Here is a 72,089-nt window from a genome sequence, read left to right on the forward strand (position 1 = left end):
ACTACTAAATAAAATTGATAAGGGTTGTCTCCCGTACCAAGGCCGAGACGAGCGGTTCAGCACGTACGCTAGCTGGAGACGTGCGGTTCAGCACGTATACAGATAAAGGTTAGAAACGTGCAATTCAACACGTACCCTCTACTGTACACTACCTGAACGGTGACAGGCCAGAATGTATGGTTGATTTTAAAGGATTGGCTACCTGTGTGTAGGCCTTACTGTAATGCTTTGAAATTACTGGCTAGAAAAGTGAGAGCTCTGATGTAATGGACTGTAAACAGATCAGGGCTCTCAGACACTGACCCATCCTTCACGGATTTCATGGTCAAGTGTCCCTGGGAGTCCAAGCATGCCCGAATAAAATCCTCTTGCTTATTGCATCCAGTGGTCTCTGAGTGCGTCCTTGGGAGCGGGTCCTCTACGGTCTTTCAGGTAAGGTTGGTCCAGCAACAGGGGTAGAGGGGAAGTACCCATCTCCTGCTAGAAGAACTAGAGAAGACCCCTTTCGGAGATTACCACCATGAGAGGAGAGCAGTAGATGCTGATGATGAAGAATATTTTAATCAGCAGAGAAGGTCAAAATGACAAAGTTCCAGGATCAGAGTAAACATATGGGATTAAAAAATAAAAAATAAAAAAAAAAGATTTTTTTGAAAGAACTTTTTTTTAAAGGACTTTAAACAAAAGTCCTTTTAAACAGACAGTTGGCTGTTGAAGCCAAAAGTATAATGCGCTGAGAGAATCGCCGCATTATTTATTGGGGTAGAAAGGACCTGGAATGTAGAAAGGCCCATTCTTCAGAGGAAAAAATAGAATAACTAACAGGCCTCATGCCTTGCACAGCCAGTGGCTAGAATCCCTGCCTCATGAGACCCTGTGCTAGAAGGCCGCTAGAACCATCTAGAACTATGTTAGTCTTTCTTGGAAGCCAACAAGTGTTTGCCCAGTTAAAAGCACGGTAACAATCAGTCACGTTATGTTATAATGATTGTCGATATCTTTAAAAGCCTTGTCAAGTTCCTTTTTGAGTAACCCTCATCCCACCCTTAGAGAAATTTATCTGTGGTTCACCTCCTTGAAATACTTCATTGTTGTTCCACTTTACCATAGCCAAAAAAAAAAAAAAAAAAAAAAAAAAGAAAAAAAAGCTTTTTACTAACAAAGTATTCAGACGGGGACGCCACTATAAACAATGAGAGCTTTCGCTGCCGGGACAATTTAGTGGCGGAAACAGCTGAAAGCAATCAGGTCAGACAGAGCCAAGGGCTGGAGGGATTTTTAAAATTACAAAAACCGAACCAAATCAAACCAATACAAAAATCAAAACCAATGGCCAAGATTTCAAGTTTGCTACTAAAGGTATGACATTCTCCTAAGACATGCGTGTGACCTGATCAATATATTTATATATTTATATTTAAAGAAGGAGGAACTATTTGATGCAGCAAATCCACGTTGATTAAAAATTACCAGATATGGGGCTCCTGGGTGGCTCAGTGGTTTAGGCCTCTGCCTTCGGCTCAGTTCATGATTTCAGGGTCCTGCGATGGATCCCCACATCGGGCTCTCTGCTCAGTGGCGAGCCTGCTTACCCCCTCTCTGTCTGTCTGCCTCTCTACCTACTTGTGATCTGTCTGTCAAATGGGTAAATAAGATCTTTAAAAAAAGAATTACTAGGTGTGAAATGCATCGAGGGTATGGGAAGGAAAATGATTTCACCTGATCTGACTAGGAAGTGGTTGAAGCCTGAATTAAAGTGCTATAAAAAGAGTAAAGACCTGGGAAATATATGGGGAAAAAATCCGTAGAAAAACAGCAATAATAACTGGCTGCTCTTTATTGATCCAGATCCTGCGGTAGGCAAAGAAGATCTGGTTTTAGCCAGAGGATGATCTCCATTTGTCTTCATGATCTGGCATTTCCTGCAAGCCAGGCATGGGGCTCTGCACTAGAGCTGCAAATGCTGGGGGGCCCTCACTGTCCCTTTTCTCTTCTCAGGGGGACAACGGGCATGTCCATGGTGCAGTGTGACAGGCTTTACCACAAGGAGATAAAAGACTACCAAGGGTAGGTTGGAGCTGGGAAAAGCCACTTAGGAACAGATTTTCAGGGGAGGTGATAGACAAGGGCAAAGCGAAGAATGAGGATGAGTGGTCAAGTTTCAAAGTGCCAGGAGGCAGCACAGTGCATTCAGGAAACTACAGCAAGTTCCTGACAACCGACAGCTGATCTGGCAGCATCACCTGGGGATGGAGGCTGAGCCCCGGGGTTAACACTGGGGGTGAGATGGTTTGTATACTATGCCTAGGAGGTGAGGTACTACACTGTGGGGGCACAGGGAGCTACCAGAGGATTTCAAATATCAGAATCGTAACCATAATAGAGTATTTAATTGCATCCTAGCTTTCATCAAGGGTAACATGCACTATAGTTTATGTTCGACTAAGAAAGAGAAATGCTGTCAGTTAAACTAGGATATGTCATCAAGTGCAAGGTGAGTGCCACCTTAAGAGATATTAAAATTGCTGGGGGAAGACAACTCTTAGAACAAGTAAACTGTGGTACTAGAATAATTAAGAAAGGTCGAACACTTGGATCAACAAAAAAGTGATTATTGCTTACCATGTGCCCCAAACTATATTAAGTCTTAGAACAAGAGACGTTCTCATCTTGATGCCCTACAGCTGTTAGACCCAAGGTACAGAGGGCAGTAGCCAACGACCAGCAGGCCCCAAGTGCCATGTGCAGACTCTAAGAGCAACTGCCTTTGAGAGAGGAAACGGTTGAGAGTGGGCTTTCTGAGGTAGAGAAGTATTAGCTGGGAAAGTAGGAAAACTGACACAGAATCGGAATTGATGCCCCTACATGACAGAGTTGGTGAAACTTCCCTTCTCAGAGATCCTTAGGCTCCTCAGAAATGTATTTTTCATTTTGGACGGAACATTCAGGATAAATATGATCTGTTCGAGTTCCTGGTTCTCTCATCAGGGTGTTTCTTAGGCTTCACTGGCACAAGAAAAGGGTTTTGATAGTCCAGGGTAAATCCTGACAAAAGCAAAGCATGGTATCTATGAAAAACTAAACTTTCAGAAGAGAACAACAGATAAAAGAAGGCCAAGCTGACCTGACCCTGCAGGATAGGTAAGGTTGGTCCGGCAACAGGGGTAGAGGGGAAGTGCCCATCTCCTGCTAGAAGACCTAGAGAAGACCCCTTCCCGAGAGACCACCAGGAGAGGAGAGCAGTAGGTGCTGATGATGAAGTGAAGGAGCAGGAGACTGGCTGAGTACAAAGCAAAAGCTGGCGCCTTGCACCGCCCCCTTCACCCGCTCCCCTCCATATGTGTAGCATTCCTCAGGCACCCCTGACTGCCATAAAATGATAAATAGTTAACTTGCAGAAATCACAGTCCTGCAGGGTAGGAATCTTCCTTGGTTTGCAAATGTCCTTGAGATTTACAACAAAGAAGTTACCTTACCTTTGATAGCCGGAATGTAACATTTCACCAGGAGACTCCCAATTGTCTTTATGTTAGTGCCTCATTAGAGGTAAAGTGGCCTTGGCTTGATAGTAACCAGGCCTTCAATATCCTGATAGTGCTTTTTTTTCGCATGCGTGGGCTAACCTGCCGGTTCTGCTTCTGTAAGATTGCTTTGTCTGCTTTCGCGTGCGGGTCCCCTGACCCAATCCACTGACGCCAAGTATGCCTGTTCAAACTATCAATCAATCAGCTCAGCCCCACCCGAAACTTGTTTGTATCTGTCTATAAAAATCCTGCACTGACCCAGCTCCAGACCTCTCGGCGTTATCGGCAACGAGCGGCGCAGAAGTCCAGGTTCGAACCTGCAATAAACGACCCTTGCTGCTTGGCTTTGACTCATGTCTCTGGTGGTCTTTTAAGGTGGGGGTAATATTCAGTTGGCAATACATTTGGAGGTCCCACCGAGATCTCCCCTTCAAGCCCACCAGACAACTGGTCAATGGGTCACTGCAACCGATCGGTAAGAAAGCGGGCTTTGTCTTTTGTCTCTATGTTTTTTGTATGCTTTGTTCTTATGTGTGTCTTGTGTGTCTTGTCCTTTCTGTGATTTTTCCTGGGTTAGAGTCCCAGGACCTGGGTTAGAGTCCCAGGACGGTGGCTGGCAAATACACCCTGGCGGATGCGCTATAGGGTTGCCAGTGGGCCAATGGGGAGGCGTCCCTCGTGCCCGGCGGGAATGGCTTCTCAGAGATCGTGGGTTCAAGTCCCACCTCAGGGGCCGAGACGGCTTCTCAGAGATCGTGGGTTCGTGTCCCACCTCGGGGGCCAGGAGGGCCTCGCAGATATCGTGGGTTCGAGCCCCACCTCGGAGGCCAACAATGTATGTCTTCATGTATGTCTCCATGTTATGTCTTTAAATGTGGATATATGTTCCTTGTACTGGTCATGAAGGTTACATTCTGTTTAACGGGAGGGTGTCTAACCCATTTGAATCTGAGGAATGCCTGACTGTATGAATGTGTTTGTGTGGCTCCACCGCCTTCGGCTTCGGAGTCTGAGTGGACAGCACCCTGAGTCTCGTGGAGCGTCATACAGCATAACGGTCATCTACTCCATGGAGTAGCCTGGTCCTGGGTTTATACAGATAGACCTTAGCTAAGACGCTCCTAAGTTCCCGCGAGGGACGCGAGCAGGACAGCACCTGAAAGATCCCTCTCCCCTTGTCTGCAACATCGTACATATCGGGAGGGAATATAAGAGATCGGTATTAAGAGCTAAAACCAGATTCAATGAGTCAGCTAGTAAATTTCCTCCTGACATATTGGATGATAATTATGTAAATAAGCCTTCTTCTAGTAAACCCAGGTTGCTGGGCCATCCCTAGCAAAGGGGACTCTGGATTTATTTCTCTCTGTTACTCCTAATAGATGTGGGGGCTTCTCCCTCACTCACTTCCCATGTTAATGGCTATAACTGGAGCCAACTGGGGTTGGTCTAACTCGAGACAGAGACTATAAGGAATATTCCCAAGCAGCTGCCGAAACTCTCTTTGTTTCGGGGAAGTTTCCCTGTGTTCTCTGGCCTGACTTGGACTGCCTAACCCCTACCCCCTGGCTGATGGGAAAGCATGGTGTCTTCTCCTCTGTTGGGCCTTATGAGCTCTAAAACCGGGAATCTTTTCTCTGCCTCCTGGCAGCGCTTTGTTTCTTCTGTTTCCCCCTTACGTGTTTCTGTACCAACGTGTGTGCAGCCTGCATGACTGGCCTCTAGATCATGCACCACAGCTCCTTCTCTCTTCACTGTCAAGGAGCAAGAAGAGCACCCCCTGGACCTAACACGCCCCACTCCAGATCTTCCCACGCATGTCTCAGGTAAACATTCAAAGTGGAGTGGGCCCAGGTGGAAAGTAAATCAGTGTTGGAACTAAGTTAAGTTTGTTGGTTTAATTAAGATAAGACCTGTCTTTTAAGTTATCAGCAGTAAATGTGAAACTTCGAGGTTTACTGAAGGTCAAATAAGCTCATGTTATTTATTAAAATTTGTTAGCAAAGAAATAACTAAACTGAAGGTTAATTGTCTGTCTCAAAGTTCTAATGGGTAATTGCTGAAGTAGCTTTCAAAGTCTTTGGTAATCTGAAAGTTTTAAAGTTTTGCTTGGATGACAAATGGAATTAAATTGTGGACATCTAGGTCTTTACCAAACAGGATAAAATGCTAAGTCGTTAATTATTGGAAGTAGGTTTGTGCTTTTGACTTCTTTCTGCAAAGAAACTAAGAGTATTTAAATCTGTTGGTAAACTTGTTTGCCACTTAACTGATTCATAAATTTGCCACCTGAAGAATTCTGTTGTGTAATAGTTCACAATTGGTTAATAACTAAAGGTGTTTCTAAGAATACAAAGTTCTGCTTAGTGTAACTAAGAATGATGGAAATAAGGGAAACTGTGTATGTAAGAAAGTTGCAGATATGTAAGAAAGATTTAAGGAATGGGAATACATTTTGTTGAAGGTAAGGGAAGGTAATTTTGTCCTAAATGAATGGGTTTTAAAGGTACATTACATTAGTACAAGACTGAAATTCTCTGTTCAAAGGATAAAGTTTTATTAGATTAATTGATCTCCTGTTACGAGAATGTAAGTGATTTTCTCTTTGCCTGCCCAGAAAAACCAGTTTCTATGTTTTGTTTTATCAGGTGTTTAACATCCCTAATTATATTTAGGCATTTGCTTCAAAACTTTCTAAGATTTTAGCAAATGTTGACAAGATTTAAATTGTAAATCTCTTTAACTCGGGCTTTTCCTTGGTATGTGAAGTTTATCGTGAAATAATACTGAACTAATGATAAAGCTTGGATTACATTTGGGAAAATATTATAACTATTCTAGAGATTCTATGCACTTCCTAAAGTTTTAATGTTTTGAGAGATCATCGCTTGATATTGTAATTATGGGAATGTTATGTATCACAGAAATAACCTGATTTACTTGCAGCTAAATTGTAAACTCCTGTGTCTCTTTAGCTCTAACCATATCCATTCTGAGTTTTTGTCATTTATAATTGTTTTAATTCTCTTGTAAAATGAGTTTTATCTTCAAGGAGATTCCTATAAAGGACTTTCAGGACAAATACAGATATTTAATATACTTGAAAATCCTAAAACTGAAATGGGTAAGAATTTCCAAAACTAACTAAAGCTGCATCACCAGATTTAGTAACATGGGACTAAATGAACTAAAAGATTATAATGTTGTGTCTCTTAATGTTTTGTCTTACTTTAAACATTGCTGGTTCTCTCTAATGTTTGCTCTTCCAGACTAGGGATACTTTTTCTTAAGTTATCTGTAACTTATAGAGATGTAAAAGTGCTCAAGGCATTCAAATTTTCTCTCTATATGAACCCTCTGAAACCAAAAGGTCTCAGTAAGTATTCTTTCTTCCATGGCAATCAGTCATTTGCATAAGTTCAATAAGAATCTGTTCTCCTTTAACAGGACACCATTGAGAACTGGTTATTTTACCAAGGCTGTGACTGCAATGTCATATTTGAGAAAGACATGCATAGACTCAGATATGACCAGACAGCTTTAAGGAACTAACGTTGACTTTATGAAACCTGGAGCCATAAAGCCCCTTGGGACTGTTGGCCTGATACCTTGCTTACAGAGTTCCCAGCAGGCTCACCAGGTGAGTAAAGAATGTCACTCTTTGGTAGGTGCGGAAACTCAGAAGAGGAACTCGCCCAAATCAACAGGTATTGCAGGCATGCCTGATGGCAAGTACAGGGCTTGGCTTCTGGCCCGGAGAGGCTACTAAAAGTTCAACCCAGAGATTCCTTATAAGAAGTTCCAGCAAAGCAGATTCTAAAAGATCTATATGATCACACTCAACTGTTCTTGCGGAGCTTATGTAAATAAAGGGCCAAGTTTGTTAAAACTGGACTTGTTTCACAAGTGAATTAGTCCTGATTTGGCTATCTCTGTAAATGAGGGTTATTTTAGAGAGAAAAATTGTTTTAGTAACACATCTTTATGGATGTTAAATTCTAGATTTGATTGTCTTTAAATGTTTGTTTACCTAAGCTAAACAATTTGAGGTAAACTTCAGAGAAGTTACACAATAGCTCATTTAGATGATCTTCTTGCTTTTTTATTTTGTGGGGATATTAGTAGAACCCCTTCACACATGATTAAACAACTGGAAAATGGGATTGATTCCCTTACAATTGTATAACTTAACTAACACCTTATGTGTGGCTGGGATAATGAAATTGTCTAAAAGCCAGCCTATTGCACTCCATAGAATTAATTATGGACCTGTGGAGACAATGGATGACCCCACTTTGTTTATGAGTGGATTGTATGATGCATTGGGGACTCCCCTTATCTCTTGACAAGTATTCTCACTTGCCAGTGATCCTCTGTAATCAGGATATTGTTAAGGCTGGACCACTCAAAGGTCTTCTTATTGGTTTCATCCCTTAGTCATATTTATCCTAGAGGCCACCTCTGTTGAGGTGCGATTGCAAACAGATGCTTTAGCTAAGCATAGAACAGCCCTCATAAAAGGCACCTCAAAGCTCACGATGGAACAGTCCCTGACTGTAATAACTTCACATCAGGTCCAGATTTGTCTTAGAAGCCAAAGGCCACCAATGGATTATAGAGGCCATCTAATTAAATATTGGACTATGCTTATAGATATGCCAGAAATAATACTTAAAATTTGTCAAACTTTAAACCTAGTTACCTGTATGCCTGAACTTGACCATTGTACTTCTTTCTCTATAGAGCAAAAATGTTCAGAGGTTATTGATCTTACTTTCTCTATTTGTCCAGATTTAAGATGCCCCTGTTAAAAATACGAATGACAGTTGGTTTTCTGATGACAGTAGTTTTCATAGAAAGAATAAGAAAAGCTAGGTGTGCCATAGTGCTCACTTGCACTTTGCAATTGCCAAAGCCTAAGAATTAACATTTATACTGACTCCAAATATGCTACATGCCCATGGAGCTATTTGGAAGAAAGGGGATTGCTATCAAGCCATAAATCCCCAATCAAATATGGGCCTAAGTTTCAAAACCCTCCTTATCGCTATACTAAGGATGGCATATACTAAGGATGGCATATACTAAGGATGGCATCTGAGATACATATCTGTGGCTTACACCCACGATTGGACAGCTCAGTCAGAAGGCAGTTTTATGCTGGGAACAAAGGAATCATACGAGTGGTATTGGGCAAATAACACACGATGTCTAGGATGGCTCACTAGAAATGTGTCCCCAAATAATAGTACTTCAGGCTACTGACTGGTTTGCTACTGGCTGGGCAAGGCGACCTGGCATCAGATGGCCAGCTCCAAACGGAACCCACTGGATATGTGGAACCAACTTGTGGCCCTGGCTTCCTCCAGGGTAGATAGGTCGCTGTACTTTAGGATTTCCCTGAATTCATGGGTGCATTACTAAAACCATTACAACCCCAGCTAATCTCCCCAACTTGAAATAAAGATGGACGCGATCTGTTTTTAAATGGTATGATCACTTAGCATCCATTTTTGTTCCATCTGCGGGACTAGAGGATGTCATGTGGCATGTAGAAGCCTTTAATAAATATACTACAAAGGCATTCAATGATTCACTAAATGGCATCTCCCTACTTAATACCGAATTGTCACAGATACGCAAGGCAGTCCTACAAAATAGGATGGCCTTAGATGTCCTGAAAGCAACCCAGGGTGGCACATGTGCAATTATCAAGACAGAATGTTGTTTGTACATCCCAGACTATCACAAAAGTATCACAGGACTAATTAAGGATATGAATGCCCAGATTAAGGCTCTACAAGGTCCCTCTCTCTCTTTTAGTGATTGGTTAAGTTCCTGGCTTGGAGGAGGGCTATGGCCAAATCTCCTTTTCGGGCTTCTTATTCTTATCGCCTTATTAACCTTAATATGTTGCTTTGTTCCATCTTTCTCTACTTGGTGCCGAGACTCCATTGCTACAATGACTACACCACGACAGACGATCCTTATTGCACGCAAGGACGCCTCTTCACTGTCAGCGCTGGATTCAGCTGCCTCTACCTTTCGTATCTCCCTTATACATTCCTACCCTGATCAATATTGACCCCAGTAGGTAGGGACAGCTCTACGCCCCCATTCAGCACGAAGAAGTTACAGAAGATGAGACCTTCCACCTTCAACCCCCTTAAAGATTTAAGGGTCAAAATTGTTCAGGGGGGAATGAAGGAGCAGGAGGCTGGCTGAGGACAAAGCAAAAGCTGGTGCCTTGCACCCCCCCCTTCACCCGCTCCCCTCCATATGTGTAGCATTCTTCAGGCACCCCTGACTGCCATAAAATGATAAATAGTTAACTTGCAGAAATCACAGTCCTGCAGGGTAGGAGTCTCCCTAGGTTTGCAAATGTCCTTGAAATTTACAACAAAGAAGTTACCTTACCTTTGATAGCCGGAATGTAACATTTCACCAGGAGACTCCCAATTGTCTTTATGTTAGTGCCTCATTAGAGGGAAAATGGCTTTGGCTTGATAGTAACCAGGCCTTCAATATCCTGATAGTGCTTTTTTTTTCGCATGCGTGGGCTAACCGGCCGGTTCTGCTTCTGTAAGATTGCTTTGTCTGCTTTCGCGTGCGGGTCCCCTGACCCAATCCACTGACGCCAAGTATGCCTGTTCAAACTATCAATCAATCAGCTCAGCCCCACCCGAAACTTGTTTGTATCTGTCTATAAAAATCCTGCACCGACCCAGCTCTGGACCTCTCGGCGTTATTGGCAAGGAGCAGCGCAGAGGTCAGGTTCGAACCTGCAATAAACGACACTTGTTGCTTGGCTTTGACTCACGTCTCTGGTGGTCTTTTAAATGGGGGTAATATTCAGTTGGCATTACACCCCCTCTCAAACATTGTTTATTTCTGTGAATGCTTTTCCTAGTTGGTTTCAGGGCAAGAGCACTCTTCATGGGGAAGGGGGGAAGGGCAGGACCCGAAGAGAGACCTAGTGGACTCTGACCTGAACCGAGAGCTAGCCTCAGGGCTCAATCTCAAGAGCCTGAGATCAACCCCTGAGCCAGAACCCAGAGTTGGGCACTTCACTGAAGGTGCCGCCCAGGTGCTCCTCAGCTCTTGTTGACCCATTTCTGGAGACGGGCGCCTGCGTGGCTCGGTTAGTTCAGCGACTGCCTTGGGATCAGGTCATGACCCCGGGCAGGCAGGATCTCCTACCACCTCCCGCTCCCAGATCCTTGGGGAGTCGGCTTCTCCCACTGACCATCTCCTCTCTCATGCTCTCTCTCACTCATTCTCTCTCCATGAAAGAAAGACAAGCTTTCCAAAGTGTCTGGAGCCTTGTTGGATGGGCTTGAATGTGGTGGATCTCAGGGAGTTTTCTCATCGCATGCAGACACCTTGAGGATAGCCATGTCTTTCTAAAAGGATCCCTTGTTGTTCTGCAATGGTTTCTTTCTCTGTTCACGGATCGGGTGTCTTTCCATTGTCTCTTCTCAAGACCTCGGAAAAGCAGCCTTTGAGGATTCCTTTGGGTACATACGGACTAGCCCTTTTCATCCTTTCTCTTTCCACAAAATCTATACTAGCCTCTGCATCCCCCTATGTAGAGTTTATTTTTCACTGCCCTATCCAGGTCTTTTCTTTCAATAGAATTTCAGTCGTTCATTCTGAAGGTCATTGTTGAAAAGTTAAAGATGAAGTCGACTAACTCGCTATGCGTATTTTCTTTTTCCCATCTATTCCTTCCTCCCTTTCTATCTATACACATAGATATATATAGGAATACATATGCACACACACGTGTGTGTGTGTGTGTGTGTGTGTGTATGTGTTTATGCATATGAAGTATCCCAGTCTTAAACCCCAGCACCTGGGAGCATGACCTTATTTGGAAATAGGGTTCCTGGAGATGTCACTAGCTAGGATGAGGTCATATTTGAGTAGACTGGGCACCCAATTCGGGAGGACTTGTGCGCTTCTAAGAAGGGAGAGTGCGGATACACAGATATGCACTGAGGGAGAAGGCCCGGTGAAGAAGTCCAAAGCCAGAGCAATGCTTCAAGCTGGAAAAGGGGCCTGGAGTAGATCCATCCACAATACCTACAAAAGGAGCATGTTCTACCAACACTGTAGCCTCTAGAAATGTGACACTGTCCACTTCTGTGGTTTCAGCCTCCAGGCTTCTGGTATCTTGAAATAGCAACCCTAGAAAACTTATATATATATGTATATATATACATATATATATATACATTTATTTATTCATTCTTTTACCTAATAAAATATTTTTTCAGAATCTCAGTCTTCCTTCCTTTCAATAGAATATTATTCACATTCTTTTGGTGCCTCCTGAACAATTCGACCACGTCTACCTCTTCAATTTGCATGAAAGTTATTCATACCTAACGTCGTGTGCCATTTCTTTAAAAACAGTTGGCATCTTTTTGCAGTTTCCAGTGTTTTTGGTTTGAGTATCTGTTTATAGGCTGATAAAGGTAACTTTCATCCTACTCTTTCCTTCTGTGTTTATTTCTTTCTAGGAAAGTATATTTTCTACTCTTTAAAAAGAAGGACCTAGAAAAGCAAAATGGTTCTTCTTTGTATGTCTACATTCCCTTTCCCCATTTTTTGTTACCTCTCTTTAATGTCTCCCCCTGCTCTGAGGCACTGCATGTTCTAAGCAGCCTCAGGCAGGCATATCTCTTTCTGAACGTCAGACTGACGCTGAGTACACATACGGAATAAGGCATATTTTGAGTCTTTGTATAGAATCGTTCCTCTATTGCTTTGCAATGAATTACCCCCAAACTTAGCAGCCCAACCTATATATTTAAGTACTTATGATCTCACACCGTTTCTGAAGGTCAGGCACCTGGAAGCTGTCGAGCTATGTGTTTCTGCCTTGAGGTATCTCATGAGATTGCCATCAAATAGCCGGCTGCAGCTGTTTGAAGGACATGTGATGATGGACAGACCTCAATTCTGTGCAGGTGGCAGGTGTGGAGGGCTTCAGTTCCTTGCCACCCGGGTATCTACAGGGATACCTGCGTTTCCACAAGAGCTAATGATAAATGAGAAAGAGAGAGAAAGGGTGGGAGTGAGAGGGAAGGAAAGGGGGAATAGAAGAAGAAAGGAGAGAGAGAGAGAGAGAAAAGAAAGAGAGGAAAAGAGAGAGAGAACAAAACAGAAGCCTCAGTGTCTTTCATAACCTAATTCTGTAACTGATTTACCCCCAATTCTGCTATATCCTGTTAGTCACACCAGATGTGGGAGGGTACAACACACATGCAGATACTGGGATGTGGAAATCTTCATGGTCCTCCCCGAGGCTGGCTAGCACACTGACTTGTGCTTTTCCCCCCACACAATCTAACATCTTTGAAATTGGGATACATCTTACAATCAAAGGTATAGCATGGTTTGAAAGGCAAAATTCCCATTTAACAGCATTTAAATCGTCGTAAGCCTTATCATCATGATTTGAGAATATGCTATCCTGGGATATTCGGGTTTTCAGGAGGCTTCCTGGCTCCTGGAAGCTTGCCTTGACCCCAGTCTCTCACGGCCCCACCGTGACAGTCCACTTGCCACCTGCCAGATGTGCTCGGCTCCTGTCCTGTGCCCTTGCTCACCACACCACCCCTTCTGATGTGCCCTTTTCACGACTAAATGATCACACCAGGTACTGAAGCCTCCAGAAGATTTCCTGGACCATCCGGAAGCATCACAGTCTTCTCTTGCTATAGGATTGTCTATAGTACTAGCTACTGCTTCCATCCATTCATCAGTACTTATGCTTCTGGTCTTGTAGACTTGCTGCACTTTCTGTGTAATAAATGTGGCTGTATGCATTTAGCCTTAAAAGCAGAATTTCTGGACTCTTCATAAAACATAAAGTCTTCCTTCCTCAGGTGAAACTGTAAAACTAATCCGGCACACATCAGTAATGGACAGCTATCCAAGAATGCACAAGCTCACTGTTATAAATCGAAGCTGCAAAGATCACTGTTTCCAACGTTCATCAAACTGATGAACATTCTGTTCCCTACAACTTCAACATTCTAAGATTTGCTTAGACAAGGCTTTGAAGTGCACCATCGCATAGGATGGGGAAGGGGTGCCTGCTCTTTTTTACTCGCAAAAATAGGGGTTCTGTCCAGTCACTGTGTTAAGAATAAAAGGTCAGTACTTCGTGACACTCTTGTAAGTGGCTTAATTTGTTGCCCTTTTTTTTTTTCAGGTTTAATTCCAACAGGTTAATTGATGTTCTCTATAGAAAGCAGGTTGAAAAGGGGGAGTGGATAAAATGCATGAACTTCCATTGAAACCCAGTAGACAAGATTGTTAAATTTGAGGATTTTCTTTCAGTTATTTGACTGCTCTGAAGGAAAGCTGTGCTGGACCATTGCCAGGAAACAGTAGGAAAGACCCAGGCCCATTCTTTTTGGCGGCAGGCTGGAAAGCATTTCTATCATTGCATGTATGTATGGGAAAACAAATCATCACTCTTGCCTCACATTATATCCAAAAATTAACTGGAAATAGATTGTAGACTTAAATGTAAAGGCTAAAACCATAAAACTTTCAAAAGAAAATGCAGGCGGAAATCTTCATATTCTTGGGGTAAGCATGGCTGGATCGGGCCAGGTACACTATTCCCTGAGCACCATTTTTCAATTCAGGGCACAGGAAGATTCAAGACTCTTTTGGTCTTGAATCTAAGCCATGCTGACTCATCTAGCACTCAATACCTATCACATTTGATTGAACTCGGTTCTTATCTGTTGTCAGTCTAGGTTAGAACCCAGAAGGATGATTCATTGACACCTTCCCTGATCTCTAAGAGCACAGAGTCTAATATTCTTCAGTTTTCCCAGACTTGGGAATAAGTGCCTTGCGGGGACATTGCAAAAAGGTGGATGAGAGGTTGTCTACAAAACACCCAGGTCTCTAGGAGGAAGACACCTCAGATTCACAAGGGTCCACTAGCATAACTCTTTTTCCCAAGAATATGTTCTGACCTGTTGCCAAGAACCTGTCTTTGATCTGTCGCAGGATGTCTGTGTTTAGTTGTCTGTGTTTAAACGCCCAGAGTTAATGATTGGGTTGGTGGTTGACATGAGGGGATGGTCACTGAACAAAGGCACCCCACCTATCTTCTACTCTCTGACTTCCTCCCTCTTCTCCAGGTCCCTTATAGCATGTGACAAGCAGAATTAGCTCACATAAAGCTATCAAAGAACTCTCTCATTAACTTAGCCCCCAGGTGTCAAAAGAAACAGCTTAAGTCCCTGAAACATGAAATGAAGATGTGTCCCCACCTTAACGATGTAACACCCCTTCCCTCACATGATGCACACCGTGGGAAGCTCTAATCACATCCATTAGGGACCAAGTTGCTGAGCATATGTCAAAGGAATAGGACAGAAGTGAGGAAAGATAATTATGTTTAACAAATGAATTAAAACAATTATACAACCACCCACTGAGTACAGAGCTTTTTGAGCTCTGCTTCAAATAGGATATGAAAAGAATCAGCTGAGAAATCGTATTGCAATCAAAACTGGTCAGCACTTTCAGAGAACTTTTTTCTGCAGGATCAGAATGCAGATATTATTGGTTAGAGAAATCTAAAAGGTGCTCTCTTATCAGATATCTTGTGAACCTACAGTAAATGATTCCCAGTAACATTAAAACCCAATAATAACTGTTTCAAGACATTAAAACCCCACTTCTGATGGTCAGTGGTATCGTTTGTCCTGTTTGTTGTAATTTGAAACAGCCAGCATCCTTTGGACACTCTTCCTACCTCTGAGGAATTTTCCCATGTTGACTTTCTACCCCAAGAGAAGCCAGAAATTACTTTGCAAATGATACAAGGTCTGCCCATCAGATGCACCCACATGAGGCTCTGATGGGAGAAGAAGAAGCAAGCACCAAGTAGGTAGGATCTGTTTCTAAGGATGGATGCAAAAGACTGGAGTTCTCTGAGCAGCCATGCCCACGGTTCCATCCAGGGTCAACTGTTGGGGTATCACTGCACTATCTCCCCTGGGCAGTCCTGTGGTGGTACAGCCCCAGAACCTGGCATTGGCCCTCCGGGAATTCTTCAAGGCCCTTGATAATGTTCAATAAAGTTCTTTTCTCTTCAAACTAATTACATCATTGGCTGATACACATTTTGCTTTTCAGAAGTAAAGAATAGGGGAAGAACTCATAAGTGCTTTGAAAACTGTAAAAGACTGTACCGATCTACGGGAGCAACTACAGTGCTTGGCTTTTAAAGGCAAGAAGCAGCAACCTAAGCTTGCAAATAAATAGACCACTCACAAGCTTGTTGAATGTTTGGAATTCTACAAAGTAAAACATGGGTCATGGGATTAATGTTGTAGATGTCCCTTCATAGCCAGATGGATGATGAGTTGGGTTTTCAGAAGTTTCCAAAGCTACTCTTCGTGTAGGAACTAACTGAGGCTATTTCTGTCCCCATGCTCTGACACTGGACATTGTCCTTTGGGGGGCAGATAGCAGGAAACCCCAAGTTGGTGGGACGATGCAGGTTTTCAGTCCGGGCCTGGCTTAGGTCCCAGCCAAGAGCCAGCATGGCCCACCAGGGACATCACCCACACTCCTACCTTTGTTAAGCTGAATAATCTTCCATTGTAATTTATTTATTTATTGCATTGCAATTTTATTTATTTATTTATTTATTTATTTATTTATTGCATTTCATTTATTGATATAATAATATAGCATTATAATAATATTTCATATATTATATGTAATATATCATATCATTGGCTCTCTCCCATCTCTTCTCATAAGGGCACTAATCCCATTGTTAGGGCCCCACCACCATGACCTAATAATCTCTTAAAGGCCTTATCTGTAAATGTCATTACACTTGGCACTTGGATTAGGGTTCCAACATATGACTTTTTTTTTTAAGATTTTATTTATTTATTTGACAGATAGAGATCACAAGTAGGGAGAGTGTCAGGCAGAGAGAGGGAGGGAAGCGAGCTCCCTGCTGAGCAAAAAGCTCGATGCAGGGCTCGATCCCAGGACCCTGGGATCATGACCTGAGCCAAAGGCAGAGGCTTAGCCCACTGAGCCACCCAGGCGTCCCTCCAACATATGACTTTTGAGAGGGGACACAAACATTCGGACTACAGAAGAGCTATATTTTTTTAAATTATTTTTTAAGAAACAGGAATAATTAACCAAAAACCATTAATGTAAAAAAATGATAAAAGTACATTGTATTACTGTAGACTTATTTTGTAACTGCTAATATTCACTTAATATAATCAATCACCTGGGATGATTAAAAAATGTGGACTCAACAGCCCTGGCTGACAATTTGAGTCGGCATCTAAACTGTATCTGTGTTTTATTTTGTGTGTACGTGTATTTTGTGTCTTGAGAAAAATCTGATTACAGAGATAAGTAACTGTAGATAAAGGCTGACTCGTGACAATTTGCCTTAAAATCTCAGAGCACCCCTTAATTTAACCCAAAGTCTTGAAGAAAAGATGAAAAAAGTCTTTGCTTCAAAGTTGAATCACTAAGAAGGTCAAATACGTGTTCAGATTCCCAAACAGAAACATGCACATTTTATTATGGCAGCAGAAATTTACACAGTGATGGGTTAGTCCCTCACTTGCTATTGTATAACACTATCAGGTCCCGGAGGAAATCCCAGGGAGGAACATGAATCAAGCTACACCCATTGGGGCAAAATAGTGCACATTCAGCATCTTCGCCTGACCTTTTAAGGGTTACCAGAAGGAGACACTTTGGGCTAAAAACCAACCTGTGCTTTGCTCCCCAAGCAGTCTCCACAGCACACAGCTGCAACCGTGCAAAGGATGGTGCTTCTTTTCCTAATCCACACCCAGGCACCATACAAAGATAATAAGGCACCATACATTCATCAGTGGGAGGGGTCCTTGTGTAATCAGGCATATTGTTTTGATTTTCTATGCACGGATATTTACAAGCCTCAATTTCTTAAAAGAGCAGTCAGAGTTTAAATTTTCCTGGTTAATTGTGTATTTGGAAGGTCGAAGATAGGCACAATAATGCAGAGAAAAAAACGTATTCAATAATCAGTATGAGGATGAATGAACAATGGCTCTATAAGTGAATGTGATGGTGGAAATTCAGGATATATAGCACACCTCGAGTTTTGTTGTCATCATTTTAATAAAAAAATATGAATAAAAACATTTTTAAGACACGTGAGTAAAGACTAGAAGTGCAGTCTTACAGGCTACCCACATCAAATGAGGTCACACATCCATTACATCGAAATTAAAATGGCTTCAAGTTCTCACCCTCTTCCCTCAAAGGAATCTGAAGGTTGAACATTGCTATGCTGTCACTTGGGATGCCATTGTTGGCGCTGTCACCTTGCAAGGACAGAAATATGCACTGGTTATTATGGGATCAGAAGGAAGAATCACAGAAACCTGATTTAGGGGAAGAGGGTGAAAAAAATATCAGGGAAGAATAATTGAACTCCGCATTAGAAACTATTGATACACTTTACATTAACTAAATGAATTTAAATAAAATAAGTTTAAAAAGAAAAAAATCAGGGAAGATGAGTAACCGTCCTTTATTTTCTATATTTTGATACTTTGACCATCATGAGTGCTTGCTGAAGCTGGAAGGACTGCCCCTCCAGGGTTGGTCAGCTCCTAGAGAGAGTTACCCCTCAGCTGGGAGTGAGGTTTTTAAATGCAAAGCAATGAATCTAGAGTCTGAATTCCTGACCACCTTCTCTGTGGAACTGTTACTCAGGGTCCGAATCACACCAGGGCCAAGTACCAGACAACCAGGGACAGCCGTTATACCCCAGCTCCTGCTGAAAGTGTCCAAATCAGCCAGTCACAACTTACCATCCCTACTTCCCCCATTCCTTCCTACAGAAACCACAATAAAGGCTCTTATCCTCAGTCCCATCCTGACGGAACCCGGTGCTCCCCTTTGTCCTCCCCCACCCCTCCCTGGTGGCTGCGCCAGCCCCCTCCTTCTGGGATCTGTGAGTAACCAATTGTCTTTTCAATGGCAGTGGTCTCCTGGTCTGTTGGCCTTACTATCCCTAAATGACAATAAAACCCCTAAGTCCAAACAACGACTTCCTGGAGGAGGTGATGTATGAGGTGTATGATGTGTGAAGAATATCTGGAAGTATTATCTTTGTATAACAAGCCAGAAAATAGGGTTTTAGGCACAGAGAGCAGCAGGTGTGGCCAGATGCAGGTAAGAGAAAGCCAAAGCCATCCACGAATTCACAGGGGCTCACTGTGGTTCAAGCACAGAACCTGCGGAAGGAGCAGGGAAAAGTGGAATCGAAGAGATCATGTAAATGGTGGAAACTGTGGGCTATGTGTTGTGCCTGACCGCTGTACTTCCTCATCTTCCTCTTTCTGGGTACACAAAGCCGTTCACTCTGGATAATTTCCCCTGTGCTTCACAGTATGAAGGTTCCTCAAAGAGGAAAATAGAGTTACCCTAGGACCCAGCAATCCCACTACTGGGTATTTACCTAAAGATACAAATGTAGTGATCCAAAGGGGCCTGTGAACCTGAATGTTTACAGCAGCAATGTCCACAATAGCCAAACTATGGAAAGAACCAAGATGTTCATCAACAGAGGAATGGATAAAGAAGATGTAATAAACACACACACACACACACACACACACACACACGCACAGGAATACTATGCAGCCATCAAAAATGAAATCTTGCCATTTGAAATGACTTGGATGGAACTAGAGGGTATTATGCTAAATGAAGTAAGTCAATCAGAGAAAGGCAATTATCATATGATCTCTCTGATATGAGGAATTTGAAAGGCAGGGTAGGGGGTCATGGGAGGTAGGGAGGGAAAAAATGAAACAAGATGGGATGGGGAGAGAGACAAACCATAACAGACTTAATCTCACAAAACAAACTGAGGTTTGCGGGGATGGAGGGGGTATGGAGAGGGTGGCTGGGTTATGAACATTGGGGAGGGTATGTGATATGGTGAGTTCTGTGAAATGTTTAACACAGATGAATCACAGACCTGCACCCTTGGGGCAAATAATACATTATATGGTAATTTAAAAAAAATTACACCGGTGCTTTATGCAGTCTGGGGGAGGATGGGCACACATATAAACCCATATAGTGATTGGTCCACCTGACACCAATAGGACGAATCAGAGTCTCCCTGGGATTGATATGTAAATGACAGGAAGACAAGGTTCTCTCTTTAGGCGAGTGACTGGCCTTGCTGGATGGGATTCAGGAGATGGCAATGGCCATCTTCCTGGACACTTGAAGAGTCTGACCAGAGAAGAAAGCAGCCATATGGAGACAAGTAAACATGAGACATGGACAAATAGAAAAGTGTTTTGCCGGTTTCCAGTCCCTAGTTCTTGATTCTGAAATTTTAGTTCTGTAGCTCTTCTTTTGATTTTTTTAAAAAGATTTTTTCTTTATTTATCTGACAGAGATCACAAGTAGGCAGAGAGGCAGGCAGAGAGAGAGGAGGAAGCAGGCTACCTGCAGAGCAGGTAGGACTCGATCCCAGGACCATGGGATCATGACCTGAGCCGAAGGCAGAGGCTTAACCCATTGAGCCACCCAGGTGCCCCGTCTTCTTTTGGATTTTTATGAACTTCTGTGGTATCCACCCCTACAGGAACCTGGACATTCCTTTGTTTTTTGTTTGTTTGCTTGCTTTTCCCTTTTGGTTCCTCCAGTTTTCTTTGGATTGCTGCCACTTGCAAGCAAAGGGTCTTGTAAAAATACCACACCAAGGAAATTCACACGTCCTTAGGAGCTATTGAGTAAGTTCCTGTAGGGGAAGGACACAATGAGATGCACATTTTAGAGTGATCATCTTTGAATAAGTTTAGAGGATGAATTGGTGTGAGGATGGGAGGGAAAGGGGCATATTCCTGAAGATGAGATGACAGGTTGGAAGGCCGTTATGGTCATTCTGTCAAAGTATGGTGAGTGCCTGAAACAGAAGAGAAAAGGGGGCTGAGGAAAGTATACAAGGTGAGAAGACTAATGAGACTTTATGAAATCTGAGTTTGTGAAATAGGAGATTGCTAGGCTTTTAGCACACTTACTTTGGGATCTAATCTTCAAAAATATTTAAATATCTCTGGTGGTGACAACACCATCATCTTTCCAGTGATTAAGAACTCTGAAATCTTAATCTGGCCTGGTCTGTAGAATGTCAGCTGCGGCTTGAGCACAACGAAAAGCCGTTGAAGGGTTTTACACTAGTGGGTGGAGCGTGGTCGTGGGATTCCTTTTGCATTCTTAAAATGTCATTTTTGGCCGCTGTGTAAAAAATGGATAGAGAAAAGGCAAAAATAGAAACAAATCATTCTCCAATATTTACGGAACATCTACTATGTGTCAGGTACTGTTCTAAACCCTAAAGACAGAATAGTTAACAAGAAACAAAATGAATTTGATGTCCTCTTAGAGTTTTCATTTTAGTTGTTGAGTGAGAAATGAAGCAAATAAATATACATACATATCAGGGGTTGATGTGGGGTAGGAAGGAATCTAAGCTGAGTGAGTGGACATGGGGTGTGAGGGTTTAGGGGAGCAGGTTGGAATTTTCTATGGGACTGTGTCAGGGAAGTCTCCCTCATTTGAGGAAAGACCTGGAGGAAATTAAGGAGCGAGCAGTTGTGCTGTTTGAAGAGCATCCCACACAAAGCAAACAGTAAGCCCAAGGTGGGAGCACATCTGGTGTGTTAAAAGAATGACACGGCGACCAATAATGCTGGGCAAAAATGAGCAAGACAGAAAGTGGTAGGAGGTAGGTAAGGAAGGTAGTGGGGTCAGATCACATAAAGTCTTGAAGGCCATTGTAGGGATTTGCCTTTAACTTTGTGCCAGATGAGAAGAGCTTGGATGGTTTTGAAGAGGCTTGACTTGATTTAGATTAGAAAAGGATCGGGGTGCCTGGGTGGCTCAGTGTGTTAAGCCTCTGCCATCAGTCAGGTCATGGTCTCAGGGTCCTGGCATCGAGCCCTGCATTGGGCTCTCTGCTCATCAGGGAGCCTTATTCTCCCTTTCCCACTGCCTGCCTCTCTGCCTACGTGGATCTCTCTCTCGATCTGTCAAATAAATAAATAAAATCATAAAGAGAAAAGAAAAGAATCACTCAGGCTGCTGTGTGCAGAACAGACTTGCGGGGTTGTGGGGTGGGGATGCTACTTGCATTAATGTAGACTGAGATTTCTATACTGCTGGCATTTGGGGCCACATTAATTTTTGCTATGGGGAGCTGTCCTGTGCACTGACCACTAGATCGCAGGAGCGCCTTTCCCAATCCCAAGTTGTGACAACGAAAAGTGTGTCCAGGCCCTGTCAAAATCCCCTGGGGGAGAGCAGGTGCACAAAACTCTCCTGGTTGAGGACCACTGATCTAGGTGAGAGGGGGTATTGGCCCAGACCAGAGCAGTAGATGCAGGGGTGGGGAGAAGGGGGGAGATTCTGGGTGTATATTGAAGACAAAACACGCAGGATTTGTTAATATATTAAGTGTGGAGTGTGCGGAAAAGATAAGAGTTGGGATGATTTTACAATTTGGGGGGCCCGAGGCCCTAGAACAGTGACATTACCACTTGCTAAGATGGGAAAGACGACGGGAGAAGCAAGTTTGATGGGCAACAGGTGTTTGTTTCTGGAGATGGTGGCTGAATCCACATGGGGATGCCCAACCAGCAGCTGAACACACGAGTCTGGCATTCATGGGTGAGGTCCAGGCTGGAGGCACAAATATGAGCACCGTTAGGACATAGGGTTCAAGCTGTGAGAAGAAGTGGGCTTACCTACACAGTGAGTATGGACAGAGGTGTGTTTGGCAACATGATAAGTCAGCTTCGTGATATCTGTCCCCCGGTATTTGTCCCGTGAGTATGGATGGGAGTGTGTATGGGACTTAGGACTTGCTTTTAACCATTAGAATTTGGCAAGGTAAGAAGATGTCACTATTATGATCTCATTATATTAAATCAGACTGTTTTACGGATTGGAGTGAGAGGCTATCCTGGACTTGAAGAAGCAAAGAGCCAAGTTCGGAATCACCTGTGGAGAGAGTTATATGGCAGGAAACTGCAAGCAGACTCTGGGGGCTGAGGATGGTTTCCAGTTAACAGCCTGGAGAATCTCCCTGGCCCGCCCCAGCATGGGCTGCCCCCCAAATCACACAGCTACAAGGAAATGAGTTCTGCCAACACCCGAGTGAGTTTGGAAGCAGAGCCTTCCATAGTGGAACCTGCAGGTGAGAACACAGCTTGGTGGGCGCCTTCTCTCCTCCTTTGAGTGAGACCCAGAGCCGAGGACCCTGGTTAAGCTGTGTCTGGCCTCCTGACAGCTAGAGATGGTAGGATAGTAAACTGAGCTATTTAAAGTTACTAAACTTGTTATTATTTGTTATGAAGTAACTATTAAAAACAAAACAAGAGGCCCAAAATGGAGTTGCTTATGCTAAGCCCCATGTCCCCCAAATCAGACTTAATTATGATTTCAGCTGTCCCAGAAATGGAATCTGAGCCCAGGCAAGCAGACACCACCTGATCCCCACTCCCTCGGACCCCTGCCATCCTCAGAAGCCAAGTCACCTGGCCATAAACAACCTGCTTTGTTTGCCTGACGTGACTTCCTTGCTCCTCCTCTCTCCTGCCTATAAAAGTCTTTCATTTTGTACTGCTCCTCCGAGTTCCTTTCACTCTGCAAGCAGGATGCTGCCCATTTCGTGAATCATTGAATAAAGCCAATAGGTTCTTTAAAATGTACTCAGCTGAATTTTTTATTTTAACACAACAGAAAACTCAAGCAGAAGTTCCGAGTCCCAGAGCACAGGACTGATGTCTAAAGGTCAGGAAGCTCAAGAAAACCCAGGCAGGAAAGGAGCCATCATCACTGACCAGTGTGGAAGAGGAAGGGAGAGCCAACATCACGATGAAAAAGATAGAATATTTCCAGAGAAGTCGAGGGACTTCTATGTCTATAGGACTGACAGTTTGAGTTATTTGGATCTGAGGGTTAATCATTGGATTTGGCAACTTGGTGGTGATTAGCGATCTTGGAAAATATCTGGGTAGGTGTAGTCATGGGACCAATGACTGTTAACAGTGTCTGAAGTGCAAAAAAAATTTCAGGGTTTGGATTCAAATGGGAGCAGTGGATATAAAGAGCAGTGAGCAAGTCTGACTTCTGTTTTGGAGATCAAATCAGTTGGTTTTGCTGATGGATTAGATACGAGAAAAGGGAAAAGGGGGAATTTATCCCAGGGGCTGAGGCTTTAGCCAGTAGGAGGTGGGGATGCTGTTTACTAAGATGGGGAGACTGGGACAGGAGAAGGTTGAGAGGGAGCAGGATAGAAATCATGGTGAAAATAAGACTCCTGTTACATATTCATTGAGAAATATGCTGCAGGCAGCTGGCCATGTGAATCTCAGCTCCAAGGGCGGGTTAGGATTAAAGACGTTCACTTCAGAGCCTTCAGCTTCTACAAAGAACTTAAATCAATGATGCTGAATGGAATCGGTTAAAGCAGTGGTTTTTAAACTGGGGCTGGGAGGCAAGGAGTTTTGCTCCCAGGGCCGACTGAACAATATCTGGCAACATTTTTGGTGGTCACCACTTGGGGGGTGCTGCTGGCATCTAGTGGCTAGAGACCAGAGATGCTGCTAACTGTCCTGCAGGGCACAGGACAGCCCCACAGCAGAGAATCACCCACCAGGTATCAATAGTGCTAGGTTGCGAAAGCCTGATCGAGGGAGAGAGAGAGAGAGAGAGAGAGCGAAAGCATAGCTACAGAAGACCCAGAATCAAGCTCTTCAAAGGGGCGGAGATGAAATAGAGAAGCAAATTGAGAATACAGGTCCAGGATGGTAGGAAGAGAAACCAAGTGATTAAGAGGGCACTAAGGAAGCGGGAACCTAGAGACACCGAGTACATCCACGTTTGCTAGTGATAGGCGTGTATGGTGCATGGACCGCCTATGAGAATTCATACACCTTGCACATTTTTAAGTGGGCATCTGAAACTTTTTAATCATAAACTTTTCATCACAATATATGTATATTTTATTAACTAGGTGTTGAAAATATTAAACATTTAAAAAATGAGATAGAGGGCACCTGGGTGGCTCAGTCACTAAGCAGCAGCCTTTGGCTCAAGTCATGATCCCAGGGGCCTGGGATGAAGGCCCACATTCCTGATCAGCAGGAAGCCTGCTTCTCCCTCCCTGGCTCTCCCTACTTGTGTTGTGTGTGTGTGTGTGTGTGTGTGTGTGTGTGTGTGTTTGTGTGTGTGTGTGTCTCTCTCTCTACCAAATAAATAAATAAATCTTTAAAAAGAAAATGAGATAGGAAAGGATCGACTTCATTGGAATAACATTTGCTTGCTACAAGTTGATTTTTTTTAAGCAGAACAGTCTCATTTTTTGTTATTTTATTTCCCAAAAGACACTGGAATGGAATGAAACCATTAAAATCCTTACTTGTGCCTTTCCCTATTATGTCCCTAAAAATATGTAGTTTAATTTAAATATGAAGGAATGAGTGTCACTAACCAAAACTGATTGTTATTCTGATGTCAGAGCACTTCCAACATCTGCCCAAATCCCCTTTCTGATGTTAACCTTTACCCTAATAAGGAGAGGAAGCCCTAAAAGCAGAGCCCCAGGACTGCCCACAGAAGGGCATTATTTGAAACAAAACTGGTATTTCAACTTTGGTATCAGCCCAAGTCCTACACTCTAATAAGATCTGAGAGGAGTGTCTTGATCTTCCAGGAAGGAGAGGAGTATCCTGATATCAGACCCAAGAATGGGCATATCATCGATCCTACAGAGCACACATGGAGTTTGGATCTGGAAATGGACTCCCTTAAAATGATCTGCACATAAGGATTCTTTATAGAGATTTTTCAACTACCCTTGGGGACATGGTACCCTACACCCACAGGTGTAGACAAATATTTTACAAGCTATGCTGGGAATGAGGTGGGGAGAGAAATATGGAGGTTGTTATAGGAAGATAGAAGGTTAAAGGAAGTTTTTGTTTTGGGTTTTTTCCTTTTGTTTTTAAGAAAAAGGTCATTTGTCTTCTGACTGGAAGGATCCATTGGAACGAGAACTTGATATTGACCCTGGGAGTGGAGTCCTGGAGAGGGCTGGAGGGAACAAATCCCAGACACAAGGAAGAACAAACCCAATCTGGGGATGTCTGCTCTTCTCAATAAACCTGCTCTGTCTTCAACTCTTTCTGTGTTACTTGTACATTTCTCCAATTACCATGTAAATTCCATGATGCCAGGGACTTTTCTGTGTCGTTCGCCACAGATTTACAAACACTCAGGGCAGTGTGTAGCACTGACTAAATATTTGTTGAGTAAATGTCTAAAAACAAATTAAAAATGGATACAAATGTAGGTATAGATTTGATTGGGTGGTGGTAAGATAAGGGAATTCCTACACAAAGGGCTTTTATTTTCTTGAAGTGTGACACTAGTCATGAAGTTTTGGAACACAGGTGAGGTTTGGTGGGGTGAGGTCCAGAGCCGATGACCAAGAAAGGATTCTTGAGACGTCTTAGGTGCAAATGGTGGTTTTATTAAAACACAGGGATAGGACCCAAGGGCAGAAAGAGCTGCTCAGACAGAGGCATGGTTGACTGGGAGCTGAGGAAGGTGAGGACAGAGGGGGTGTCCAGAAGGACTGTCATATGCTAAAGAAGAATTTCAGGATAAGGGAGACCTGGTTATTGTAATGTCAAGGCTGTTTTTGCCTCTAATGAGGGAAAGCATGAAGACAGTCGGGAGTTTCCTGGAGATATGTTACATTCCTCCTATCACACATCCTTGTCAGTGGGCTTTGGGCTTAGAAGAAATTCAGTTTTATTACACTTCCCTCCCCCTTAGCCTCCCAGAATTTTATGGAGGGGAGGGTGATGGTGATGTTAGGGCTTCCGGAAACTGAGGTATGGGTGTCTGGAAGTCAGGCTATTGATGAGAAAGCTTCTTCCTTCCTTGTAAGTCGCTAGGACATTCATAGATGGAGGGAGACTCCTGTCCTGCAGGACTTGGATCTCTATCAGTTAAGCATTGTTTTTCCTTTAGGGCAGCCAGGAGTGCATGAGGAATGTTACACATATGGCATGGGGAGAGGGTGTAGGGTGCCAGTTTCTGCTTTGTCCTAAGCTTGCCTTCTGCTCCCTCATCCCTAGGACAGGAGCTGGGAGTGAGGTGACATAGTTCAGAAGAGGTGGGGGTAGGAATTGTTGAGGCAAGTCTTGAAGGTGTGAAACGGTCATCCATTAGAGGGAAAGCAAACTCACCAGAGAGACAAGGGAATTTGAAGCCAGGGTTGAGTATCCACTGGAGAATTGTAGTCAAGTGTTTTAAAGTACAGCAGTTTGGCTCAGCTGTATGATTCCTTCCTGGTTTCTGGTGCATGCCGCTGGCATTGGTAGAATCATTTCTAAAGAAACAAAGCAAAAGAGGATAAGCCTTTCTTTCACAAACTATGATGAATCAAGTTTTGAACATGCTGGGCTTTGAGGCACAGGTGGGACATCAGTGAAATGGCATGAGTAGGTAGTCAGTTACACGGGTCTGGTGGGTAGGAAAGAAACAGATGGTCATATATCAGTGGGAGAGATGTTGGCTAGGTAATGGGAGCTGAAACCAAGGGCACAGTTGATATCACTACAAGAGAGGGTAGCTTGGAAGAGAAAGGTTAACTGAACCCCCGGGGAAACCCTGATGGGAATGTCACATGCATTTCTCAGGCATGCCAATGTTGACACAGATTACTGTAACTCCTGGGGGCCAGAAGCCATGTCTTTGAGATTCATTCATTCTCTGCCTCTGGCATAGCGTGGGCCACATTGAAGGTAATTCTAAAATTCATTCCGATTTGATTTCATTGCACTTTTCATTTACCAGAATCTTGTCATGGTTTGCTAGTGTATCATTTTCTCGAAAAGATTAAATAAGGACCATTTTACAAATATGAGATGAATGCCTGAAGGGATTTTGTTTAATTCATTCATTAGCTCGGGAACCACTAAGATGTTACCACCACTTCAAGCAAGAATCTCAAGGCAGACACATATACAATCAGTAATACTTAAACGAATTTGCTTTGATAGATGCAAATAGATATGCAAATAGAATGCAAATGGATGCAAAACTGCCTTCTACCAAAGGAAAGGGGGTCAACTGTACTTCCAGTGGACAAAATTCATTTACATATAGCTAGACAAGATCATCTGCATCCACATCAATTATGTACAATCTATAGAGTTGCGAAATAGCTCAAAGACAAGAAAGGCACAGAATATCCCATAGAATTGGTCAGCCCAGAAGGGTACATGAGACAACACCTGTTTTCACTTGGAAGACACTATAATCTTTTAGGTTCATTTCAATGTCTTTCGTGATTTTGCCTATGCTTTAAAAGAAAAAAAAGTTACCCTTATCATTCTTATTAGTTTGAAAAAAAACTAATAAAATACTAGTCTGTTATAAAATACACATGGAAGAATGTTCTGGCACTATCATACCCAATTTGGGGTACTAACTGATTAGGAAGATGAGGCAGAATTTGGGAGCCCCTAGAATGAGTCTGTTTCTGGTTGGAATGGGAAACATTTAAGAATCAAACTAAATGATCTCAAATCCACTCTGGAATGAAACAGGTTATAAGGAAAATACAGAATATGTTGAAATGGACCTGTTGGCTCATTGTGAGCTTTGCTGGTCAAATGGAGACCTCTACCATGATGCTTGTCCTCCATGTCCCACCCATCCCATACCTGCTATCCTGGCACCAAAGGGCCACCAGACTTTAGGCTCGGTCTGCAGTTCCAAATGGAAACCCTCTGTTCCCACAGTAGTGGACAGGATGACTCTGGTTGCTGGTGGAAGCGTCAGCTGCTTTAGTCCAACAGTTCAAGAGAGGATCAGAAGAGCATAAGGACGATATTGGAAAAAAATGCTCAGAAGAATTTCCAGAACACAATATTTCTCTTTGCAATTTTTGAGTGTTCTGTAGCCAACCTGCCAAAAAAAAAAAATGTGAAAACTATAAATAGAGAGGAGTGGGAAGAAGAAATGAGGACCTGTCACAGTGCCAGCAAAAATAGGGAACTGAGAATTTTCCAGAGATTCAGAGTCAAAGGGGGTTAATATTTACTTAGAAAAGAAGTCGTGGGCACAAGCTCTAGGATGAAATGAAGGCAAGAGAGGCAAGTTAGGGAATCGAGAGAGAGAGAGAGACTTCAAGATAAAAAAAAGTCAACTTAAAGTCTCATTCCTCATTAAGGAAAGTACAGATCAGAGAAGAGGGGAGAGACTGGGATATAGTTGATCGCCGATTGTGTCTGGCTCTGATTAGAAGCTTTGTATCCACTTTTTAATTTCATCTTCCAGCCTTTTTCCTGGATTCCAGCTTCTATTTCCTATGAAATAGGTACCATCACCAAAGACGAGAGTCAAACATGTAACAGTAGTCAAATCTTTAACAGCGCGGACAACTAACTAACCAAAAGCTGGCCCGGGGACCCCTGCAGAGTCAAGTGTTACATGCCCAGTGCCTGGATCGCGAGGCCATGGTAGGGTCCAGGGTAGGGAGACACACAGCAGGTTCTGGCCAGAGGCTAGTCACCAAACTTTGTGTGGCTGAAGGGGTGTGTACCAGCTGAATGTCAGCTCCCAGATGAAACTGAGAGAAATGTCCTTTGGGAAGGTTTCCGCTGACTCTCTGCCTTTCCTTCATCCTCCCCAGGGTGTTCCATTAGCATTTGGGGTCTGGGGTCTTGCCTGTTGCTCCTGGCTTTTGTGGGCCATGCCACTGCCACAGCCAGGGCTCCAAGGGGCAGTGCACTGTATGGGCTCTTGACTGTTCCCTCCTGACTCTCGGAAGGAGAACAGGCAGCAGGGGTTTTCATTCTTTGTTGGCATCTACTCTCTTCAGCAACCCCAAGATCAGTACCCCAGGCTGCACAAGCTCAGGTTCATGTCTTTACCAAAGGCCAGCAATAATTTCAGAAAGGAATGACAATGAAGGTAAAAAACAGTTCAACTACTCGCTCATCTGGACTTCTAGAGCAGGTGGGGTTCCCAGACAACTTTTTTCCGTCGGTCTGGCACCCTTGCCCCCCCTCTCGGTGCCTTGGTGATGAGTGTGGACCTTGCTGTTTGTGCTGCCTGAATTTGCCCTTGTCGCTTATTAGCACGGTGTCCCTAAAAGTCTGAGAGGCTAAAAGTCATGCCTCTCAGAGCCAATCGGAATAGCTTATTAGACCTATTGATTCTGGCAGAGTGGGCCTGTGTGGAAATCTCTCTTCTTCATCCCTCCTCCTTCTCAGTCTTCCCCTCCTCCACCTCTTCCTCCTTCTTCTTTGATGTGTAAACCAAGGTATTTGGGGAGCAGGGAATGATGTGATGTTTGGGATTTACTTTAAAATATATTCCAGACCTCCCCTCTCCCCCAAAAACAAAAATACAGGCACTTTGGGGGCAGTAGAAGGAGGAGGGCCTATGAAACAGTTGGGGAAGCAGAGTGATAAGTACGCGGAAGGGCTGGGATCCTTCTGCTCTACACACTTTGGTGTATGCTTGAGAATTTTCATAATAAGAGTAAACAAACAAAGACCAAATAATGAGGCTTTCATTCTCTACATCCAAATGACCACAACAGGGCATAGAATGCACTTTCATAGTTGCTCCCCTGGCAATTTTTTCTGATTCTCCAAATAAGATTCCAGCTTTCATCCTACCTGTCATAGTCTCTGGATATTGACGTTTTCCTCAACAAGGCCTTGCCAGGCCCACTGCTAGGGAATGTATTGTTTCAGATTCTGTACTCAGGTTTTAAAGATTTTTATTTATTTATTTATCAGAGAGAGAGGGGGGAGAGAGCGAGCACAGGCAGACAGAATGGCAGGCAAAGGCAGAGGGAGAAACAGGCTCCCTGCTGAGCAAGGAGCCTGATGTGGGACTTGATCTGAGGACCCTGTTATCATGACCTGAGCCGAAGGCAGCTGCTTAACCAAGTGAGCCACCCAGGCGTCCCTGTACTCACGTTTAAAAAAAAAAAAAGTGACCAGTTTCCCGTTTGGAGTGACTCGAATGCAGGACTCACAGTAAGCCATTGTCTTGCTGTGTCCCATCCCTTTCTAAGGACTGCTCCTGCTATCTCTGGGAGATCACAGCATTGGGAGGGGCAGCCCAGTCCTGGGCCATTACAGCAAAGCTGCAGCCTGAAGGGCACGGGTGAGATCTGTGGTTTGAGCTGTCCGAGTCTCACGGAGAAAAAAAAAGAGAAATTAATCATCATTTGACCATGACATTCCCACTAAAAAGGAGGACTGTGGGAGAAAGAGCAAGGGAAGAGGAAAGAAAAATCTCAAAATAAAAGTGGGGTGGATGGCAGGAGGAGGAGAGGGTCTCGGAAATTGGGGGCGGTGTGGCGATCGAACCAACGCTAGCCACAAACACAGGATTCCGCCCATTAGTCTAGAGTGGACTGGACATAAACATGCTCGCACATCTACTTGTCGGCTGCGTTTTGTCGGCCGGCCCGGTAGCGAAGTGATTCTTTAAGAGCTCTGAGAACCCAAACTTGTGGCCGCCCTGCAGCTGAGCTGAAGTGGAGCTGGGAGCTGCCCAGACGACCCGAGGCTGCCAGCTGACCACCTTCCTCCCTAGAGATCGCTGGAGCCAAACTCAGCGGGGGAGAAGCCACACTCGCGGGTGGGTCCCGGGGCTAAGGGCGGAAGCCGGGTTCCCACAGAGGACTCCGCGCCCAGGTGGCTGCAGCGGCGGCGCCCGGGACCATAGGCCTGACACCCGGACGCGCCCCCCTCTCTGGACAACCGGCCGCAAAAGTAAAAGGCCAGCATCCCGCCACGGCTATGCTTCCCGCGGGACAATCTCGGGAGAAGGTCCTGGAAGAGGTTCGCAGGCCGATTTTCCGAGGGAAAGGGCGAGGTGGGGAGGGAGCGCCCCTGACCCTCCCCGCCCTCCCTTCTCCCGCTCACCCGGCATCAACAGCGGCGGGGCTGCCCTGCAGAAACGTAGGCGAGGTTGTAGTGTCGCCCTCCGCCGCCGCTCGGGGGCAGGACCACCTGCTGGCTCGACCGCAGCGGCCCGCGCGCCTCTCTTGGCGGAGGCAGGCGGAGGCGAGCCTGCGGCGTCCTCTTTCATTGGCCCGGCGGGGGCGCTGCCATGTTGGAGCAAGCGGTGCCTTCTGTGCGGTGGAAACGCCATGGCTTCACCGGTACCGTCCGGGAGCGCAGCCTCCTACCTTTCCTCCTAGCTCGAGTGTTGGTGCTGAGAGGCGGCGGCCGGCGGGATGGAGAGAAGTAAGATGAACCTGCCCAAGGGGCCGGACACGCTCTGCTTCGACAAGGACGAGTTCATGAAGGTGCACGCCTGGGCTCTGCTCCCCGGAGCCGGGCCGTGGGTGGCCTGCCCTCCTTGGCCCTCCCGGTCCTCTCCTCGGGCTTCTCCTGCGGGCTTCCTGGGCTGTCCCCGCCCCGGACGGGTCCTCGGCGGGGACCTCACTGCACTTCGCAGTGAGTCTCTTGGCCTCGGGTGGGCTAGGTGCAGCCTGGAGAAAGCACTCCTGTGAAATCGTGCACATTGAATGAAAAGGCCTGAAAGTTCAGGGCAAAACGCATCTCTGAACACACGTACTTACCAGGAATTGGGTCAAAAAGGCACTTAACCTAACGTTTATGCCTGACTTTCGTCTTAAGCTCCCGGAATGAGAAATCTGAAAGACTGTACTGTCCTTACTGGTTCTGGTCCAGTACTACAAAGCATACCAAGCTCCTTTTCTAAAGTTGCCCTACTTCTCTTGGTGAGGTCAGCCTGAAGTTGGCAGCAGATAACTGTAGGACATAAACTTACAGAATAGAAATTTAAACTGAAAAGACTTTACTGACAGGAAAGGTTCATCAGACATAGCCTTGAAAATGTCCCAAGGTTTGAATTAGAGCCAGGAGGAGCTTTATCTGTTTTCTGTATCCCTCTGGGTCTGTACTTAAACTATCAAAACGTATATGTTTAATTTCTAAGGATTGGGATTTAGTAGCTGGTTTCAGTGTTAAAAAGTTTTGGCTTTGTAGGTACCTAAAATTATGAAAAGAGTTTGAATTTCTTACTTTTTTATGGCTTCAAGTCACAATATGTTTTTTTCTTTTTTGGGTTAACCAGCTAGTTCCTTTTTGATATTTGCATTCAGATCACATCTCCCAAACTCTGGCTTTAAAAGTGCTTATGTCTGGATCCTCTGCGGTGTGGCCATATCATTTTTAATATGTAGGGATGTCTAGACGAAGGTATATTGTACTCTTGTTCTTGTATGGTGATGTTAAGCCACTGTAATAAAAGGTGTAAATTGAATGGAGTGTCTGAAGGAGAGCACAGAGTGAATTCTCTGATCCAGAAACCTCTTGTTAATGAAGGACACGTGATGAGGAGAGAGGTCATTGGAAGAAGAAAAGGCACACACACAGACTTAAAGAATGTCAAAGCACGGAAGTCTCTTTAGCTTGTCTGTCTTTGGACTTCGTCAGGCTTTCTTTGGGCCTAACACTAGCATTTTCTCGCACTTCCTCGCCCCGCCATCTTTCTCACTCTGAGCTGACAGAATGCCTTTGGTCAAAGCAGCTTTGAAAATAGAAATCTCAAAATAGCAGTTATAAAGTAGGACTTAGAGGTAGGAAGAGAGCAAACTGGGAAAGTGGCTAGAATGCCAGCAATTCCATATTCTTTCAAGGCTCTGACATTTCAGAATATAATGTATAATTTGTAGTGTTAATGAACGTGACCCCTTCATACATAGAAGGAAAATACATGGAACAGCTGTTCTGTGTAAAGTGGTATTGATCTTCTATGTGGGAGCTGGAGATAAAGGTTATATGCAATTTGTGTTTCCGTCAGAGAGATGTTAAGTTACAGTTCCGAGGCAGAAATGAGTGAAGAGCTTGCTGTCGGGGTTGTATTTCTACATAGGTGTCTTGTTTGGCACATTTTGGAATGAGACTGGGATGGTAGAAAGGGAGATGGGGTGGGGCTGCGGGTTGCACCTTGGACACTGCATACATTGAGGGGTCCACGTTGATGCAGTCTTCATGGTAGAGCTGCAGTCAGGTTTACAGCAGGAAGTTGCATGTTCATATCTGTTGAGTTTGAGCTGACTGGTGGCAAGAGACTACTTAAAAAGTCATGTTTATGAGATCTAATGAGAAATAGAAGGGGAAAGGTATGCAAAAGAGGTAGGTGATCAAAGTGCAGGAATGGCAGATGGGGAAGGGTCACCTGGGGCAGAGGCACTGGCAACATCATACTTTGTCGGCTTAGAAATACGAAAATCCTTTGGGTTGACAGCCAAATAATAGATGAGCAGGACATAAGGTATTGGTAGTAGGGGGAGAAAGTGGCATAACAGATAAATTAGACCATTTACATGGGTGTGCTATTGACATCACATGTAGCCTTCCTCTTCCATCTCAACATATGACTTCATCTCCAGTCGTACAGAAAAATTAGCAGCCATCCCACGGGACCTCCTCCATCCTGCTGATCATGAGCCCATTCTTGTATTTGTCCCCTTCTCCTCGCCTGGTACGGGGAGGGGCTCTCCTTCCTCCTCGGGTTCAGTCTCCACTCTGGCACGGAGTCCATGCCCTCCCACCCTTCCAGGAGCCTGCGAGGATCCTCTCCCCTGCACTCCTTCCCATCATGCGCTCCTGTTTGTTTCTCTCCCACTTGACTGCCCCACCTCTAGGTATTGCCCTGTCACTGTCGTGCATCACAGCCAGTGCTCAGGGGTTGACTTGACTTTCCCACCTTCCACCATTCAGGCCCTGTCATTCCACTAAAGAGTTCTTACCAAAACTGTTTCTAAGTCAGCACACCCGACCTTTCTCTGTCTCCTTACTCGACATCGCAGTAGACCAAATGCTCTGCATTGCTTCCTGTCTTTCTTCTACCTGTCTGATGTGTCTCCTGTGCAAAGTCATGCTCCTGGTAGCCACTGAATGCTAATTATGGGCTCAGCCCCGTGTTCCTTTCTTTCCCTAGATGACCTTTTGTGCAGCTTCATGACCACCTATCAGCAGGTAAGGCAGATTCCTGTCTCTGGCCCACACGCCTCCTGAGCACCAGTTCTGTGTATCGGACTTGCTGACCTTTCTTCTCGGATGTGTCTGTGGCCCCTCAGACTCATCAGGTTCAAGAAGGAATTCATGAGCACCTCCTCCACTGAAAACCACCTTTCTTATTCTATTGCCTCTCTCAGTAAACACTTCATCCGTTTAGCCTGGAGTCGGGAAACCAGAAGTCAACTCCTACTCTGTCACCTTTCCAAAATCTAGTCTGTCACACCAAGTCCTGTGGATTTCGCTTCCTAAACCTCTTGAGTCCATATACTTCTTTCCATCTCTTCTTGTACCTTTGCAGTGCGCCCTTGCCATCACACCGTAGAAGCTTCTCACCCAGTCTCCATGCACCTTCCTTGTCTTCCTGGCCCCTAGTCTACACTGCAGGCAAGCCACTCTTGTCAGAATGCGGATGTGATCTTGTATGTACCAGGTGACTGGTCAGTCCACCAGCTCTTGAAAAACCATTTTCCCACGCACTCGAACGTATTTCAAAGAGAATCAGTCCCCCATGGGGTAGTTTTCCTTGGTAGACAGTTTGTTTCTGTGCTGAGCCAGTCTGCCTCCTTTGAACTTCTCTGTGTCAGTTCCTCTCTGGAACCTGTGGCTTCGTTGGCACCCCGGGTAGGCACATGAAGACCTTTTCCATGTGAAGTGAAGGCAGGAGCCCTCTGGACGGTGAATGTATGTACCCTCATGTTCCATAGGTAAAAGAACCGTGTGTGGGGGTTGGGGGGTAAGTCCTTGAGGCTCCTCTGTGTTCTAATTGGGTGAACTGGGAATTTTGAGACAGGCAGCAGGTCCTGTGTGTCCTTGTTTGCAGGGAGCATGCATTCTGATGGACAAAACGGAAAAGGGGAAGAATGAGCAGCTGCTCAGATCTGTTTGTACTGTGCTGGCTGATTAGCTGTGACCTGCAGATGTGGGTCCCATCCTCAGCTCTGCTCTCTGCCTGCTTATGTCTGACTTGGGGCAAATCACTCGCCTCCGGCCTTCTGTTTGCTTGTTAGTATAATGAGGTGGTGCTTATCTATGTGATCTTTGCCGGCTCCTCTGAAAAGACTCCAGTCCATCCTGGCTTGCAGATAAGGAAACTGAGGCCTGAGGTGTGATGACTTCCTTTAAAGCCACACAGCTACTTGGGGCCAATCACAGGCCATATCTCCTGACCCCCCACGCATCAGTCCTTGGAAATCCTACTGTAATATGTTCCTATCCAGAGGCCACAGGTGGGAACTGAGGGAAGTGGGACAATCAAAACATTAAGAATAGCGCAGAAGATGGCACAATGTCCGCATGCCTTGGCACCTGCATTTCACCAATAGGGCCACCTCTTACCTTAGAAGAAGTTCCCACAGGGCTGGTGATCTGGATGCCTGGCCTGGAGCTTAGCTACGGTAAATGGGACCAGAGGGAAGTGATGGCTGTTTGAGGTGGACTTTGTTGACGGCGGCTGGAGATAGCAGCTGACTAGCAGCTGACAGAGGAGGAAGAGGGAAGAGTAACAGACAGCAGATAGCCGCAGGCCCGCATGTCAGCTACTGTTGCCCAGGGCCGCCCATCCCCAGGAGCTGTCTTCGTATCACAGGAGCTGAGTGCTTACCCTGTGGGTTCTTAGTTTGATGTCACGTCTTGATGACAAGATTCCATTCTCTCCTGCATCAGTTTGAGACAGACATCGTAATGAAATTCTAATTAGCCAAATATGGAATGTAAGCGTGGAACTCATTTTATAGAGAAATTTTCTTATGTGAACTACTTTCCCTGATGATAGAGGGGTTGTGACGATGTAACATCAGATATAGTTTATCTGATTGGCACTTGTAAGAAGGGTTCCCGGCAAAAAAGAACTGTTTTTTTGTTGTTGTTGTCCTCCCGTTTGATCTTTCCTTTCCATTCCTTTTTTTTTTTTTTTTTTTTTGTGAGCGGTCATCTGATTTATAAAAAGATGCAACAAAAAGTAAAATGGTACAAGATAATCAGTTTCAAAACATAAAAAAATGAGTGTCTTTAGCCATAGCTCAGAACAGAGGAACTGGGTAAGGAGAATTGCTTGTATGAACTGGCAACAGGAAAAGTTGGTAACGGAGAGCTGAGGAACTCTATTAAGATATAGGAGTGAGGGGCTCCATCCTCATCTGGCATTTGCTCAGTGTCGTCTATATGGTTAGAGATGTCCATGATGGGAACTCCAGCAATCTTCTGGGTCTGGGTCAGCTGATGCCAAAGTGTAACACTCTGAATTTCTTCCATACTGAGCAGTCATCTGCATAGTTTGTCTTGTGTGTACGTGGTAATCATTTGAATATTGGCTCTTTCTCAATCCTTAGAGCCTCTTGATACTTTCACCCCGGTTTCTCAGTTTCAGCCATTACACAGTCAGTTGTACAACTGGTACACTTGGCACACAGCCCGTCCATCATTGACCGGTCAAGTTTGGCTTAAATAGAAAAGTTGATAAAGTCAGTACCAACCAGGATGTGGTAAGTCGGCCCAGCTGTGTGTTTATATTGGAAAAAGCAGGAGGGATGTTGGGGGACTTCTCTTTCCTTGAGTGCATGGGATCCTTCTTTTCTTTCTTTTTAGGTTTTAATCTGTCTTTCTCTCAGAGAAGGATCTCAGAGCTAAGCATTCGCTTCCCGGTCACATACTTTCTTGCTTTCTCTTGCTTCCCCGTGTTCACACCATGCCCATTTATCCTTGCTTTTGATTTTCTAATTCAGTCTTTGTAGTACCATAAAACTTATTTAAATAAAATGTTGGCCTACTAAGTTATTGATTATTAGTAAGTTCTTTGTTCAAAATTTGAGAGCAAGAAGTATTATGTAAATACATCTTTTTGTTATTTAACTAGTCTTACAACATTTAGCATCAAATTTCTTGAAACATTTAAACAAATTAATCACAAACTGGGGCTTGGGCTCGCTCTTTCTTTCTTTTTTTTTTAAGTAATCTCTATACCCAACATGGGACTTGAACTCACAACCCTGAGATCAAGACCTGCACGCTCCAGTGACTGAATGAGCCAGGTGCCCTTTGGGCTTTTTGTTTTTAAGTTCCTCAGGTGAGGGGCTGCCTTAGTGGCTCAGAGGGTTAAGCTTCTGTCTTCAGCTCAGGTCATGGTCTCAGGGTCCTGGGATCGAGCCCTGCATGGGACACTCTGCTCAGCATGGAGCATGATTCCCTCCCTCTCTGCCTACTTGTGATCTCTCTGTGTGTCAAATAAATAAATAATATCTTTAAAAAAAAAAGTTCCTTAAGTGATTCTAATGTGTGACCAGTGTCGAGAACTCTAGCACTGGATAATTCCTTTAAATAGCTCAAGAAATTAATTTTGAAAAGCGAACTAAAAGCCTACATAGATTATGATTGGTGTTAAATTGAGGGGAAAAAAGAGATAAAGAGAAGACATCAGCTGGAACAGAGTGTAATTAGGTACTCAAATATTTGTTAGATGGATAAATACATTTATGGAATGTAGGGTTTTTTTTTTTTTTGTCTCTTCATAAATATGTCAAATGGGTATATAAATTCAACAAAGGAGTTTGATATAAAATTGATTAAAATGTTAGAACAGAAGTTTTTTAGAATTTCAGTGTTACTATTTCATGATGCTTTTAAGATGATCTCTCTGTAGATGGTGGGAAGATCTTGTTAGCATATGTTTTTAATTTCTCAAGCTTGAATAATTTAGTCACCGAACAAAGATTTAGAATGAGTTTTGGAAGACACAAGTCCTAGATTATGTCCCCACCTAGCTGGGTCAGAGATTTGAGAGCAGGGGCTGGAGGGATGAGCTCCAAGGACATTTTTGTATACATGCTGATACCTTGGGCGGGAACACTCTTCCCACACTTCCTGTGGCTAGCTCCTTTGTGTCATTTGGATTCAACTCATTGTTCTATATTTCCTGGTTCATCCAAGTTAAAATACATCCCATTTGTCACTCAGACCTTTACTATGTCCTGTTTTCTTTTTAGCTGTGATCACTATTCATTAATCACTATTTGATCACTGTTCATTAATATAATGTTTGTTTACATATTTATTTTCTCATTTCTGCATTAGAATATCTGCTCCTTAAAAGCAGAGACCTTGTCTTTTCTTTTCATGACTGTGTCCCCAGGTCTTAGAGCAGAGCTGGAGTTGCATGATAAATATTTGAGGAATATTTATGGGATATACAGGGACATTTATTCATCTCTGTTGTCCATTGTTTTTCAAGAATGGTTGGAAACACACACATACGTGAGCTCGCACAAACTTTCTATGTCTTTCAACCCCTATGTAGTGTGCAGATTAGTGCTTAACTATTTTGGTTTTTTGTCTCGATGAAATGGGACATGTTTCAGGGCAGAGCTCATAAATTTCATATGCCCTCTTAGTACTTCTCATCATTACAGAGTGATGGTTCTGGGGGATTCTGCTTCTCGTGGAGATAGTATATAGTGATTTTATAAGTCCATGTATCTGGGAAGGAGTGTTTTACTTCTTGGCAGCTTAGAGAACTTCAATCTTTCCAAATTCCATGTAATTTTCATAGCATTAAAGCTACTAATTTCAGATTATTGGTAAGTTTTAAATGATTAATTCCCAGGTTACTTTGAATTAGTCTTTGTTTGCCATCCCTGATTGCAGCTAGTTAGTAAAGTAGCTAAAGTTTTAAACTCTACTTGGTTTTAATTTTGAGTGATGTCACTGCTTCTCTCATGGTTAATGGTTCTTAATTACCTGCAGCTTGTCTGGTTAGCTCATTTATTTTCCTGTGTTCCAACGTCTCTTGTGATCTCCCAACTTCTGGCCTTTTGGGGGATTTGTACTTGAACTGGGTTCAGATAGGAAATACCCCTGAGTACAAAGAGAAGATATCTTTTCTTCAAGACTTTGGGTTAAATTAAGGGGTGCTCTGAGATTTTAAGGCAAATTGTCACGAGTCAGCCTTTATCTACAGTTACTTATCTCTGTAATCAGATTTTTCTCAAGACACAAAATACACGTACACACAAAATAAAACACAGATACAGTTTAGATGCCGACTCAAATTGTCAGCCAGGGCTGTTGAGTCCACATTTTTTAATCATCCCAGGTGATTGATTATATTAAGTGAATATTAGCAGTTACAAAATAAGTCTACAGTAATACAATGTACTTTTATCATTTTTTTTTACATTAATGGTTTTTGGTTAATTATTCCTGTTTCTTAAAAAATAATTTAAAAATGAAACAAGATGGGATTGGGAGGGAGACAAACCATAAGTGACTCTTAATCTCACAAAACAAACTGAGGGTAGCCGGGGGGAGGGGGTTTGGGAGAAGGGGGTGGGATTATGGAAATTGGGGAGGGTATGTGATTTGGTGAGTGCTGTGAAGTGTGTAAACCTGGTGATTCACAGACCTGTACCCCTGGGGATAAAAATATATGTTTATAAAAAATAAAAAATTAAAAAAAAAATAATAATTTAAAAAAATATAGCTCTTCTGTAGTCCAAATGTTTGTGTCCCCTCTCAAAAGTCATATATTGGAGGGACGCCTGGGTGGCTCAGTGGGCTAAGCCTCTGCCTTTGGCTCAGGTCATGATCCCAGGGTCCTGGGATCGAGCCCTGCATCGAGCTTTTTGCTCAGCAGGGAGCCCGCTTCCCTCCCTCTCTCTGCCTGCCTCTCTCCCTACTTGTGATCTCTATCTGTCAAATAAATAAATAAAATCTTAAAAAAAAAAGTCATATGTTGGAACCCTAATCCAAGTGCCAAGTGTAATGACATTTACAGATAAGGCCTTTAAGAGATTATTAGGTCATGGTGGTGGGGCCCTAACAATGGGATTAGTGCCCTTATGAGAAGAGACGGGAGAGAGCCAATGATATGATATATTACATATAATATATGAAATATTATTATAATGCTATATTATTATATCAATAAATGAAATGCAATAAATAAATAAATAAAATTGCAATGCAATAAATAAATAAATTACAATGGAAGATTATTCAGCTTAACAAAGGAAGGAGTGTGGGTGATGTCCCTGGTGGGCCATGCTGGCTCTTGGCTGGGACCTAAGCCAGGCCCGGACTGAAAACCTGCATCGTCCCACCAACTTGGGGTTTCCTGCTATCTGCCCCCCAAAGGACAATGTCCAGTGTCAGAGCATGGGGACAGAAATAGCCTCAGTTAGTTCCTACACGAAGAGTAGCTTTGGAAACTTCTGAAAACCCAACTCATCATCCATCTGGCTATGAAGGGACATCTACAACATTAATCCCATGACCCATGTTTTACTTTGTAGAATTCAAAACATTCAACAAGCTTGTGAGTGGTCTATTTATTTGCAAGCTTAGGTTGCTGCTTCTTGCCTTTAAAAGCCAAGCACTGTAGTTGCTCCCGTAGATCGGTACAGTCTTTTACAGTTTTCAAAGCACTTATGAGTTCTTCCCCTATTCTTTACTTCTGAAAAGCAAAATGTGTATCAGCCAATGATGTAATTAGTTTGAACAGAAAAGAACTTTATTGAACATTATCAAGGGCCTTGAAGAATGCCCGGAGGGCCAATGCCAGGTTCTGGGGCTGTACCACCGCAGGACTGCCCAGGGGAGATAGTGCAGTGATACCCCAACAGTTGACCCTGGATGGAACCGTGGGCATGGCTGCTCAGAGAACTCCAGTCTTTTGCATCCATCCTTAGAAACAGATCCTACCTACTTGGTGCTTGCTTCTTCTTCTCCCATCAGAGCCTCATGTGGGTGCATCTGATGGGCAGACCTTGTATCATTTGCAAAGTAATTTCTGGCTTCTCTTGGGGTAGAAAGTCAACATGGGAAAATTCCTCAGAGGTAGGAAGAGTGTCCAAAGGATGCTGGCTGTTTCAAATTACAACAAACAGGACAAACGATACCACTGACCATCAGAAGTGGGGTTTTAATGTCTTGAAACAGTTATTATTGGGTTTTAATGTTACTGGGAATCATTTACTGTAGGTTCACAAGATATCTGATAAGAGAGCACCTTTTAGATTTCTCTAACCAATAATATCTGCATTCTGATCCTGCAGAAAAAAGTTCTCTGAAAGTGCTGACCAGTTTTGATTGCAATACGATTTCTCAGCTGATTCTTTTCATATCCTATTTGAAGCAGAGCTCAAAAAGCTCTGTACTCAGTGGGTGGTTGTATAATTGTTTTAATTCATTTGTTAAACATAATTATCTTTCCTCAATTCTGTCCTATTCCTTTGATATATGCTCAGCAACTTGGTCCCTAATGGATGTGATTAGAGCTTCCCACGGTGTGCATCATGTGAGGGAAGGGGTGTTACATCGTTAAGGTGGGGACACATCTTCATTTCATGTTTCAGGGACTTAAGCTGTTTCTTTTGACACCTGGGGGCTAAGTTAATGAGAGAGTTCTTTGATAGCTTTATGTGAGCTAATTCTGCTTGTCACATGCTATAAGGGACCTGGAGAAGAGGGAGGAAGTCAGAGAGTAGAAGACAGGTGGGGTGCCTTTGTTCAGTGACCATCCCCTCATGTCAACCACCAACCCAATCATTAACTCTGGGCGTTTAAACACAGACAACTAAACACAGACATCCTGAGACAGATCAAAGACAGGTTCTTGGCAACAGGTCAGAACATATTCTTGGGAAAAAGAGTTATGCTAGTGGACCCTTGTGAATCTGAGGTGTCTTCCTCCTAGAGACCTGGGTGTTTTGTAGACAACCTCTCATCCACCTTTTTGCAATGTCCCCGCAAGGCACTTATTCCCAAGTCTGGGAAAACTGAAGAATATTAGACTCTGTGCTCTTAGAGATCAGGGAAGGTGTCAATGAATCATCCTTCTGGGTTCTAACCTAGACTGACAACAGATAAGATCCGAGTTCAATCAAATGTGATAGGTATTGAGGGCTAGATGAGTCAGCATGGCTTAGATTCAAGACCAAAAGAGTCTTGAATCTTCCTGTGCCCTGAATTGAAAAATGGTGCTCAGGGAATAGTGTACCTGGCCCGATCCAGCCATGCTTACCCCAAGAATATGAAGATTTCCGCCTGCATTTTCTTTTGAAAGTTTTATGGTTTTAGCCTTTACATTTAAGTCTACAATCTATTTCCAGTTAATTTTTGGATATAATGTGAGGCAAGAGTGATGATTTGTTTTCCCATACATACATGCAATGATAGAAATGCTTTCCAGCCTGCCGCCAAAAAGAATGGGCCTGGGTCTTTCCTACTGTTTCCTGGCAATGGTCCAGCACAGCTTTCCTTCAGAGCAGTCAAATAACTGAAAGAAAATCCTCAAATTTAACAATCTTGTCTACTGGGTTTCAATGGAAGTTCATGCATTTTATCCACTCCCCCTTTTCAACCTGCTTTCTATAGAGAACATCAATTAACCTGTTGGAATTAAACCTGAAAAAAAAAAAGGGCAACAAATTAAGCCACTTACAAGAGTGTCACGAAGTACTGACCTTTTATTCTTAACACAGTGACTGGACAGAACCCCTATTTTTGCGAGTAAAAAAGAGCAGGCACCCCTTCCCCATCCTATGCGATGGTGCACTTCAAAGCCTTGTCTAAGCAAATCTTAGAATGTTGAAGTTGTAGGGAACAGAATGTTCATCAGTTTGATGAACGTTGGAAACAGTGATCTTTGCAGCTTCGATTTATAACAGTGAGCTTGTGCATTCTTGGATAGCTGTCCATTACTGATGTGTGCCGGATTAGTTTTACAGTTTCACCTGAGGAAGGAAGACTTTATGTTTTATGAAGAGTCCAGAAATTCTGCTTTTAAGGCTAAATGCATACAGCCACATTTATTACACAGAAAGTGCAGCAAGTCTACAAGACCAGAAGCATAAGTACTGATGAATGGATGGAAGCAGTAGCTAGTACTATAGACAATCCTATAGCAAGAGAAGACTGTGATGCTTCCGGATGGTCCAGGAAATCTTCTGGAGGCTTCAGTACCTGGTGTGATCATTTAGTCGTGAAAAGGGCACATCAGAAGGGGTGGTGTGGTGAGCAAGGGCACAGGACAGGAGCCGAGCACATCTGGCAGGTGGCAAGTGGACTGTCACGGTGGGGCCGTGAGAGACTGGGGTCAAGGCAAGCTGCCAGGAGCCAGGAAGCCTCCTGAAAACCCGAATATCCCAGGATAGCATATTCTCAAATCATGATGATAAGGCTTACGACGATTTAAATGCTGTTAAATGGGAATTTTGCCTTTCAAACCATGCTATACCTTTGATTGTAAGATGTATCCCAATTTCAAAGATGTTAGATTGTGTGGGGGGAAAAGCACAAGTCAGTGTGCTAGCCAGCCTCGGGGAGGACCACGAAGATTTCCACATCCCAGTATCTGCATGTGTGTTGTACCCTCCCACATCTGGTGTGACTAACAGGATATAGCAGAATTGGGGGTAAATCAGTTACAGAATTAGGTTATGAAAGACACTGAGGCTTCTGTTTTGTTCTCTCTCTCTTTTCCTCTCTTTCTTTTCTCTCTCTCTCTCTCTCCTTTCTTCTTCTATTCCCCCTTTCCTTCCCTCTCACTCCCACCCTTTCTCTCTCTTTCTCATTTATCATTAGCTCTTGTGGAAACGCAGGTATCCCTGTAGATACCCGGGTGGCAAGGAACTGAAGCCCTCCACACCTGCCACCTGCACAGAATTGAGGTCTGTCCATCATCACATGTCCTTCAAACAGCTGCAGCCGGCTATTTGATGGCAATCTCATGAGATACCTCAAGGCAGAAACACATAGCTCGACAGCTTCCAGGTGCCTGACCTTCAGAAACGGTGTGAGATCATAAGTACTTAAATATATAGGTTGGGCTGCTAAGTTTGGGGGTAATTCATTGCAAAGCAATAGAGGAACGATTCTATACAAAGACTCAAAATATGCCTTATTCCGTATGTGTACTCAGCGTCAGTCTGACGTTCAGAAAGAGATATGCCTGCCTGAGGCTGCTTAGAACATGCAGTACCTCAGAGCAGGGGGAGACATTAAAGAGAGGTAACAAAAAATGGGGAAAGGGAATGTAGACATACAAAGAAGAACCATTTTGCTTTTCTAGGTCCTTCTTTTTAAAGAGTAGAAAATATACTTTCCTAGAAAGAAATAAACACAGAAGGAAAGAGTAGGATGAAAGTTACCTTTATCAGCCTATAAACAGATACTCAAACCAAAAACACTGGAAACTGAAAAAAGGTGCCAACTGTTTTTAAAGAAATGGCACACGACGTTAGGTATGAATAACTTTCATGCAAATTGAAGAGGTAGACGTGGTCGAATTGTTCAGGAGGCACCAAAAGAATGTGAATAACATTCTATTGAAAGGAAGGAAGACTGAGATTCTGAAAAAATATTTTATTAGGTAAAAGAATGAATAAATAAATGTATATATATATGTATATATATACATATATATATATAAGTTTTCTAGGGTTGCTATTTCAAGATACCAGAAGCCTGGAGGCTGAAACCACAGAAGTGGACAGTGTCACATTTCTAGAGGCTACAGTGTTGGTAGAACATGCTCCTTTTGTAGGTATTGTGGATGGATCTACTCCAGGCCCCTTTTCCAGCTTGAAGCGTTGCTCTGGCTTTGGACTTCTTCACCGGGCCTTCTCCCTCAGTGCATATCTGTGTATCCGCACTCTCCCTTCTTAGAAGTGCACAAGTCCTCCCGAATTGGAGGCCCAGTCTACAAAAATATGACCTCATCCTAGCTAGTGACATCTCCAGGGACCCTATTTCCAAATAAGGTCATGCTCCCAGGTGCTGGGGTTTAGGACTGGGATACTTCATATGCATAAACACATACACACACACACACACACACACACACACACACACACGTGTGTGTGTGTATATGTATTCCTATATATATCTATGTGTATAGATAGAAAGGGAGGAAGGAATAGATGGGAAAAAGAAAATACGCCTAGCGAGTTAGTAGACTTCATCTTTAACTTTTCAACAATGACCTTCAGAATGAACGACTGAAATTCTATTGAAAGAAAAGACCTGGATAGGGCAGTGAAAAATAAACTCTACATAGGGGGATGCAGAGGCTAGTATAGATTTTGTGGAAAGAGAAAGGATGAAAAGGGCTAGTCCGTATGTACCCAAAGGAATCCTCAAAGGCTGCTTTTCCGAGGTCTTGAGAAGAGACAATGGAAAGACACCCGATCCGTGAACAGAGAAAGAAACCATTGCAGAACAACAAGGGATCCTTTTAGAAAGACATGGCTATCCTCAAGGTGTCTGCATGCGATGAGAAAACTCCCTGAGATCCACCACATTCAAGCCCATCCAACAAGGCTCCAGACACTTTGGAAAGCTTGTCTTTCTTTCATGGAGAGAGAATGAGTGAGAGAGAGCATGAGAGAGGAGATGGTCAGTGGGAGAAGCCGACTCCCCAAGGATCTGGGAGCGGGAGGTGGTAGGAGATCCTGCCTGCCCGGGGTCATGACCTGATCCCAAGGCAGTCGCTGAACTAACCGAGCCACGCAGGCGCCCGTCTCCAGAAATGGGTCAACAAGAGCTGAGGAGCACCTGGGCGGCACCTTCAGTGAAGTGCCCAACTCTGGGTTCTGGCTCAGGGGTTGATCTCAGGCTCTTGAGATTGAGCCCTGAGGCTAGCTCTCGGTTCAGGTCAGAGTCCACTAGGTCTCTCTTCGGGTCCTGCCCTTCCCCCCTTCCCCATGAAGAGTGCTCTTGCCCTGAAACCAACTAGGAAAAGCATTCACAGAAATAAACAATGTTTGAGAGGGGGTGTAATGCCAACTGAATATTACCCCCATTTAAAAGACCACCAGAGACGTGAGTCAAAGCCAAGCAACAAGTGTCGTTTATTGCAGGTTCGAACCTGACCTCTGCGCTGCTCGTTGCCAATAACGCCGAGAGGTCCGGAGCTGGGTCGGTGCAGAATTTTTATAGACAGATACAAACAAGTTTCGGGTGGGGCTGAGCTGATTGATTGATAGTTTGAACAGGCATACTTGGCGTCAGTGGATTGGGTCAGGGGAACCGCACGCGAAAGCAGACAAAGCAATCTTACAGAAGCAGAACCGGCCGGTTAGCCCACGCATGCGGAAAAAAAAGCACTATCAGGATATTGAAGGCCTGGTTACTATCAAGCCAAGGCCACTTTCTCTCTAATGAGGCACTAACATAAAGACAATTGGGAGTCTCCTGGTGAAATGTTACATTCCGGCTATCAAAGGTAAGGTAACTTCTTTGTTGTAAATTTCAAGGACATTTGCAAACCTAGGGAGACTCCTACCCTGCAGGACTGTGATTTCTGCAAGTTAACTATTTATCATTTTATGGCAGTCAGGGGTGCCTGAGGAATGCTACACATATGGAGGGGAGCGGGTGAAGGGGGGGTGCAAGGCGCCAGCTTTTGCTTTGTCCTCAGCCAGCCTCCTGCTCCTTCATTCCCCCCTGAACAATTTTGACCCTTAAATCTTTAAGGGGGTTGAAGGTTGAAGGTCTCATCTTCTGTAACTTCTTCGTGCTGAATGGGGGCGTAGAGCTGTCCCTACCTACTGGGGTCAATATTGATCAGGGTAGGAATGTATAAGGGAGTTACGAAAGGTGGAGGCAGCTGAATCCAGCGCTGACAGTGAAGAGGCGTCCTCGCGTGCAATAAGGATCGTCTGTCGTGGTGTAGTCATTGCAGCAATGGAGTCTCGGCACCAAGTAGAGAAAGATGGAACAAAGCAACATATTAAGGTTAATAAGGCGATAAGAATAAGAAGCCCGAAAAGGAGATTTGGCCATAGCCCTCCTCCAAGCCAGGAACTTAACCAATCACTAAAAGAGAGAGAGGGACCTTGTAGAGCCTTAATCTGGGCATTCATATCCTTAATTAGTCCTGTGATACTTTTGTGATAGTCTGGTCTGGGATGTACAAACAACATTCTGTCTTGATAATTGCACATGTGCCACCCTGGGTTGCTTTCAGGACATCTAAGGCCATCCTATTTTGTAGGACTGCCTTGCGTATCTGTGACAATTCGGTATTAAGTAGGGAGATGCCATTTAGTGAATCATTGAGTGCCTTTGTAGTATATTTATTAAAGGCTTCTACATGACACATGACATCCTCTAGTCCCGCAGATGGAACAAAAATGGATGCTAAGTGATCATACCATTTAAAAACAGATCGCGTCCATCTTTATTTCAAGTTGGGGAGATTAGCTGGGGTTGTAATGGTTTTAGTAATGCACCCATGAATTCAGGGAAATCCTAAAGTACAGCGACCTATCTACCCTGGAGGAAGCCAGGGCCACAAGTTGGTTCCACATATCCAGTGGGTTCCGTTTGGAGCTGGCCATCTGATGCCAGGTCGCCTTGCCCAGCCAGTAGCAAACCAGTCAGTAGCCTGAAGTACTATTATTTGGGGACACATTTCTAGTGAGCCATCCTAGACATCGTGTGTTATTTGCCCAATACCACTCGTATGATTCCTTTGTTCCCAGCATAAAACTGCCTTCTGACTGAGCTGTCCAATCGTGGGTGTAAGCCACAGATATGTATCTCAGATGCCATCCTTAGTATATGCCATCCTTAGTATATGCCATCCTTAGTATAGCGATAAGGAGGGTTTTGAAACTTAGGCCCATATTTGATTGGGGATTTATGGCTTGATAGCAATCCCCTTTCTTCCAAATAGCTCCATGGGCATGTAGCATATTTGGAGTCAGTATAAATGTTAATTCTTAGGCTTTGGCAATTGCAAAGTGCAAGTGAGCACTATGGCACACCTAGCTTTTCTTATTCTTTCTATGAAAACTACTGTCATCAGAAAACCAACTGTCATTCGTATTTTTAACAGGGGCATCTTAAATCTGGACAAATAGAGTAAGTAAGATCAATAACCTCTGAACATTTTTGCTCTATAGAGAAAGAAGTACAATGGTCAAGTTCAGGCATACAGGTAACTAGGTTTAAAGTTTGACAAATTTTAAGTATTATTTCTGGCATATCTATAAGCATAGTCCAATATTTAATTAGATGGCCTCTATAATCCATTGGTGGCCTTTGGCTTCTAAGACAAATCTGGACCTGATGTGAAGTTATTACAGTCAGGGACTGTTCCATAGTGAGCTTTGAGGTGCCTTTTATGAGGGCTGTTCTATGCTTAGCTAAAGCATCTGTTTGCAATCGCACCTCAACAGAGGTGGCCTCTAGGATAAATATGACTAAGGGATGAAACCAATAAGAAGACCTTTGAGTGGTCCAGCCTTAACAATATCCTGATTACAGAGGATCACTGGCAAGTGAGAATACTTGTCAAGAGATAAGGGGAGTCCCCCATGCATCATACAATCCACTCATAAACAAAGTGGGGTCATCCATTGTCTCCACAAGTCCATAATTAATCCTATGGAGTGCAATAGGCTGGCTTTTAGGCAATTTCATTATCCCAGCCACACATAAGGTGTTAGTTAAGTTATACAATTGTAAGGGAATCAATCCCATTTTCCAGTTGTTTAATCATGTGTGAGGGGGTTCTACTAATATCCCCACAAAATAAAAAAGCAAGAAGATCATCTAAATGAGCTATTGTGTAACTTCTCTGAAATTTACCGCAAATTGTTTAGCTTAGGTAAACAAACATTTAAAGACAATCAAATCTAGAATTTAACATCCATAAAGATGTGTTACTAAAACAATTTTTCTCTCTAAAATAACCCTCATTTACAGAGATAGCCAAATCAGGACTAATACACTTGTGAAACATGTCCAGTTTTAACAAACTTGGCCCATTATTTACATAAGCTCCGCAAGAACAGTTGAGTGTGATCATATAGATCTTTTAGAATCTGCTTTGCTGGAACTTCTTATAAGGAATCTCTGGGTTGAACTTTTAGTAGCCTCTCCGGGCCAGAAGCCAAGCCCTGTACTTGCCATCAGGCATGCCTGCAATACCTGTTGATTTGGGCGAGTTCCTCTTCTGAGTTTCCGCACCTACCAAAGAGTGACATTCTTTACTCACCTGGTGAGGCTGCTGGGAACTCTGTAAGCAAGGTATCAGGCCAACAGTCCCAAGGGGCTTTATGGCTCCAGGTTTCATAAAGTCAACGTTAGTTCCTTAAAGCTGTCTGGTCATATCTGAGTCTATGCATGTCTTTCTCAAATATGACATTCCAGTCAAAGCCTTGGTAAAATAACCAGTTCTCAATGGTGTCCTGTTAAAGGAGAGCAGATTCTTATTGAACTTATGCAAATGACTGATTGCCATGGAAGAAAGAATACTTACTGAGACCTTTTGGTTTCAGAGGGTTCATATAGAGAGAAAATTTGAATGCCTTGAGCACTTTTACAACTCTATAAGTTACAGATAACTTAAGAAAAAGTATCCCTAGTCTGGAAGAGCAAACATTAGAGAGAACCAGCAATGTTTAAAGTAAGACAAAACATTAAGAGACACAACATTATAATCTTTTAGTTCATTTAGTCCCATGTTACTAAATCTGGTGAATGCGGCTTTAGTTAGTTTTGGAAATTCTTACCCATTTCAGTTTTAGGATTTTCAAGTATATCAAATATCTGTATTTGTCCTGAAAGTCCTTTATAGGAATCTCCTTGAAGATAAAACTCATTTTACAAGAGAATTAAAACAATTATAAATGACAAAAACTCAGAATGGATATGGTTAGATCTAAAGAGACACGGGAGTTTACAATTTAGCTGCAAGTAAATCAGGTTATTTCTGTGATACATAACATTTCCATAATTACAATATCAAGCGATGATCTCTCTAAACATTAAAACTTTAGGAAGTGCATAGAATCTCTAGAATAGTTATAGTATTTTCCCAAATGTAATCCAAGGTTTATCATTGGTTCAGTAGTATTTCACGATAAACTTCACATACCAAGGAAAAGCCCGAGTTAAAGAGATTTACAATTTAAATCTTGTCAACATTTGCTAAAATCTTAGAAAGTTTTGAAGCAAATGCCTAAATATAATTAGGGATGTTAAACACCTGATAAAACAAAACATAGAAACTGCTTTTTCTGGGCAGGCAAAGAGAAAATCACTTACATTCTCGTAACAGGAGATCAATTAATCTAATAAAACTTTATCCTTTGAACAGAGAATTTCAGTCTTGTACTAATGTAATGTACCTTTAAAACCCATTCATTTAGGACAAAATTACCTTCCCTTACCTTCAACAAAATGTATTCCCATTCCTTAAATCTTTCTTACATATCTGCAACTTTCTTACATACAGAGTTTCCCTTATTTCCATCAGTCTTAGTTACACTAAGCAGAACTTTGTATTCTTAGAAACACCTTTAGTTATTAACCAATTGTGAACTGTTACACAACAGAATTCTTCAGGTGGCAAATTTATGAATCAGTTAAGTGGCAAACATGTTTACCAACAGATTTAAATACTCTTAGTTTCTTTGCAGTAAGAAGTCAAAAGCACAAACCTACATCCAATAATTAACGACTTAGCATTTTATCCTGTTTGGTAAAGACCTAGATGTCCACAATTTAATTCCATTTGTCATCCAAGCAAAACTTTAAAACTTTCAGATTACCAAAGACTTTGAAAGCTACTTCAGCAATTACCCATTAGAACTTTGAGACAGACAATTAACCTTCAGTTTAGTTATTTCTTTGCTAACAAATTTTAATAAATAACATGAGCTTATTTGACCTTCAGTAAACCTCGAAGTTTCACATTTACTGCTGATAACTTAAAAGACAGGTCTTATCTTAATTAAACCAACAAACTTAACTTAGTTCCAACACTGATTTACTTTCCACCTGGGCCCACTCCACTTTGAATGTTTACCTGAGACATGCGTGGGAAGATCTGGAGTGGGGCGTGTTAGGTCCAGGGGGTGCTCTTCTTGCTCCTTGACAGTGAAGAGAGAAGGAGCTGTGGTGCATGATCTAGAGGCCAGTCATGCAGGCTGCACACACGTTGGTACAGAAACACGTAAGGGGGAAACAGAAGAAACAAAGCGCTGCCAGGAGGCAGAGAAAAGATTCCCGGTTTTAGAGCTCATAAAGCCCAACAGAGGAGAAGACACCATGCTTTCCCATCAGCCAGGGGGTAGGGGTTAGGCAGTCCAAGTCAGGCCAGAGAACACAGGGAAACTTCCCCGAAACAAAGAGAGTTTCGGCAGCTGCTTGGGAATATTCCTTATAGTCTCTGTCTCGAGTTAGACCAACCCCAGTTGGCTCCAGTTATAGCCATTAACATGGGAAGTGAGTGAGGGAGAAGCCCCCACATCTATTAGGAGTAACAGAGAGAAATAAATCCAGAGTCCCCTTTGCTAGGGATGGCCCAGCAACCTGGGTTTACTAGAAGAAGGCTTATTTACATAATTATCATCCAATATGTCAGGAGGAAACTTACTAGCTGACTCATTGAATCTGGTTTTAGCTCTTAATACCTATCTCTTATATTCCCTCCCGATATGTACGATGTTGCAGACAAGGGGAGAGGGATCTTTCAGGTGCTGTCCTGCTCGCGTCCCTCGCGGGAACTTAGGAGCGTCTTAGCTAAGGTCTATCTGTATAAACCCCGGACCAGGCTACTCCATGGAGTAGATGACCGTTATGCTGTATGACGCTCCACGAGACTCAGGGTGCTGTCCACTCAGACTCCGAAGCCGAAGGCGGTGGAGCCACACAAACACATTCATACAGTCAGGCATTCCTCAGATTCAAATGGGTTAGACACCCTCCCGTTAAACAGAATATAACCTTCATGACCAGTACAAGGAACATATATCCACATTTAAAGACATAACATGGAGACATACATGAAGACATACATTGTTGGCCTCCGAGGTGGGGCTCGAACCCACGATCTCTGCGAGGCCCTCCTGGCCCCCGAGGTGGGACACGAACCCACGATCTCTGAGAAGCCGTCTCGGCCCCTGAGGTGGGACTTGAACCCACGATCTCTGAGAAGCCATTCCCGCCGGGCACGAGGGACGCCTCCCCATTGGCCCACTGGCAACCCTATAGCGCATCCGCCAGGGTGTATTTGCCAGCCACCGTCCTGGGACTCTAACCCAGGTCCTGGGACTCTAACCCAGGAAAAATCACAGAAAGGACAAGACACACAAGACATACATAAGAACAAAGCATACGAAAAACATAGAGACAAAAGACAAAGCCCGCTTTCTTACCGATCGGTTGCAGTGACCCATTGACCAGTTGTCTGGTGGGCTTGAAGGGGAGATCTCGGTGGGACCTCCAAATGTATTGCCAACTGAATATTACCCCCACCTTAAAAGACCACCAGAGACATGAGTCAAAGCCAAGCAGCAAGGGTCGTTTATTGCAGGTTCGAACCTGGACTTCTGCGCCGCTCGTTGCCGATAACGCCGAGAGGTCCGGAGCTGGGTCACTGCAGGATTTTTATAGACAGATACAAACAAGTTTCGGGTGGGGCTGAGCTGATTGATTGATAGTTTGAACAGGCATACTTGGCGTCCGTGGATTGGGTCAGGGGACACGCGTGCGAAAGCAGACAAAGCAATCTTACAGAAGCAGAACTGGCCGGTTAGCCCACGCATGCGAAAAAAAAAGCACTATCAGGATATTGAAGGCCTGGTTACTATCAAGCCAAGGCCACTTTCCCTCTAATGAGGCACTAACATAAAGACAATTGGGAGTCTCCTGGTGAAATGTTACATTCCAGCTATCAAAGGTAAGGTAACTTCTTTGTTGTAAATCTCAAGGACATTTGCAAACCAAGGAAGATTCCTACACTGCAGGACTGTGATTTTTGCAAGTTAACTATTTATCATTTTATGGCAGTCAGGGGTGCCTGAGGAATGCTACACATATGGAGGGGAGCGGGTGAAGGGGGCGGTGCAAGGCGCCAGCTTTTGCTTTGTACTCAGCCAGTCTCCTGCTCCTTCACTTCACATCAGCACCTACTGCTCTCCTCTCCTGGTGGTCTCTCAGGAAGGGGTCTTCTCTAGGTCTTCTAGCAGGAGATGGGCACTTCCCCTCTACCCCTGTTGCCGGACCAACCTTAACTATCCTGCAGGGTCAGGTCGGACTGGCCTTCTTTTATCTGTTGTTCTCTTCTGAATGGTTAGTTTTTCATAGATACCATGCTTTGCTTTTGTCAGGATTTACCCTGGACTATCAAAACCCTTTTCTTGTGCCAGTGAAGCCTAAGAAACACCCTGATGAGAGAACCAGGAACTCGAACAGATCATATTTATCCTGAATGTTCCATCCAAAATGAAAAATACATTTCTGAGGAGCCTCAGGATCTCTGAGAAGGGAAGTTTCACCAACTCTGTCATGTAGGGGCATCAATTCCGATTCTGTGTCAGTTTTCCTACTTTCCCAGCTAGTAATTCTCTACCTCAGAAAGCCCACTCTCAACCGTTTCCTCTCTCAAAGGCAGTTGCTCTTAGAGTCTGCACATGGCACTTGGGGACTGCTGGTCGTTGGCTACTGCCCTCTGTACCTTGGGTCTAACAGCTGCGGGGCATCAAGATGAGAACGTCTCTTGTTCTAAGACTTAATATAGTTTGGGGCACATGGTAAGCAATAATCACTTTTTTTGTTTATCCAAGTGTTCGACCTTTCTTAATTATTCTAGTACCACAGTTTACTTGTTCTAAGAGTTGTCCTCCCCCAGCAATTTTAATATCTCTTAAGGTGGCACTCACCTTGCACTTGATGACATATCCTAGTTTAACTGACAGCATTTCTCTTTCTTAGTCGAGCATAAACTATAGTGCATGTTACCCTTGATGAAAGCTAGGATGCAATTAAATCCTCTATTATGGTTACGATTCTGATATTTGAAATCCTCTGGTAGCTCCCTGTGCCCCCACAGTGTAGTACCTCACCTCCTAGGCATAGTGTACAAACCATCTCACCCCCAGTGTTAACCCCGGGGCTCAGCCTCCATCCTCAGGTGATGCTGCCAGATCAGCTGTCGGTTGTCAGGAACTTGCTGTAGTTTCCTGAATGCACTGTGCTGCCTCCTGGCACTTTGAAACTTGACACACTCATCCTCATTCTTCGCTTTGCCCTTGTCTATCAGCTCCCCTGAAAATCTGTTCCTAAGTGGCTTTTCCCAGCTCCAACCTACCCTTGGCAGTCTTTTCTCTCCCTGTGGTAAAGCCTGTCACACTGCACCATGGACATGCCGGTTGTCCCCCTGAGAAGAGAAAGGGGACAGTGAGGTTCCCCCAGCATTTGCAGCTCTAGTGCAGAGCCCCATGCCTGGCTTGCAGGAAATGCCAAATCATGAAGACAAACGGAGATCATCCTCTGGCTAAAACCAGCTCTTCTTTGCCTACCGCAGGATCTGGATCAATAAAGAGCAGCCAGTTATTATTGCTGTTTTTCTAGGGATTTTTTCCCCATATATTTCCCAGGTCTTTACTCTTTTTATAGCACTTTAATTCAGGTTTCAACCACTTCCTAGTCAGATCAGGTGAAATCATTTTCCTTCCCATACCCTCGATGCATTTCACACCTAGTAATTCTTTTTTTAAAGATCTTATTTACCCATTTGACAGATCACAAGTAGGTAGAGAGGCAGACAGACAGAGAGGGGGTAAGCAGGCTCGCCACTGAGCAGAGAGCCCAATGTGGGGATCCATCGCAGGACGCTGAAATCATGAATTGAGCCGAAGGCAGAAGCCTAAACCACTGAGCCACCCAGGAGCCCCATATCTGGTAATTTTTAATCAACGTGGATTTGCTGCATCAAATAGTTCCTCCTTCTTTAAATATAAATATATAAATATATTGATCAAATCACACGCATGTCTTAGGAGAATGTCATACCTTTAGTAGCAAACTTGAAATCTTGGCCATTGGTTTTGATTTTTGTTTTGGTTTGATTTGGTTCGGTTTTTGTAATTTTAAAAATCGTTCCAGCCCTTGGCTCTGTCTGACCTGATTGCTTTCAGCTGTTTCTGCCACAAATTTATCCCGGCAGCGAAAGCTCTCATTGTTTACAGTGGCGTCCCCTTCTGAACACTTTGTTAATAAAAAACTTTTTTTTCTTTTTTCTTTTTTTTCTTTTTTTTTTTTTTTTGGCTATGGTAAAGTGGAACAACAATGAGGTATTTCAAAGAGGTGAACCACAGATAAATTTCTCTAAGTGTGGGATGAGGGTTACTCAAAAGGAACTTGACAAGGCTTTTAAAGATATCGACAATCAGCAACATCTTCCTAGGAACAACGCAAAAGGCAAGGGAAGCAAAGGAAAAAATGAACTATTGGGATTTCATCAAGATCAAAAGCTTTTGCACAGCAAAGGAAACAGTTAACAAAATCAAAAGACAACTGACAGAATGGGAGAAGATATTTGCAAACGACATATCAGATAAAGGACTAGTGTCCAGAATCTATAAAGAACTTAGCAAACTCAACACCCAAAGAACAAATAATCCAATCAAGAAATGGGCAGAGGACATGAACAGACATTTCTGCAAAGAAGACATCCAGATGGCCAACAGACACATGAAAAAGTGCTCCATATCACTCGGCATCAGGGAAATACAAATCAAAACCACAATGCGATATCACCTCACACCAGTCAGAATGGCTAAAATCAACAAGTCAGGAAATGACAGATGCTGGCGAGGATGCGGATAAAGGGGAACCCTCCGACACTGTTGGTGGGAATGCAAGCTGGGGCAACCACTCTGGAAAACAGCATGGAGGTTCCTCAAAATGTTGAAAATAGAACTGCCCTATGACCCAGCAATTGCACTATTGGGTATTTACCCTAAAGATACAAATGTAGTGATCCACAGGGGCACATGCACCCGAATGTTTATAGCAGCAATGTCTACAATAGCCAAACTATGGAAAGAACCTAGATGTCCGTCAACAGATGAATGGATCAAGAAGATGTGGTATATATACACAATGGAATACTATGCAGCCATCAAAAGAAATGAAATCTTGCCATTTGCGACAACATGGATGGAACTAGAGCGTATCATGCTTAGCGAAATAAGTCAAGCAGAGAAAGACAACTATCATATGATCTCCCTGATATGAGGAAGTGGTGATGCAACATGGGGGCTTAAGTGGGTACGAGAAGAATAAATGAAAGAAGATGGAATTGGGAGGGAGACAAACCATAAGTGACTCTTAATCTCACAAAACAAACTGAGGGTTGCTGGGGGGAGGGGGTTAGGGAGAAGGGGGTGGGATTATGGACATTGGGGAGGGTATGTGCTTTGGTGAGTGCTGTGAAGTGTGTAAACCTGGTGATTCACAGACCTGTACCCCTGGGGATAAAAATATATGTTTATAAAAAATAAAAAATTAAAAAAAATTAAAAAAATTAAAAATAAAAAAAATAATAAAAGCAACATACAATGAAAAAAAAAAAGATATCGACAATCATTATAACATAACGTGACTGATTATTACCCTGCTCTTAACTGGGCAAACACTTGTTGGCTTCCAAGAAAGACTAACATTGTTGAGATGGTTCTTGCGGCCTTCTAGCACAGGGTCTCATGAGCCAGGGATTCTAGCCACTGGCTGTGCAAGGCATGAGTCCTGTTAGTGATTCTATTTTTTCCTCGCAGAATGGGCCTTTCTACATTCCAGGTCCTTTCTACCCCAATAAATAATGCGGTGATTCTCTCAGTGAGTTATACTTTTGGCTTAAATAGCCAACTGTCTCTTTAAAAGGACTTTTGTTTAAAGTCCTTTAAAAAAAAGTTCTTTCAAAAAAATCTTTTTTTAAATTTTTTTATTTTTTAATCCCATATGTTTACTCTGATCCTGGAACTTTGTCATTTTGACCTTCTCTGCTGATTAAAATATTCTTCATCATCAGCATCTACTGCTCTCCTCTCCTGGTGGTAATCTCCGAAAGGGGTCTTCTCTAGCTCTTCTAGCAGGAGATGGGTACTTCCCCTCTACCCCTGTTGCTGGACCAACCTTACCTGAAAGACCGTAGAGGACCCGCACCCAAGGACGCACTCAGAGACCTCTGGATGCAATAAGCAAGAGGATTTTATTCGGGCATGCTTGGACTCCCAGGGACACTTGACCATGAAATCCGTGAAGGATGGGTCAGTGTCTGAGAGCTCTGATCTGTTTCGGGAGTGACTTAATATAGAATTTTACAGTCCATTACATCAGAGCTCTCACTTTTCTAGCCAGTAATTTCAAAGCATTACAGTAAGGCCTACACACAGGTAGCCAATCCTTTAAAATCAACCATCCATTCTGGCCTGTCACCGTTCAGGTAGTGTACAGTAGAGGGTACGTGTTGAATTGCACGTTTCTAACCTTTATCTGTATACGTGCTGAACCGCACGTCTCCAGCTAGCGTACGTGCTGAACCGCTCGTCTCGGCCTTGGTACGGGAGACAACCCTTATCAATTTTATTTAGTAGTAGGGGAAATTCTTAACAGGGGAAGGGTATAACTTTATTTGATTACACAGCGAGCGAGGGTTTAAGCAATTTTTCATTTCTTAGCAAAGCATTAGAAGCATTATTATACAGAAACCAGAAACAACTGGGTTAAACACAGATTTTTGCTATTTGTTATCCTATTATGCTGCTTGCTGACTCCCTTATCTATGGTCAGCTGGCCACAGTTTCTTAGTTAGCATGAGCTGGTTATAAAAAGAATGTTAAAACTTATAGGCTATACTATAGTTCTGACCTGGGGTCCTTCATTCCCCCCTTTTTCTTTATCATGGATATAATCTTATATCCATCTGTTTTGTTCTTCAATTGAGTCCTTTTGGGACTCTACTTGTTTAAGTAGTTGGTATTGCTGAGTCAAGACCATAGTCTGAACAACAGACAGGCGATCTTTAATGAATTGTATTAACCTGTTTAAGACAAAGGACCAAAAGTTAGAATTAATAACAGAATGATGAGAGGGCCCGTTATAGATGACAACAAAGTAGTAAGCCAAGGTGATCTGTTGAACCAGTTTTCGAACCATCCCTGCTGGGACTGAAAATCCCTTTTTCTTTGAGCAAGTCTTTCTCTGAGTTTATCCATAGTTTTTCTGACTACTCCAGTTTGATCTGCATAAAAGCAACATTCTTCTTTTAAGGCAGTCAGGGGTGCCTGTGGAATGTCACACATATTACCAAGGGATGTGGGTGGAGAGGGGCTGCAAGGCATCAGCCCCTTTTCCATCTTCAGCCAGCCTCCTGCTCCCTCATTATTTCCCCCTGAACAATTTTGACCCTTATAGCTTTAAGGTGGTTGAAGGTGGAAGGTCTCATCTTCTGTAACCTCTTCCTGCTGAATAGGGGCGTAGAGCTGTCACTACCTACTGGGGTCAATATTGATCAGGGTAGGAATGTATAAGGGAGTTACGAAAGGTGGAGGCAGCTGAATCCAGCGCTGACAGTGAAGAGGCGTCCTCTCACGCGACAAGGATCGTCTGTTGTGGTGAAGTCATTGCAGCAATGGAGTCTCGGCACCAAGTAGAGAAACACTGAACAAAGCAACATGTTAAGGTTAATAAGGTGATAAGAATGAAAAGCCCGAGAAGGAGATTTGGCCATAGTCCTCCTTCAAAGCAGGAACTTAACCATTCACTGAGGGAGAGAGAAGGATCTTGTAGGGCCTTAATTTGGGTATTCATATATTTTATGGTATACTTTTTTTGTTTTATTTATTTATTTGACAGAGAGAGAGATCACAAATAGGCAGAGAGACAGACAGAGAGAGAGATGAGGAGAAGCAGGCTCCCTGCTGAGCAGAGAGCCCTATGCGGGACTCGATCCCAGGCCCCTGGCATCATGACCTGAGCCGAAGGCGGAGGCTTAACACACTGAGCCACCCAGGCGCTCCGTATTCATATATTTTATTAGTCCTGTGACATTTTTGTGATAGTCTGGGATGTACACACAACATCCTGTCTTGATAATTGTACATGTGCCATCCTGGGCTGCTGTCAGGACATCTAAGGCCATCCTATTTTGTAGGACTGTCTATAGAGCAAAAATGTTCAGAGGTTATTGATTATAGAATAAGCAAGATCAACAACCTTTGAACACCTCCGCTCCACAGAGAAAGAAGTACAGTGGTCAGGTTCAGGCATACAGGTAACTACGTTTAAAGTTTGACAAATTGTAAGTATTATTTCTGGCATATCTATAGGTATAGTCCAATATTTAATTAGTTGGCCTCTATCATCCATTGGTGGCCTTTGGCTTCTAAGACAAATCTGGACCTGATGTGAAGTCATTACAATCAGGGACTGTTCCATAGTGAACTTTGAGGCTCCTTTTATGAGGGCTGTTCTATGCTTAGCTAAAGTATCTGTTTGCAATTGCACCTCAACAGTGGTGGCCTCTAGGATAAATATTACTAAGGGATGAAACCCATAAGAAGACCTTTGAGTGGTCCAGCCTTAACAATATCCTGATTACAGAGGATCATTGTCAAGTGGGAGAAAACTTGTCAAGAGATAAGGGGAGTCCCCCATGCATCATACAATCCACTCATAAACAAAGTGGGGTCATCCATTGTCTCCACAAGTCCATAGTTAATCCTATGGAGTGCAATAGGCTGGCTTTTAGGCAATTTCATTATCCCAGCCACACATAAGGTGTTAGTTAAGTTATACAATTGTACGAGAATTAATCCCATTTTCCAGTTGTTTAATCATGTGTGAGGGGGTTCTACTAATATCCCCACAAAATAAAAAAAAAAGCAAGAAGATCATCTAAACGAGCTAATGTGTAACTTCTCTGAAGTTTACCTCAAATTGTTTAGCTTAGGTAATCATTTAAAGACAATCAAATCTAGAATTTAACATCCATAAAGATGTGTTACTAAAATATAATTTTTCTCTCTAAAATAACCCTCATTTACAAAGATAGCCAAATCAGGACTAATTCACTTGTGAAACAAGTCCAGTTTTAACAAACTTGGCCCATTATTTACATAAGCTCAGCAAGAACAGTTGAGTGTGATCATATAGATCTTTTAGAATCTGCTTTGCTGGAACTTCTTATAAGGAATCTCTGGGTTGAACTTTTAGTAGCCTCTCCGGGCCAGAAGCCAAGCCCTGTACTTGCCATCAGGCATGCCTGCAATAACTGTTGATTTGGGCGAGTTCCTCTTCTGAGTTTTCGCACCTACCAAAGAGTGACATTCTTTACTCACCTGGTGAGGCTGCTGGGAACTCTGTAAGCAAGGTATCAGGCCAAAAGTCCCAAGGGGCTTTATGGCTCCAGGTTTCATAAAGTCAACGTTAGTTCCTTAAAGCTGTCTGGTCATATCTGAGTCTATGCATGTCTTTCTCAAATATGACATTCCAGTCAAAGCCTTGGTAAAATAACCAGTTCTTAATGGTGTCCTGTTAAAGGAGAACAGATTCTTATTGAACTTATGCAAATGACTGATTGCCATGGAAGAAAGAATACTTACTGAGACCTTTTGGTTTCAGAGGGTTCATATGGAGAGAAAATTTGAATGCCTTGAGCACTTTCACATCTCTCTAAGTTACAGATAACTAGGAGGAAGTATCCCTGGTCTGGAAGAGCAAACATTAGAGAGAACCAGCAATGTTTAAAGTAAGACAAAACATTAAGAGACACAACATTATAATCTTTTAGTTCATTTAGTTCCATATTACTAAATCTGGTGAATGCAGCTTTAGTTAGTTCTGGAAATTCTTACCCATTTCAGTTTTAGGATTTTCAAGTATATTAAATATCTGTATTTGTCCTGAAAGTCCTTTATAGGAATCTCCTTGAAGATAAAACTCATTTTACAAGAGAATTAAAACAATTATAAATGACAAAAACTCAGAATGGATATGGTTAGAGCTAAAGAGACATGGGAGTTTACAATTTAGCTGCAAGAAAATCAGGTTACAGTTTCTGTGACATATAACATTCCCATAATTACAATATCAAGCGATGATCTCTCAAAACATTAAAACTTTAGGAAGTGCATAGAATCTCTAGAATAGTTATAGTATTTTCCCAAATGTAACCCAAGGTTTATCATTGGTTTAAATCTTGTCAACAATTGCTAAAACCTTAGAAAGTTTAAAAACACATGCCTAAATATAATTAGGGATGTTTAACACCTGATAAAACAAAACATAGGAACTGAATTTTCCAGGCAGGCAAAGAGAAAACCATTTACACTCTTTAACAGATCAATTAGCTAAGAAAACTTTGCCCCTTTTAAACAGAAAGAAAACCAGCTTTTTATACCAGTGTCTTTCCCTTTTTTATTTTATTTCTAAGTGTGCAGTCTTAAGATAGGAGTTTCCTGGGTTTCCCTCCCATCATGAATGATGTCGCAGACAAAGGAGGGGGATCTTTCCCCTGCTGTCCTGTTCCCATCCCTCATGGGAATTTAGGAGCGTCTTAGCTAAGGCCTGTCCGTATAAACCCCGGACCAGGCTACTCCGTGGAGTAGATGACCGTTATGCCATATGACGCCCTGCGAGACTCAAGGTGCAGCCCACTCAGACTCCGTAGCAGAAGTGGTGGAGCCATACAGACACATTCACACAGTCAGGCACTCTTCAGATTCAAACAGGTTGGATACCCTCCCCTTCTGGGCATCTCTGGCTAATGGGAGGTGATCAGTCTCCCCTTTCACTCAGATACAGGGTTGTCCATAGACTGAAAGGTGAAGCAAAAGGACTAGGTTTGGATAATAGGTAAGGACAGTGAAAAAAATGATCAAATTTTTGGGCAAAATAAATTCTTAGGTGTCCTTTCAATGGAGTCCTGGGCATTTTGTAGCAGAAACTCTGGAGATGATCTCAATCCATTGGAGTCACCCCGTTTATTAGCTTGCTATTGACAAAGTTATTTACAAACAGTAGAGCAAGAAGTTATAATGTTATAATGTAGAAAACTGATGGTAATGCACAAGATTCTTGTTAACAATAATGCAAATTAGTGATATTTCATTAGAAAACATAAATGCTATATCCCAAATTATGGGCCCAGAGCACTTCTGCTGCACAACTCTGCTTATATCCCAAATAACCATGTGAACTAGTTTTAATATCTGCTTCTTTTATTAATTTTTGAATAAAAATTCTTGACACAAGTATTTTATAATTGCGTGATAATCATGCATTTAATTTCTTGGAGAACAAAACACACTTTAGCATAACTATGTTCTTTCACAGAACCAGCCTTGATAACACACTTCTATATGTTAGAAATGATGTAATAAATGTAGAATATTGGGCACTCGTTTGGTATTCTTTGCCATGTTTTGCACTATCTAAAAAGAGATCAGTGAACTTGGACTGGAGTTAGTAGACATGGAAGAAAATAAAATATTACAGAGAAGAATACTCTGTGGTCCACAACCTAAACGGGCTGGGATTCCCATCATTTGAATCCCTGTAGCTTTACAAAAGTCAATTAAATTTTTGTGCCTCCTATTAAAGTTGATTCCCCAGTACTTTTTCAAACATCTCTTGTAAAGTATTGTTTCCCAGAAAGAAAGGGATTTTGCACATGTATCTGCCTTTGTCTCTGGTCATGATCTCAGTCAGGACCCTGGGATCGAGCTCCATATCGGGCTTCCTGCTCATTAGGGAGTATACATCACAGTCTCTCTCTGCAGCTACCTCCCCCTTCCCCACTCATGCTCTCTCTCTCAAATAAATAAATACAATCTTTAATTTTTTAATTAAAAATAAGATAAATGAAATAAAATAAAAAGTCTGGTCTTACTGCCCCACTTAGCTCCTTTTTTTTTGAGTTGTATTTAAAGCAGCATGAGAGAAGATGAGGCTTTTTTTTTTTTAAAAAAAAAAAAGGAAATAATTGAGTTTCGTTAGGATTTAAGATCTTGTCTGCTAGAAAAAAACGTTGGCTTTGTTAACATGTGAAAATTAACAAAAGAGAATAAGATAGAATTCTAATAATTTTTGTAGAAATTAAAAATTTCCTCCCACCCAATTACATACAGACCCATTAAGTAAATTCATTCCAATGTCCCAAACCAACCTTTTCTAATAGTAATGCATCTGTGTAAACAGGGTCAACCCAAGGAATAAATAAATATTATTATTTTTTTCCTGTCTCTTCCACAGTCACATCTGGGTATATTGGTAGCAAGCCAATTATCTATCTTATAAGACATGATATCATAAGGAAGCGTATTCTGTCCATTTGGAACAACTGAAAATCATTGTAATTTTATCTTGGTGCAGTAACTTGAGATCGCACAGTGTGGGTTATGAATATATATATATTTTTTTTTACTGGGAAGAAGAGATTATAGAGATATTGGTTATCCAAGAGAGACTGACAGGTGTTGATAGTTGCCAGGTCAATATCCATCTACTTTTTCCTTTAATATCAGAAAGCACTGAGGGATTGACAACAAGGAAACTTAAAACAACATCAAATATTTTATTGTCTCTTTTCTAGTGATATTGTAACCATATGACAAAGTATCAGTCGTACAAGCTATCATGCTCTTTTACCTCTATCTTTCTGCCAGAAATGTGGGCTTAATAGTGAGAACTCCAACAGCAGTTTTTGCAACTGTGAATAAAAAGCCATGAAAACCTCTAAGATAGTTCACTTGACTTTCTTAAGACTCTGAACCAACACCAGAAAACACTCTCTGTAATCTTCTTGTTAAATGAAAAAAATATGGTTAAACCACTTTTGAAAGTCTACTACATACAGCAAAATGTGAATCTTAATTGAAATATGTCCTCTCAGCTGTGCTTAAGCAATTGAGTCCTGAGCTTTTCAGGTTTTCAGTCTGAAAGAGTACACCTCTGGTGCTCTGAAAGGGAAGAGAAAGGACACCCTGTTCTCCATATAAATTAAAGAAGAGAAATCTGTGCATTTACGTGGGCCATATAAAATTTATCAAGCAATTATCTCCTAACTCCTTCCTATCCAAATTACCTGATATGCTCTCCCTACTCCTTTATTCCACGTTACTGCCTTTTCCAGGATTCTGTCTCACATCACAACATGTCTTCTGTTATTTCCTTCTTGCAAGCTAGTTTTGTTTTCTCCATCTAAACAAAATCAACAATCATTGTGTATTTCAATTCCCACTTTCCTCAAATGCATTGATTCTTCTTATCTATTACTCTTTTCTCATACTCAGTGTCTTTGTCTTTATGGGGTTTGTACTTTGCTTTTGCCCATCGTTTACTGCCATTAGATAATCAAATCTAATAACTTATTAGAGAAAGTTAAAAATTCCTGCATAGCCACACGTGAACTCAAAGTCACTGAGTTTTAGCAAACCTATAAGATTGTCAGACATCCATTCAATTTCTTTTTTTTTAAGATTTTATTTATTTATTTGACAGAGAGAGATGACAAGCAGGCAGAGAGGCAGGCAGAGAGAGAGGAGGAAGCAGGCTCCCTGCTGAGCAGAGAGCCCGATTTGGGGCTCATTCCCAGGACCCTGGGATCATGACCTGAGCCAAAGACAGTGGCTTAACCCACTGAGCCACCCAGGCGTCCCTCCATTCAATTTCTTAACTGAGTCTCCAATGCATCCTGAGTTCTAACCTAAACCTAAGTTCTACTTCTTACACGTTGTTATATGACCAAATTCTTTCAGTTCAGTATTTTGTAACATTTAAATATTAATCAATTGATGCGTTGTCTGTGTATTTCTATGAAAATAATTTGAATACTGTAGATTTAATGATATATTTATAGATTTATAATCAAAGTTTCATCAGTTGAAGTTTTTGGAAATTTCAGATATAATGATTAACCTAATGATTCTGCCTCAAATCCCTCTGATATCAAGGCCCAACACCTGATTATAGCCAAACCTGTGGTGGATAGTTCCATGGGAAATTGCAGTTACTTAACACTGATAGCATCTCATGTTCTCTCTCTCATTTTAGAATGTGTCTGTCCAACACAACCCCAAAGTGTAGGAGAGTAAATGTCCTCTGAGGACAGCTCTCAGTGAAGTGGAAATAAGAACCATAGATAAAATTGTCAGTTTTCAATTCTTCATGAGGACAATTAAAGAAGTTTCTCAGGACCTTTCAGTAAAAGCAAGCCTTCATTTTCTTTCAACAACAATTATATCAACAACGTACCTCTTTGACAAATTTGCTTCTTCACTGTATCACTTTCCCATTCTTTTCTACCTTGGATAATCTCCCAGATAAACTAACAGTACTCAAATCCTTTGTCCTACTCTTTGCCCTCAGGATAAATGGAGCCAAAAGACTTAGATTAATATCAAGTTCTGAATGGGATCTTAGAGCTATTTCTGTCCAGATTTTCATAAACATAGGGACCTTTGAATTATCAGGCTATAAATAAGTTCTAAATGGAGGGGGCAAAAGCAAAAAGTAGAAATTTTTATGTTTGGTTTTTAATCATGATTAATTGACTTTACTGATTATTACAAATACTAACATTATAAAAGTGTGCATCTTTGTAAAACAATGTCATAATGTAAGAAATAAGTTGCATAGTCCTTTGGAGAATATTAAACCAAGTGTTCAGGTGCCATCTAATTTCTTGTTTAATCCAGAACTTTGGTGTGCATTATCTTGAGGAATAGGATTTTGAAGTCCAGACAGACTAACAGAAAACTGATCCAAATGTGTGTGTTTATATTTCTGCTTTTGTTGTAAAAATCAAAGTGTGATTGCTGGTTTAAAATGGTAAAACTAATAATGTTCATGGACTCTATTATAAATTTTCTAATTGTATGGGAAGAATCCAATAAACATAGAATTAATTGATTTGCAAATCCTCAAAGAGCTACAGGATCAGGTAGTGGTGTGTTCTGATTCAACAGCATCATAATGAAGCATTTTATATGTGTGGCTAATGGATATTTTCATGAATGTTTGCTAGCTAGTCAGCCAATACAGAGAAATATTAGGTAGGGTAATTACTCACAGTTGTGTTTACTAAAATGAGAGAAAATTATCAAATGACACTACTAATAATAATCCTATAGCAGGCTAAATAATTCAATGATAATTACAAGTATTAATCTAGCTTTCTTCCCTGATTATGACTCTTCTCTCCTTTATCATAATGGGAGTAGCAGATTGTCTGCAATGAATTGTGAAAACCCAGCAGTGACTTTGGCAGTGAAGGCCTCCCATCAATTTTGATAGGTTAAAATGATTCTGGTTGGTCTTGTGCAAATGTGTCAATATTTTTTTTCTGTGTGTGTCATAAAAGAAAGAAGCAATAGTAAATTCTTGCTGTTATTCCATGGAGCCAATAAAATCATACTGCCAACAAGAGGCTGTTGACACCATAAGTGTAGTTAACTGTCTTGAAATACTACGCCTCGAAATAAAATTCCAATATTTCACATAACCTCTTTTTTTTAAAGAAAAAAACAAAACTAAACAAAACAAAACAAGTATACTGCTTACATTTAGGGCCCTGCTGTTGTGTAACTATTTTTGAACATGTCTACTGTAAGTGTATATATATATTTTTTTTTCTGTGCAATAAAGTCATTTAGAGATAAATTTGGATTGCAAATTATTTTGGGAGAGGCATGGTATTTGTGGCTAGTCTTACAAGTAAAAAGGACTAAAAGAAAGAAGAAAAACATTTTTTATTACAGCATACTTACATCTGTCCAAAGTACTTATTTACTATAGTACTGAGTAATGTATAATACTGTACACAAAGAAAGAAGTTAAATGAGTTATAATTCAGTCGAAGTATAGCTGGCCATTTTAAAACTTACCACTGAATCTTTCTGGTATGAAAAGTGATATCTGGCAATCTGGTCCAGTTCATTACATCAGGTCATTTGTATGTTCTTATTACCATTTTGCTAGCATAGCACATTTTATAACCCAGACATTTTACAATGGAACTATGATGCATGTATTTTCAAAAGTATAGACATACACGAAGCTATGAGGTCAAAAAAGATGAATGTCCATAGTAACATATAGACTCAACAAATAAAAGTGTCCAAGGCTCTGAGTGAGATTTATGAATATTGTGTAAGATTAGGCCAACATGTGGTTTTGATATAAATAATCTGTTCTTAAATTAGAATTACAGTCGTTGAGTACAGTGTTGAAAATGGCAGATAGATTTTAGCTATCTTTGCTCACTAGGGAAAATGGAAAAATGTTTAGTTTGGTCAGATTTTCACTTAACTTCTAAAAATCTTACATTTGAGAGAACCCTTCTGAAATAAGAATCCTTAAAGACATAACCCCTTTGGCACAAGTTTTCAAGAAACTTGTTTGATGTTGTAGACAATTATATGGCACACGTACTGTTCTAGATGTTTCATGCCAATAATATGTAAGCCATACCAAGGCTACATATACATATAGAGATGTTCCTCAGCTTACAAGGGGGCTATGTACAGAGAAACACATAAAAAATTGAAAATGCATTTAATACCCCTAAACTATCAAATATCATAGCTTACCTTAAGCTTATTTAAACATACTCAGAACACTTACATTTGCCTGCATTTGGGCAAAATCATCTTAAGCAAAGCCTATTTTATAACAAAGTATCAAATATCACATGCAATTTATTAAATATTACACTAAAAAAAAGAAGAATGTTTATATATAGAATGGTTGTAAGAATATCAGGTGTTCACCCCTGTAATCTTCTTGCTGACTGGGAGCTGTGGCTCACTGCCCCTGCCCAGCATCACAAGACGGCACCATACCATATGTCACTGGCCCTTTTTATAAAGACCCAAATTCAAAATTCAAAGTACAGTTTCTACTGAATCACTTTCACTTTCACATCATTGCCAAATATATCATAAGTTGAATCATTGTAAATCAGGAGCCATCTGATTTGAAAGTTAAATCACAGTCACCCTTATACACACAAAAAAAGGCCTTCATGTAGGGCCATCTATGGATCTCTAAACAACATAGCATGACATATCAACGGCAAAAAATGGAGGTGAAGGGGACAATTGCTTTGCGTCAGTACTCTGAGCAGTAACATACATGGCCTTACTCACCTAGCAGAACTCCAGAGCCAGCTGATGGCAAGGAATTTTGCAAATGTTTGCTGAACAGCTTAAGCACTATTATTTTAAAATTAGTGTGCATATCTGTTTTCTGAAGATATGTTAATTTATTTTATTGACTTTTTACAAAACCAAATAATTTCCTCTTATTTAAGTGGCAGGTAAATAGAATTCTTTTTAATTAAATCAAATGGCTTTTTAGGGAAAATATACTAAAAATTCTGAAACTTGTATTGCTTATGAATCTTTTATTGGAATCCTTATCAAGTTGTATTTTTCAAGTTTTTCCTAAATAATCTTCAATGAATTGAAAATATTTTTTGGATTTTATTCAAGGCTATTAACACACAATTTCACTTTGTTAAATATAGTGCTAAACGTTTAACCAAAACGTTGTGTCTTTTTTTTTCCAACACTACATCCTCCATCTACTGACTGGATTGTCTCCCCAACTAGCACATATATACCATTGTCTATCTTTAGGATAAGTAAGGGTCATCTTTTATCTTTATTCTATTCCTTGTATGCTTCTGAACTTGTTGAATTTTAATATAGTCACACCATAAGCATCACATATTTGATTCCCCTTTCAATAGTAAAGAGTGCACAACCAGAGCATACCTTCAAAGCTGTCAATATACTTACTCTGATATATTATTTTTGTATTTTTGTAAATTAAAATAATTAAATTATAGAACAAGAGTTTCAGGTGGTAGGTGTTGTAAGTTTTACCCAAACTGACTTTTGTCAAACTCGTTTTTGTCATCATGTATGTCAAATAGTTTTCTCAGGTTTATTTTTAGAATATCCTTGTATAATGAATATTTACACTGATATCTAGTATAAAAATCTTGCAATTTATTTTAGAAACATTAGGATATTGAAAATCAATCTATTTCTTTAATTCATTAAAGACATTTTTGGCTTGTTTCCAGTACTTTCTTACTGGTTAAAAAATGAATTTGAAGTAGTCTGAATTTCATTATTATATGGCACTTTCCCTTTGATGAATACAAAGATGATATTCTATATTAGCTATCTGAGAAGAATTCATTTTTTAAATTTTATTTATTTGTAATAGAGAGAGTGAGAGAGAGCACAAGCATGGGGAGCAGCAGGGGGAGGGAGAAGCAAACTCCCGGCTAAGCAGGGAATCTGTTGCAGAACTGAGTCCCAGGACCCTAAGAACATGACCTGAGCTAAAGGCTCAGGCGTTTAACTGACTGAGCCACCCAGGTGTCCCAATCTGTGAAGAGTTCTGTATGTTATTCCTATTCATATGAAGTTTAAAGTCTAGGTAATTAACTTAATATTTTAGTGGCTATTACATAGATAGCACTATGTTCCAGGCAGAGAGTAAGAAACAAATATTAAATCAACCATATTCTATGCATTCTAAATGAAAATAATTAATCAATCATAATAAATCCTTCTATTTATGAAATATCAACTTATAAGCTTTCCTCCATATGAACAATGCCAAATACCAGAATAAAGGGTCATCTAATACAAATAAAGGATAGAATTAAAGAATTCTGGTAAGCCATTGAATTTTGAAAAATGGTTCTATATTGTTGCTGAGTTGTGGTTTTCAGTTACATAATATCTGATAAGTGTAGAAGTAACATGAGTGTTACGTGAGATGAGAAATGGTATATAATTAAGATATTTTTAAAGGTACAGATAAATACAAATTTGTAAACATAGCATTATGGAGGAATAAAAATAAATGATAGCTACACCCTCTAAAGTGAATAAATCTTGGAAAGTTAATAGAGAATTTAAACAAGGACAGTGCAAAAAGTATGGTACATTTTTATGAAGTTCAAACAAATTCTGTGAAACCGTAGATAGACTTAAAGATACTATTATGTATCAAATATTGTAAAAATTAAGCAAGGAAGTAGCAAACATGAAATAACCAAAGCATACAAACTTGGGTAGATACAATAGGTGTGATCATGTTCTACTTCATAAAGAGATGAGTTAATAGATAAATAAAAGTAACTAGACTTTTTAGAAGTTAATAAAACTTTGCCTGTTATTTCTTAGCAATATAAAATATATGGTTTTCTAACAAAAACGCTTATCTTAAAAATATTTAAAAATAAATTTCTGGGTACTCATAAGGTTATATTTACTTTTCCACTGAAGGAAAAGCTGGTTGTTGTAGTTGTAGTTGTTTGTTTGTTTTAGTCTCCTCCTAGTTTTTATTATTTTAATGTAGAATGAGGAATGTTAGGTTGAAAAGTGAATTATTTTATAGACAAAAATCATTACTTGATTCACCTCCTGGTACAGCAAATGGAACTCCTGAAAATATGCCCTTTTGCCTTATGGAAGAGGAACAGTTATGCTTACTTCTGAAACATACTTGGTGGTTGCCCTAAATAGTGACACCATAGTAAACATTTTGAATATTTGCAATTAATTTTTATAGTCATAGGGCTCCAAAAGGCACTGCTAGTATCTTCGCAGGTATTTCAATAAAGCTAAAAGTTGCCTGACTGTTTAAAAATATTAACAAGGCACAAAACATGGCAGAAGTACTGTCCTCAGATATTATTTTTTTCCATATGCTCCTGATTCCAGACATGAAAGTTATTTTTTAAAATTTTTGTTATAAAAGATTTTATTTATTTATTTGACAGAGATCACAAGTAGGCAGAGTCAGGCAGAGAGAGAGGAGGAATCAGGCTCCCTGTTGAGCTGAGAGCCCAATGTGGGACTTGATACAAGGATCCTGGGATCATGACCTGAGCCGAAGGCAGATGCTTTAACCCACTGAGCCACCCTGCGCCCCCATGACAAGTTATTTTTGATAGATATATATACAATGTATTTTCCAGTTATAAGAAAAATGGTTCTGCTATTTTTAACCTTTTTAAAAAATTACATAACTTTTTTAAATTAAAATTTTATTTTTTAATGTTTTACTTTTCTTTTCTTTTTTTTAAAGGTTTTATTTATTTATTAGACAGACAGAGATCACAAGTAAACAGAGAGGCAGGCAGAGAGAGAGAGAGAGAGAGAGAGAGAGGGAAGCAGGCTTCCTGCGGAGCAGGGAGCCCGATTCAGGGCTCGATCCCAGGACCCTGAGATCATGACCCGAGCCAAAGGCAGCAGCCCAAACCACTGAGCCACCCAGGCGCCCCAATGTTTTACTTTTCAATATACTACTTAGAATATAAAACCTATTCCAGTTGGTAAGAAGTTTACCGTTTAAAAAATGGTAATTTTCTCATTGTGTCTTCCCCTCTCATTGCTTTATTTTGAATAAAAAATTTCACAATAAACATAACTAATGCTTTCCTTTTGATAGTCCCTCTGTTGGTCATATTGTATATGAGCCATGACAATAAGTTTTACAAAATTTATTCATGTTTGTTGATATGTTTTATCATAACTAATTT

At 42.0% G+C, this 72,089-nt stretch overlaps 1 long non-coding RNA gene and 1 pseudogene across 1 annotated transcript; both read right to left on the bottom strand.

Moving 5' to 3' along the window:
• Window positions 1–26,940: 26,940 nt before the first annotated feature.
• Window positions 26,941–31,665, bottom strand: LOC131826865 (uncharacterized). Its single transcript, XR_009351787.1, has 3 exons — window positions 31,598–31,665; window positions 28,370–28,613; window positions 26,941–27,030 (listed from the first exon to the last, which is right to left on the bottom strand). It is a non-coding gene; the product is annotated as an uncharacterized LOC131826865 (long non-coding RNA).
• Window positions 31,666–36,264: 4,599 nt separating this feature from the next.
• Window positions 36,265–52,911, bottom strand: LOC131827882 (rRNA-processing protein FCF1 homolog; annotated as a pseudogene).
• Between the last annotated feature and the right edge of the window lie 19,178 nt (window positions 52,912–72,089).

The sequence above is a fragment of the Mustela lutreola genome, chromosome 3 (assembly GCF_030435805.1).
Source record: "Mustela lutreola isolate mMusLut2 chromosome 3, mMusLut2.pri, whole genome shotgun sequence".
Taxonomy (NCBI): Eukaryota; Metazoa; Chordata; class Mammalia; order Carnivora; family Mustelidae; genus Mustela; species Mustela lutreola.